At 36.8% G+C, this 72,089-nt stretch overlaps 1 protein-coding gene across 1 annotated transcript; it reads left to right on the top strand.

Annotated features, from left to right (window-relative positions):
• The first annotated feature begins 23,477 nt into the window (after window positions 1-23,477).
• On the top strand, window positions 23,478-59,953 carry LOC149222614 (uncharacterized). The gene is made up of 3 exons (XM_089387641.1): window positions 23,478-23,563; window positions 59,277-59,472; window positions 59,594-59,953. The coding sequence occupies exons 1-3, from the start codon at window positions 23,478-23,480 to the stop codon at window positions 59,792-59,794; spliced, it is 483 nt and encodes a 160-aa protein (XP_089243767.1). The 3' UTR covers window positions 59,795-59,953.
• The last annotated feature ends 12,136 nt before the right edge of the window (window positions 59,954-72,089 follow it).

The raw sequence follows: 72,089 nt of genomic DNA, 5'->3' as shown, positions 1-72,089 counted from the left end.
GACCTACGATGGAAGGCAAAGCCGACGAGTAAATGAAGTATTTGCGATAGCATTGGGGCTTTGGGCAAGTCGGCTGGGCAGCCAGACTTAGCCCCACACATGAGTATATATTGTAAATGCGATGGAGGCATTTGCAACAATCCAACTCGCTCATACATCTTCGCTAAAGGAGTAGAGGCGCAGTCTTGTGCGCAAATACAAGGAGGAAAGGCACAGTTTACACATGCGCCCATTCTTGGGCTAGTCGCACAAAGGAAAGCATTGAACTCGGTATTGGGTGAAGGTGCGGGCAGGTGCGCCCGGCAGTTGGGTGAGGCGTGCACGGTGGATGTGTGGCGCCCGGTTTGTGCGAAGGCTTGGCGTGGGTGTCTTGGCGACTCGGGTGAGCGCCTGCCCATCGTGCAAGTGTGCACGAAGACTTGTTGGTGTGTTGGGTTGTGAACGGAAGTGTGTCTCGGGTAGAGGCGCCCGTGTGTGGCGACTTGGAGGCGCGCCCAAGTTGGGCAAACAACACGATCGTGCGACAAGGTGAACGAAGGGTTGGTGAGTCGTGCGGCGACCGTGCGGAGGTGCCGACGAGCTGGGCAACCAAGTTTGCCGAAGTTGTGAAAATTGACTAAGTGTAAATTTGGGGTTTCCCAAGATTTAACTTGTACATTGTAAAAGTGAAGATTGTATAATATATTGATTCGGGCAGACTCATATTGCAGGGAGTTGCCCCTCCCTTTATACTGTTGTGCATTTCTCTTGTATAATGCTGTTGATAATGAATGTGTATGGGTATTCATTGGTATAAAGGAACACATTAATAATACTTGGTTGCGAAACACAAACTAAGTAGGAAAAGTGGAATGTTAGGCGTAGTCTACAATCGTAAGTATTGGTGAAAAGAAAACGATTGGTAGTGCCACACCTCGCTATAAGCGGTTGAAAGACTACCACAGGTGTAGGGGCATGACATAACTCGATGGACCCGCACCAACGAGCGCGCCCGCACACAAGGTGTGGTGCCCGGGCGCCGCGACGGTGCAAGGCACAACGGAAGTGCGACTGAGACGTAGCGAGCAGGTGCGTGACGGGCGAGCGAGCAGGCAGCGCAATGTGGAGTGTGCTATTTAAACCGCCCAAGGATGAAGCAAAGGATAAGGATAGGATGACTTTAAGCGAGCTATTTAAACTAGCTCGAGATGGAACAACTCTAAGCGAGTCTAAGTGAGTCGCCTGAGAGCAATTGAGATTAAGAGATATAGGTTGCTAATTCATGGTGAATGCCTTCTTCAGATTATGAGGGTTTGCCACAATGGGAAACTGAAAATGAAATATTGGCCAACTTAGAAGACACATGATCAGTTCTGATGGCGTTCGATAAATGACGAAGTTTGGGGATCCATCCCCCTAAAGAATGTCTTCGGCATAATTAGTTAGTATGATATTTAAATTGTTTACTTATGTCTTGTATTGAAATACTTTTAAAAAGAATAATAATTATACATCTTCTCTATACTCAAAAGTGAAAATATATTATTTTTTTAACTATTAATTGCTTTATTTTTTAAAAGTTGATATAAATTTATGTTATTTCATATTAACATCTAAATATTTTAATTATGGTTGAGAGCAAGCGTGAAATGTTTTTTACCACATCTTCTAAGTTGTAATGTCAACAACAAATCTAATGGCAGGAGCAAGCTTATAGATATTTTATAATTATTTTAATCAAAATTGGCCAAATAGGTATATATTCATTTTAGTTATAGCGTAAATTATTTTTTTATTTAAAATATTTTATTTTCATTTTGAAAGAGATGTGTCAACTTGATACACATTTCCCTCATATTGGGGTGTAGAATTAGCCTCTACCAGCGGTAATATTTTTTACTTTTCACTTTTAATTACTTTATCATTTTTAAAGTTGATATAACATTATACTATTTTATATGAACATCCAAATATTTTATTTATAGGTGAGAGTGAGAAAAATATTTTTACCACATCATCAAATTTCTAATGTCAATAATTAATCGAGTGTCATTATTGATATTTTATTTTTTGTTTTTAATTATAGTATCCATTGTTCTTTTTTAGAAAATATTTTATTTTTATTTTAAAAACGACGTGTAATTTGAGCACTGAAAGAATTACACTTCTCTTATATTAGAGATCTCCTATATTAGAGTGTAAAACTAGTTTGTGGGTACAACAATAAATTTTAGAAGAATGATGAAAAATATTTGAAAAAATATTTAAATAAATTTTCTAAAATAATAACTAACAGCCATTAATAACCATTAAATGTATAAATGATATTAATATTTTTATTTTTATTTTTAAGTCTAGTACATAAATTAATATTAATTGTTTTTTAAAATTTAAATAAAAATTCCCAATAATTAAAAATAATTAGAAAATCTAAATGTAGTAAGTGAGACTGTGGCAGTCATCGCTGGGTAACAACGTTTAAATTAAAATAAAGTAATGGTGGCCGTCGAGTTTTACAATACATAAAACACTCTGAGATGATCGAATCCCTCTCTCTCCAATTGGGACGATGATTGTATCCCATAAAGTAATGATGGCTTCATGCTTTAGATTATTAGCAAGTTGAGTAGTTATGAAAATTGGATCTTCTTCAACATATAATTCATTACTTGAGAAACCATGGCATTCAATATTTAGTAGTGCCTTTTGATTTTTTACTTCATATCCACATTGCAACTTAACTCACATTTCTTTTACATTCTCAAAATGTCTCACTTTATCAGATTCGGGATTTCATATACCTTTCAAGATAACCTTCTTTTCTTATTTATTATGTTCATTATTCTTTCCATTCACTATGGAGAACCATACATGTAAGTCAAGAGCCGTTAAAAAAGATTCCATTTTTACTTTCCAAAGTGCATAACCTATTCCATTCAAAAATGGTACTCCATCTCGGGTAATCCAGTCCTTGTCAGCGATGGTCCTTGAAATCTATCTTCCAGTTGATAAATTATTCCTAAAGGAACCTTCTATTATACCAATTGTTGGAAACAAGGATAATATTGATAGGCATTAGTGAATCAATATTATGACCAATTTCAACAATTATTACCAAAATACAACATTTCAATTCATTTAGCAATCAAATATGTAAACAACTCATGAATCACACAACAACATCATAAACAACATAGACTTATCTAACACATAGAGACACAAGATGTATGTGGAAACCCATAAATGGAGAAAACCAAAGATCTTCTTTTGGTTCTTTATGCAAATGCAATCTCTAACCTCCTATTACATTATGTTTGTTGGTACCATCTAGAAGGAAGTAGCTAGTCCCTGATTTACAAGCACCCACTTGCAAGAGGCACCAACCCCCAATCGTTTTACAAGCACCAACTCCCTAATTTGCAAGCACCCACTTCTAGGAGGCATCGACTCCTAAGTTTTTTTATAGGAACCCACCTAAAGGAAGCATCAACTCCCTAATGTGTAAGCACCAACTTACAGAACCTAGAATATCCCTTTTTCATAACATTTTTATACTCATATCTATTGGTACTTTGTCACTTTAAATGTCAGATTTGCATATTTTCCTCTCACTACTTCAACTTTCAATAAACTAGATATTTCGCTACACTACCAATATACTAAAGCTATTTATACTTCTGATATTAACTACGTATCTGATTTGGAACTCTCTCCTTAGGCCCAAATATGATCACAACTTCTCAGATATGCTCAGAAAATTCTTTATCTGTAGTCCCAGATTTGATATCAACACTCATATTTTCTTCTTTTACCAGTCAACAACAACTCAGATTTCAGATCTAAATACAAATATGTTATGGGATCTTCTACCCAACTCAACCTTCTTCAACACTCTTCAGATTCTCTTAACCCTTTCAATTCTTCATTGGGATAACTAACCTTCCTTTATTGATTTCCTTTTCTTTTATAACTTTATTCATCATTTACCAAGGGTATCAGTGCATGGTATTTTCCTAAGGTAATTTTATCTTTGAGTATATCAATAGAAATATCATTTGAATTAATCAAGACAATGGAATGGGTATGTATTCCATAGTGCTATCTCCTTGTAAATGTCTGATAGGATATTCTACTTAGCTATAATAACATTTTTTACAGAGAGGTTCTCTTACACGTACATTTTCTTTAGATTTCCTTAAATCCCCTTATATATGCAACCATAAATGTGCCTTCATCCAACAACCTTAGGTTTCTTAGCTAAATTTGTTGCTTAATCACCAAATTTTAATTTTATCTACCTCCATAGACTTCACCTCTCTGGTGCATGTAACCAAGGGAAAGGAAAAACATTTTAAGTGCATAAGGCACTTGGCCTCTCAACTTCCAAAATTAACATTAACCAATAGTTAAATCACCTATGTCTTCCATTGGTGCTTGCTCAATCACAATTTTGATCAAAAATTTATATTCATCCCAAATCCCTCCCCCCCCCTCTCGCATGCCCAATGGTTGATGGAGGGAGGGGTTTGTGATTTTTCATTTCATGCATATGCACAAAATCCTGTCATTCACACAGATTGAACGGTAGATATTTATCTTGGGGTATGCCTAATAGTGGAGGAAAGATTGGAGGAAACATTGGTAATACTCAAGGTCCCTCTCCTAGAGGTAACATTGGCACCTCACAAGGAATTATTGTATGAGAAAGAAAACACCATGTATTTCAATATTTTAAAGAGTTCAAAAATATAATTGAAAAGAAAACAAGAAAATACATAAAGATCCTCTGATCAAATCAAGGGGGGGAATATACTTCAAGTGAATTCGTCAAGTACTACAAATCCCATAGAATTGTACAACAATACACATTAGCACATACTCCACAACATAATGGAGTGGTTGAAAGGAAGAAAAAAACCCTAGTAGAATGTGCACAAAGCATGTTTAAAGATAAAAATATTGCTAATGCTTTTTGGGTTGAAGTTGTTAGCATTGTTGTTTATTTGAAAAATATAAGTCCAACTAAAACTTTATATCATAAGACTCCTTTTGAAGTTATTTATGGTTATAAACCAATAGTAAGTCATTTAAGAATATTTGGATGCAAGGCATTTTCTCATGTTCTGAAGATAAGAGAAAACTTGATGCAAAATCTATAAAATGTATTGTCATTGGTTAATGTTATGATCATAAAGCATATAAGATGTTTGATCCATATACACATAAAGTATTTGCAATAAAAGATGTGTTATTTCATGAGCATACAGATGAAGGGCATGAGGAGGATAGTTATGATGCACGACACATTCCCTATGATTATGATGATGTCAAAGACGAAGTAGATAATAAGCCAAAACAAAAAGAGGAGGAAGATTCCATTAACATGGACACCTATAGTAGCAACAACACACCAAGAGGAAGAGATCACTCACCACAAAGCATGATATGAGATGAAAGTCATGAAACACCAAGAAGGTCATCATATTAAACTCAACCACTAGTAAGATTTAAAGATTATGCCTTAATGACTAAAGTAATGAATGTCATAGAACCTTTGAATTTCAAACAAGATAATAAGCATAAAGAATGGAGAGATGCAATGAAGGAAGAATATGATTCCATAATGAAAAATAATACTTGGAAATTACGATAATTATCTAACAATAAAGTACCCATATGATTTAAATGGTTTTTAACCCAAATTTAATGTTGATGGAAGTATAGATAAAGATAAGGCTAGTTTGGTTGAAAAAGGTTATTCACAGAAAGAGGGAATTGATTTTGAAGAAACTTTTGCACCAGTGGCTACTTAAACACAATTACATTCATGATTGCATTAGTGACAAAATATAAATAGAAACTACATCAGTTATATGTTAAATATTATTTTTTGAATGGAGAACTAAAGGAAGAAGTATATCGTGTTCAACTAGAAGGGTTTGTTAAAAAGGGTCAAGAGCACCTTGTTTGTAAACTAAAGTAATTTTCATATGGATTAAAATAGGCACCAAGGTATTGGTATGTGAAGATTGACTTTTTATTTCCTCACAAAGGTTTTAAGAAAAGCAAGAGTGATCGTAACTTGTATATCAAGATAGGTCAAAAGGGGCATGTTGTTATGATTTCCTTGTATGTTGATGACCTTATTATATCAGCAAATGCTTCTAAGTTAATTGATGAAGTTAAAAGACAATTGTCACAGGTATTTGAAATGAAAGACAACAATGAATTTCATTATTTCTTAGGTCTAGAAATATGGAAAGGAGTTGGTTAGACATTGGTTACACAGAGAAAATATACTATAGATCTACTCAAAATATTCAAAATGGGCCAATGTATGGTAGTATAAACACCTTTAAAACATAATTCCAAACTCTATAGTCATGATGGGACAAGAGAGGTGGATGGTACACTGTATCATCATTTGGTGGGAAGTCTAAGCTATCCCACTACAACTAGGCAAGATGTTTCATATTCAGTCAACATATTGAGTCAATTCATGGCCAAGCCTCTTGAAAGCCATTGGAAGGCAGTGAAGAGAGTTATTTAGTATCTGAAAGGGACTGTTAACTTTGGTATTAAATATATTGATGATTTTAATAATGATTTGGCAGGCTATTTCAATTTGAATTGGGCAAGAAATCCCTATGACAGAGGATCAACCTCAGGATATGCATTCATCCTTGGATCTGGGATTGGGGCATGGAGCAACAAGAAACAATCGACTCTTTATTTATCATCAACTAAAGTTAATTACAAAGCTTTGTGCAGTGCTACTTGTAAATCAATATGGTTGAGGTGAGTTCTCAAAGATGTGGGAGAAGCACAAAAAATGCCAACAATTATCAAATGTGATAATAAAAGAACCATTAAAATGGAATTCAATCATGTATACCATGCAAGATCTAAAAATATTGAGGCTCAACATCATTTTGTAAGGGAAAATATGTAGTCCATAGAAATTGATTTAATTTATTGTAATACCAATGAAAATGTGGAAAACTTCTTTGCAAAGCCTCTTGGAAAGTCAAACTTTGAAGTATGTAGGAATTAATTAGGTGTGGTAGAAAAAAAATTCTCCATTAAGGGGGGTTTCAAAATAATGAAAAGATCTAGAAGATTCCCCTATTTATAGAACTTGTTATATTTTTGTTTAGATGGATTGTCTAATTAGTACTTGTTAGTTGTCATATCTTATATTCTAGGAATTTTTTCAACCAAATTATAATCCAATATATGCATGATATTTCAGGCTTGGTGAACACAAGTGTGACTAATGCAGTCTCTTATGTGAGTGACTATCTCACCAGTGAGTTGCAACCCTTCATCCAATAATTTGTCTTTCATATTTTCTGATTAGTTCTTCTTGCTTAAAAAACACTTTTGAATGCATAAATAGATTCGTCGCTATGAAAAACCTCTAATGCACTCAATCTTTGCAAATTAAACAACTTTAGCTTATGCTTTTTAAAAATTTGCAATGGATTTTGAACAAAATTAACCATAAAAAATGTAGAGAAGAGAGTCATTTTATCTATAGGTTAAAGTACAAGTAATTTTTGGAATAGCAATTTTTAGTTGTTGGGTTCAATATCACATGGTTCTAGTTAGGATTTTATTTTCACAATGATAAAATTTGATTGGAATTCAAATATCTCCATAAAATTTGAATAAAATTAATTATTAAATTCAAATATATATAATTCATTAACTATATATATATATATATATATATATATATATATATATATATATATATATATATATATATATATATATACCTTTTACAATCTATAAATTTCATTATAATTAAATTATAAAATATTACTTGGAAATTCAACTTTCTATTATTCATTTACATTTTCTACTACAAAAATGAAACTAGCTTCTATGACCCATTTTTGTTTCCTGGTTTCAGAGAGACTTGTTATGCACGATCAACAACATCAAGCAAAAATAAACAAGTTTTCATTTATTTAATGATTCAATTAAGATGATGCTAATGTTTAAAAATCTCTCTGGTGTGACTGATCTTTCAGTTGAAGTAGTGAGACAATTACTTGTTCATTCAAGTTATTTTTAGTGAGTTGAAGTAGTGAGACAGTTAATTGTTAGTTCGAGTTATTTTAAGTGAGGATATTTTTAGGAAACAAGTTTTCCTTTATTTCATGATTCAATTAAGAGGATGTTAATGTTTAAAAAATATCTACAGTGTGACTTGTTAGTGTCAGTAATTTCTACCTATCACCAGTGATCAAATATGTGTTTACCAAGTTTTGTTAGGGGTCTTAAAGTCAATTTTATCATGTCACTAGGTTTTTAGAATAAAATTTGGTCACGGGCTCGTGTGTCTAGGTTGTCAATTACTCCTTTACAAAATTGCCATTTTTTGGTCACTGTCATCATACACTTGGATGTACCATCTTTGAAAAATGTCACGGTCATCTTAGTTTCAGTATCATGATTGGCATTTAGTTCATTGTTTATCCATTAGGTCACTAGGGTTTCATTCATTGAATTTCTCATTCCATTCATAAAATTGGCATGTGAAGGAGTAGTGATACAAATTGGTTCAAAAAGGTTTTATTTCAAATGAATATTTTGTAATAAGTTTCAAATAATCTCAAGTTGTATTCAAAGGTTCCTAAGCTACATGGTTTCCAATGCAAAAGTGAGAAAGGCATAGTGTGGGCCACCCCATTACTATGAAAGGAATCAACTTTACAAGCTATACAAGACCATCATTGTTCCATTTCTCTCATTTATTTCATTGCTAAAGAAGCTCTCTCTCATCATCAATCACTTCCTCACCATTTATAGGGCCAAAGACATTCCAAAAATTGAGTTCCAGCTCTTTCGCTACGTTTTTAAGCCATTTCGTTGCGCTTTTCACTAGGCACGTTGCACTTTTCCCTGCATGTTGTGTTTTTTGTAGTGAACATTGTGCTTTTCCCTCTAAATGTTATGCTTTTTTTAGGGGCGATCAAGTGAATTTCCAAGGGTTTTCAAGGGAAAATCAAGTCTCCAAAAGGGTTAATCAAGTAATTTGAAGGCTCACATCCTTTCCAATCAATTTATTTCATATTTTTTATGGCGTAAACCTCCTCTTTTACCCCTACACTCCGCTTTTTAGTAGCACTCTTCATTCCCGGTTTTTAAACCCTCAAACCCTTGCTTTCCTCTAGTTTTCATCTCCCTGCGCTCTTACACACTCATATATATGCCCTAAAGGCCCTAATACCCCACACTCATACTCCCTAAATCCTTAAAACCAAACCGTACCCCTATGCTGCATTTCTGGTAGCTTAATACCTTGGGCTGTTGTATAAATTCTACAGCCCTTCTTCCCCACTCATTTCACTTCCTATCACTTCCTAACACTCCCTCACACCCTTCCCTATCTCCCTTTTTTTTTCCTACACCTATTCCTACTCCATAACCCCTTCATCCTATTCCCTCATTCCCTTCCCCTGTTTTTCCCTCTAGGGTTTGCACTCACAAGTTTACTATGGACGGAGAAAAGAATCCATACAAAAAAGCAGGTCAAAACAAGGAGACAAAGAAAAATAGGTCTCAAGAGGCAGAAAGAGCAAGAGAGTGAGCCATCTCCTCCACTAGGTTAAATGGACATTGACAAATCAATTGCTACACATAGGGATAGTTTTGCTTCAAAATATGTTTCTAACCAAATGGAGTTGAATTTTACAAAATTGAAAGAGGTTTTTGTTAAAAATAGAATAAGAAAAAAAAAACCTCATTCATTTTATTCAGAGATGTTACGATTTGGGAGAAATGACCAAAATACAGTTGCTATGGGAGAGTTTCTCAGTATTTTAGTGACCAACTACAAACTTCGATTCTGAACAAATGAGAAAGTATTTTTGAAAACTGGAGGAGGTGTTTGTTCCTAATATTCCAAGCTACAAAAAATCTCTCACTTTGCACACAGGCATCAGGTATTGGCATATAAGCTTTCCTCATTTCAGCTTATTTGTTTGAGTGTGCAATGTTCTATTTTAATCACCTTTTTTCAAAGCATATTGTGGCCAATAAGAGATGAATCGTGGAAAACGGGATGAGGTTGTTGTGCAAAACATACAAAATAACAAAAAACTATCTCATATTTTCAAAATTAGTTATGGTTTTAGTGATATAGCTCTACCTTTCAGCCCTATTTTGTAGAAATTTGGCAATTTTTGGCACAGTCACCCTGCCAAAAGCATATCATGGGCCACGCTGCGCTTTTTCTAGAGGGCTCTAAATGACATAAAATCTACAGGTTTGGATATATATTGACTTATACATCAATTTTGGACACTTAGCTGCCTCAGTCATCAGCTTTTACAGGGTGAAAATGGCCAAAAATCACCTAAAAAACACCTTTCTGCCCTGTTTTTGGAGGCCACGCTATTCTTTTGAAAAGTCTTGGGAGAATTGATTTTTGAGGGGCTATACTTGGTATTTTCAGTGCTTGAGGACTCCACTTTGTATCAGATAGAAAGAGCTTTCCAATGATCTATCATGAGCTCAATTTTGAGTTCAGGAAGGCCTCCAAAAGTTTCATGCAATCTCACATTACACTTTTCCTGGGCTGCACTGCGCTTTTTACACATTCGCTGTGCGTTTTCCATGAGGCTAAATTTCATCTACAGTTTGACCTGATTTGAAATTTTACCTGTGTAAAGATGTAATTTAGAATGTAATCATGTAACTGAGATGTAATTATGCTAGATGAAAGTCAAATGAGGTAGATACATGCTAGTAAGTATTTTGTTTTGGTCAAATGAATGAGTTTTACTATATGGAGGGTTTGTTTTAACCTCCCTAGTCATTAGGGTTTTGGTTGAGACCTTTGGGGAAAAGCTCCAAAAGTCATGGATTCGAACCCTGAGAGTGGGGAGATGTTGTTTTGGTCTTTATGTATCATTTTCTTAGTGATAGAACAGGTTGGACATCATAGGTGAGAATTTTGTAGCTTGTACTTCACTTAGTTAATCAAAGGATTAGTTGCAGCTATTATTCAGGAATTCATGGGCAGTGAGTTTGTGATGTTGTTTTATTTCTATGTTAGTTTCCTATGAATCAATACATCTCTATTAAACATGCTTATCTTCTTCAATGATTTTCCTTATAGTTTATAAGCAGAATTCTTTGTTGTAAAGCTTTGTTTTGGTGGAAAATCTTTTATGTGTTCTTTCTTATTGATTAATGAATTCATGGTACACATGCTCATTAAAACCTTCTAAATCTCTTCAAACCCTACACTACATCAACTAAAATCTCAGATCCATCACAAGACATTGCTACCTTGCTCCTCCATATGCCTGCTACTGTAACCCTTTGAGGCCTAGACCTAGCTTCTTATTTCGCATTCCTGATCCAACAAGAAGAAAAAAACCCTAGAATTCCAAAACCTACTTGTGTTGAACATATCTAGCTTAAAATCCATCCTTTTCCAGTTAATCATTGGCTGTGAAATCATAGAGAGGGCCCTCTCTGGTTTGGTAGGGCTAGCTACCAAACTGAAATCTTGGTTTGTGGTTACCTCCATCAATTCCTCTCATCCTAGGACATTGTTGAGGATAAAATTTTGGCATCATTGTCGGGGAAACAAGAGATCATATCTTCCCTAGGAAAGAAAGAAAAGGATCAGATCCGATTTGTTGATGGTGGACAACGATAAGATACATATGAATACTGAAATCATTCACCTGGCGACTCCAAATTAGTTTCAAATTTAATTTCGAAGACTACAATGGAGGATGAACCTTACCAACAGAAAAATGAAAGGACAATATAGGAAGATCAGGTATTCAAGTTGGAATTTCATCCAAGACTTCATTTTCTTTATTGTAAATTATTTCTTTTCTTTCCCTGAGAATGTCAAGAAGGTTTTTCCAGAGTACAATGTATTTGAGAAAAGATCCTAGACCCGCATTTGATTCCTTTTCTTTGAAGATTTTGAATACAAACTCTCTGTACGCCTTTAATCTTGGTCAAGACCCTTCTTCTGAATCTTATGATGACCATATTTGTAGATCAACCTGTGGAGGATCAATCTCCTGATCTAATGTGTATGTTTGGTTCCATTCCTTATAATGATGAGTTACCCAAGTATGACCAGTATGATGATGATTATGTTGTTGAAATAGAGGCTTACACTACAAGGCAATCATCGGCATGTTTTTGGGAGGAGGAAGCTTCATTACAATAGCTCAGAAGTAGCACTCAGCCTATGCATATCAATCATGATAGTAATGAAAAGAATCCAGAAAATTTCAAATTAGGGGAATGGTCTTTGCCTTTATGTTTTACTTCATTTCAATTATTGGGAGAAAACATTCCTAAGATTATAAATCAATAGTCTTTTAGTTTTGATGTTGAGCATGGAGAAGACCATGAAATTCTTGACCAAGACTCCTTACCTTTGTGTTTCTCTTATTTCGAAATAATAAGAGCAAACTATAAGGTTACCAAGGAATCAAATAAGAAAATTAACAACAGTTGGCAACTTTCTCCTGAAGTTGTTGAGATTGTTGTTTGTAATATAGAATTTATTTATTTATATTTATATTTATATTTTATTATTATTATTATTATTTTTTTTTTTTTTTTTTTTTTTTTTTTTTTTTTTTTTTTTTTTTTTTTTTTTTTTTTTGTTTTGTTTTTTTTTTTTTTTTTTTTGTTTTTTTTTGTTTTTGTTTTTTTTTTTTTTTTGTTTTTGTTTTTGTTTTTTTTTTTGTTTTTGTTTTTTTTTTTTTTTTCCACAATCACCATTACCAAGCAAAATTCAATTTGAAAATGCAGTCGGAAGTGCGGAACATGAAGATTTTATAGAAAATCATGTAGCCTCATTGGAACCCATGTATGACAAGTTGCAACAGTCCTCTCAAGTTCTCCTTGATCCAAAAGCTGATGTTGTGGATGATATTTGTAGTCAACGTCCTTCTCCATTAGTTAACTATGAGCTTCACAACAAATATGACATGAATTTGTTCAGGCAGATGGTTTCATTATTTTTTTCAACAGGAATATCATTACAAATTTCATCCAAAAATTTGCAGTCTACATCTGTTTCTCTTGAGAATGACAAACTTCATTTTATAAAAGAACCAATGTCTAAAAAGGAAGAAGATTCCTGTATCGTAGTTGATCATCAAGAAAAGGTAGTCATTCATGAGTTTCAAGATCCTTTTGTTAAGTTGCTGCAGTCATCAAGGGAGATGAGTTTTATTATATTTATGGATCAAGTACACATGTTCAGTGGACACTTGGAGTGGCCTAGCTTTTGTTTTTTCTGCCTGCTCAATGAAAGTAAGAGAAAAATTCAAATAAGTAGCCATTTGTTGGATTGGTTACACTAGAGGGATCATTACACATGATTGTATATACATCTTCAGTAGGGTGGCAGTTATCATCAAAATTTTGAAGCCCGAAGAGAAGGCCATAAGGCTTCTATGATTAGTTGTTGTTTTCTTTTTGTTAAAAAAGTTGTAAAGTCAGTATGTTTTTTATAGTCAAGTCAGTTAGTTTGTCAGTCAATTTTCAGTTTGAGTTTGGTCTTTGCATTCTGACTCCATGGCCAATGAATAAGGCTACTTGGTCTACGGTGTTCTTGACACCTCCAAGGAAATGCCATCCCCAGCTGGAGACAATGTTAGTGTCAGTTAGTTCTTCCTGTCACCAGTGATCAAATATACTTTTAGCAAGTTTTTTTATGGGTCTCAAAGTCAAATTTTATCATGTCACTAGGTTTTCAAATAAAATTTGGTCACTAGCTCGTGTGTCTAGGTTGTCAATTACTCCTTTACAAAATTGCCATGTTTTGGTCACTGTCATCATACATTTGGATGTGCCACCTTTGAAAAATGTCATGGTCATCTCAGTTTCAGTATCATGGTTGTCATTCACTTCATTATTTATCCATTACGTCACTACGATTTCACTCATTCAAATTTATCATCCCATTCATAAAATTGGCATGTGAAGGAGTAGTGATACAAATTGGTTCAAAAAGGTTTTATTTCAAATAAATATTTTGTAATAAGTTTCAAATAATCTCAAGTTGTATTCAAAGGTTCCTAATCTACATGGTTTCCAATGCAAAAGTGAGAAAGGCACAGTGTGGGCCACCCCATTACTATGAAAGGAATCAACTTTACAAGCTATACAAGACCATCATTGTTCCATTTCTCTCATTTAATTCATTGCTAATTTTAATTTTAATTTAAATCATTCTATTTTATTATTAGTATTTAATTAAATTAAACCCTGATATTATAAAACAAGTTTGATAAGGTTGGCTTCCATTCCTTGTGCATCTCTTAACCCTATTTATTCAAGTCCAATGAGATCTTTCCTACATAATTACTGATCTATCCTGATGATGAGCCACAGTGGATGGCTTGAAACGTCGATTCAAACAATCATGGATGCGAGAACTCCGGAAGAAATCTACACACAAAAAACTCTCTCTCATAATAAATCACTTCCTCACCATTTTTAGGGCCAAAGACATTCCAAAAATTGAGTTCCAACTCTTTCGCTACGTTTTTAAGCCATTTCGCTGCGCTTTTCACTGGGCATGTTGCGCTTTTCCCTGCACACTGCGTTTTTTGCAGTGAACGTTGTGCTCTTCCCTCTGAATGCTACGCTTTTATTTAGGGGTAATCAAGTGAATTTCCAAGTGTTTTCAAGGGAAAGTCAAGTCTCCAAAAGGTTTAATCAAGTAAGCTGACAGCTCACATCCTTTCCAATCAGTTTATTTCATATTTTCTATGGTGTAAACCTCCTCTTTTACCCCTACGCTACACTTTTCTGTAGCACTCTTCATTCCTGGTTTTTAAATCCTCAAACCCTTGATTTCCTCTCATTTTCATCTCCTTGCCCTCTTACACACTCATATATATTCCCTAAATTCCCTAATACCCCACACTCATACTCCCTAAATCCCTAAAACCAAACCTTACCCCTATGCTACATTTATGCTAGCCTAATACCTTGGGCCTATGTATAAATTCAACAGCCCATCTCCCCGACTCATTTCACTCCCTATCACTTCATAACACTCCCTAACACCCTTCCCTATCTCCCTAAATTTTTCCTACACCTATTCCTACTCCCTAACCCCTTCATCCTATTCCTACTCCCTAATCCTTTAGGCTTTCATCCTATTCCCTCATTCCCTTCCCTTGTTTTTCCCTCTAGGGTCAAGTTTACTATGGAGGGAGAAAAGAACCCATACAACAAATCAGGTCAAAACAAGGAGACAATGAACAAGAGGCCTGAAGAGGAAGAAAGAGCAATAGAGTGAGCCACCTCCTCCACTAGGTTAAAGGGACATTGGCAAATCATTTGTTGCACATAGGGGCAATTTTGCTTCAAAATATGTTTCTGACCAAATGAAGATGAATTTTTACAAAATTGAAAGATTTTTTTGTTCAAAATATACCAAGGAGCAAAACTTCCTTCATTTTATTCACAAACGTTATGATTTGGGAGAAATACCCAAAATACAGTTCCTGTGGGAGAGTTTCTCAATATTTTAGTGACCAACTACAAACTTGGATTCTGAACAAATCAGAAAGTATTTTTGAAAACTAGTGAAATTGTTTGTTCCTTAGATTCCAAGCTACAAAAACCGCTCTCATTTTTCACATTGGTATAAGGGATTGGGATATAAGCTTTCCTCATTTCAACCTATTTGTATGATTGTGCAACGTTCTATTTTAATCACCTTGTTTCAGAGCATGTTGTGGTCAATAAGAGATGAATATTGGAAAACATGAGGAGGTTATTGTTCGCAACATTCCAAATAACAAAAAACTCTCTCATATTTTGAAAATTATTTATGGTTTGAGAGAAATAGCTCCACCTTTTATCCCTATTTTTGCAGAAATTTGGCAATTTTTGGCACAGTCACCCTGCCAAAAGCGTAGCGTGGACCACACTGCGCTTTTCCTGGAGGGCTCTAAATGACATAAAATCTATATGGTTGGATAGCTCTTGACTTATACATCAGTTTTGGACACTTGGCTACCTCAGTCATAAGCTTTTACAGGTTGAAAATGACCAAAAACCACCTAAAAAACACCTTTCTGCCCTGCTTTTTGAAGGCCACGCTAAGCTTTTTCACCAATCTTGGGAGAATTGATTTTTTAGGGGAAATACTTGGTATTTTTCAGTTCTTGAGGAATCCATTGTGTAGCAAACATAAATAGATTTTCAATGAGCTATCATGAACTCAATTTTGAGTTTAGGAAGGCCTCCAAAAGTGGCCTGCAATCTCACGCTGCGCTTTTCCTGGGCCACGTTGTGCTTTTTACACATTCGTTTCACTTTTTCCAAGAGGTTGAATTTCATCTACAGTTTGACCTGATTTGACTTTTTACCTATTTAAATATGTAATTGAGAATGTAATCATTTAACCGAGATGTAATTATGCTAGATGAAATTCAAATGAGGTAGATACATGCTAGTAAGTCTTTTGTTTTGGTCAAATGAATCAGTTTTACTATATAGAGGGTTTGTTTTAACCTCCCTAGTCATTAGGGAACAACTCCACAAGCCATGGATTCAACCCCTCAGAGTGGGGATATTTTTTTTGGTCTTTATGTATCATTTTCTCAGTGATAGAACAAGTTGGACATCAAAAGTGAGAATTTTGTAGCTTGTACTTCACTCAACTAATCAAAGGAGCAGTTGCAACTATTATTCAGGAATTCATGTGCAGTGAGTTTATGATGTTGTTTTATTTCTATGTTATTTTCCTATGAATCAATACATCTCTCTTAAACATGCTTAGCTTCTTCAATGATTTTCCTTGTAGTTTATAAGAATAATTCTTTGTTGTAAAGCTCTGTTTTGGTGGAAAATCTTTTATGTGTTCTTTCTTCTTGATTAATGAATTCATTGTACACATGCTCATTAAGACCTTGTAAATCTCTTCAAACCCTACACTACATTGAATAAACTCTCAGATCCATCACAAGGCATTGCTACCTTGCTCCTCCATATGCTTGCTACTGTAACCCTTTGAGGCCTAGACCTAGCTATCTATTTCTCATCCCTGATCCAACAACAAAAAAAAACCCTAGAATTCCAAAACCTACCTGTGTTGAACATATCTAGCCTAAAATCCATTGTTTTCCAATCAATCATTGGCTGTGAAATCATAGAGAGAGCCCTCTATGGTTTGGTAGGGCTAACTACCAAACTGAAAGCTTGGTTTGTGGTTACCTCCATCGATTCCTCTCAGCCTGGGAGGATAACATGACTAATATTTCAGTTGAAGCAGTGAGACAATTACTTGTTCATTCAAGTTATTTTTAGTGAGTTGAAGTAGTGACACTGTTAATTGTTAGTTCGAGTTATTTTAAGTGAGGATATTTTTAGGAAATTCATAAAAATCTTGTCAAGATATGTTTAATAAATACTTTAAAATCTTAAATATTTTTAGAAACAATTAATATTAAGCAAATATAAATTATATCTAAAATTTATTTGATAATGAAAAACAAACAATTAACTATTAGTTTACGTTATTGGAATAGCAATTTTTAGTTGTTGGATTCAATATCACATGGTTCAGATTAGTATTTGAGTTTGACAACAATAAATTTGATTGGAATTCAAATATCTCCATAAAATTTGAATAAAATTAATTATTAAATTAAAATATATATATAGACACACATACATAAACAATTAAGTTTATATTATAGGTTTTTTTTTATGAATGTAACTACTCTTATTATACTTGCTACAAGTATGGTATTACGCATGGTATTACCCATTTAGTTTTTCTTTGATTGCATATTAGTTTGTCTTGAGCCAAAAATTTGCGGCATATCCATTGTCTAACATTAGGAATTCATTTTTTGTTAATTTTTTTATTTAAATTTATTTATTTGTAAGGTGATTGGCTAAGGTCTTATTATGGGTTGTTTATTAAATTCAATTTCTATTAGTTACTATTTTTTTGTTTTTTTGATTTATTTCATTTTTATCTAACTTTTTTATTTTTATTTTATTCCTTTTTCTATTATTTACATTTTCATGAATTATTGTTTTTTTTTTTCAATTTAAGATGATTTATTTTATATTAATAATATATTTTAATAAATTTAATTATAAAAAAGTATATATATTAATAAAAAATAAAACACACGTGGCCGTGAGCTGGAGGACGGCAGGGTTACTCCAAGACATGGCTATCATCCTGAAGCGAATAGATTATAGAATCATCAGTCATGTAAAGAGAGAAGGAAACAAAGCTGCAGACTTTTTGGCAAACTGGGGATGCAAAGAAGGAAAATTGGATAACATGTGGCCAACAGTAACGAATAAACTGGGAATGGAAACGCTCAGCTCAATAATCACTCAGGATAATGAACATGCAAGGCAATAAGGAGAAGGGGGAAGAACCCCGATCGGGGTGGTTAATATGATGAGACGGGAAGGCAGTACAGGGACGCGGGGTGGCAATTATGAGCCACCTTACAGCAGGAGCTCGCGGCAGGTGGATGACAAGGTAGGTGGACTGGGCATCATGTTAAATTGCAGACGGAGGAATAAACTCAAACACGGAGGTGGTGGAGGTGACGGCGGAACGGTGATGGGACAAGGACTAGGACGCACAAGGGATGGCAGAGGAGGAGTGGGCTCTTATGGTGAATGCAGGCGGCAGAGAAAGGTGGTACAACAGATCAGAGGAGGGTGGCAGGTAAGCGGGAATAGATACGGGTGGAGGCATAAGGGGAAGCATGCAAGGAGCGCTCTCGAGGTGAACGAAGGAAGGAAAGGAAAGGTGGTAGACGGAGCAAGTGTAATTACTTAGGATCGACCTCTGAAGCTGGGGAAAACTCAGAGCAGGAAAATTGAGGATGGTATGAGGACGACAATGCAGGGAAACAGGGGAGGAAGACCTGCGCGAGCAGAAGGTTCCAAGGTAGAACAATGGAAAGAAGAGGAACAGACCCACGCAAACACAGAAGAGACACTTGACCTGGAACCGGATAGGCAACAACAGGTAAGGAGAAGTGATAGAGGTAAAGGGAGAATTCAGGAGAATACAAGACAGGCAGCGGAGGATATAGGAGAAAGGAAAGACAGAGACCGAGAAGAGGAAGCCGACATGGGAGCACCAGCCAGAGAAGTAGGTCAGGGCAGCGGAGCAAGGGAATACAATGCAGGCAGAGCAGGATGAGGAAGGGGCTGCAGGGGGAGAAGGGGACGGTGGCAAGTAGGTCGACAGGATCAGGGACGAACCAGGACAGTAGGACCCAAACGAGGAAGGAAAACGATAAGTCGCCAAGTGCAGTATGCAGAGAGGGCATATTGCAAAGACACGCATGCAGACATTAGGAGAATAATTCAGCACCTGGAAGAGGAAGCGACCCAGGAGCAGTCCGAGTCTGAGATGGAGGATTGGGAGTACCTGTTACCAGACCCTGGCAATACCAGAGGTCGCATGTCTCTATATAAATAGGCCTTACATGTGTATTGGGTCATGAAGTGACTGCTAGCTAAGGCTATGGAGCAGGTAGCCATGGAGATGGCCGAACTAGCCCAAGGCATTCCTAATCTAAAGAAGGAGATAAACAAACTGCAGATAACCATCATGATGCAAGATGGCAAGCTCGACGAGATACAACAGCAGCTCAAGAAGCTCACTCAGGAGGTTAAAGAGGAGGAACATCAGCCGAGCGCAATGGAAGAATGACTTTGTCAAGATATGTCTATCTCTTCTTTAGTTAGGAAGTAGAAAAGCTCGCCACCCTTTGTTTAATTTTCATAATGCAGCTAGTAAACAATGGTAGTTTTTTTGATTGGATAGTTTATATAGCATGGACAAGCAGACTAGTTAAATTTTGTTTTTGGATGGCTATTAAGAACTTTAGATGGCCAACAGACCCGGTTTCCCTACGGGGCGGGTTGAGGCCATCGTATGTATGCACTGGTTTTAACCCGTTATAATAGAAATGGTTCCACCTTAGCTTACAAAAAAAAATAAAAAATAAAACACACATATATAATAAACATAAGTGTATATATGTTAATACGAATAATGTTAGTTAATCACATTTCTTAATTTTCTGCGACGACATTCAACAATACAATATTTTATTAGTTTTTATTTTCATTTTTATGATGAAATCTTCTTTTGTTCTTTTGTAAGCTTGGGAGGACCTTTTCATTCATTTTCTTAAAAAAGGACAGGTTACAACCAAAAATCAAGTGTTTAAGTGGCCTCAACCTGCCCAGAGGGAAACCAAATCTGTGGACCACCTAGCTACATTATAGTCCATCCAAAAACATAAATGTTTAAGGCTATCAAGCAGTGCTATATATGTCTGTATATCTTTAAACCTTCTACATTCTAAATAGCTAAAAACAGAAAGCATAGTCTGAATATTCTTCATATGAAAAAATTAAAAATCAAAACTAATTTGAACATGCTACTAGTCATTAGAAAAATCCACTGGAGTTAGATCCTTCATGCTCGACCTAGGAAGTTATGTCTATGGGAGGCATAAACTATGTCTCTCAATGCGACTGCGATGACCATTCTGTTGTTGGATCTAGAACTGAATCAGTTGGAATTCCTTATGGATATCCGAAAGTCCATGATCAATCTTGGAAGAATCAACAAGTGGATTATCCAAAGATTTGGCTACTATATTCTTCATTAACCAATAAAGATATATTGTCTGCTTATACTAAGAAGGCCTGCCTCTAGAATAACCAAGGTCGGACACCAAATCCTGCCAATCACTTAAGTCAATGTCTATGTCTATTTCTTGGTGGTTCAACTTAGCTTCCCAATATGAAATTAGCTAGTGGACTTATGGCAGAGTACCAACTTGAAATACGTGAGTTGAATCTTGGACAAGTTGTGAGGTTTTTTTGCAGCCTCCACTTCTCTCTCGGCGAGGTTGGGTTTTACTACCTTTGTGGCTCGACCCTGGATTCCTATTATGTCCATGGTTGCCACCTGCCTGAGAGCCTTTCATGGAGGCGAGGTGAGCCATATGATTGTTTAACTTTGAACCCCTAGTGACAAACCTTGGGACAGGGCGTTAGAACCTCAGGCTTGCAACAGGAGACGAGCTTAAAGCGCCAGAAATAGAAGAACCTGTAAGGATATCATGGTATGAATGCAAATAGCAGTGAGTATAAAGGTGGACTACTTAATAGGGGTGTAAATTAGGTCAAAATTAGTAGTGTAAATAAAAAATAGCAGTGGTCACTTCGCGTGTGGAAGGTTAATGGTGTGTTTATCCAAATTGTGGTTTAACGAAATGAAAGTATGGTTTTAACTATATCATTTCAGCCCTACTCCCACGCCATATTTGATTTTAAATTATTGCGATGATATTCAACCTCAAACAACACGTGGAATAGTGATTTGGAACTCCCAACCATATCGAATAGACAATCTTGTCATCTTTGACTTCATCTTATCATTTGAATGTCACTTACTTGTAATTTTGGTGCTTAGTAGATTCCTAAATAAAGTGGTCATGGAAATAAAGGCTTGTTGTTATTGGGTATGATTCATGTCAGAAATATTGTTGCTATTGGTTATGATTCGTGTATAAATACCATGTTATTTTTTCCTTTTAATTTTTCATGATTGATTTTAAATGCTTAAATTTTTATTATTATTTTTTTTTAAATTTATATTTATATGAATTAATATTTTTTAAATTTTATATTAAAAAATTATTAATTATAAAGTTTTTAAGATTATTTAAAAAAAATTAAAATTAAAATTATATATATATATATATATATATATATATATATATATATATATATATATATATTTTGATATAAATATAAATAGTTTTGCAGTTAGTTTAATTGGTGATTTAAGTAATATGAGTCTTGAGAAAATTGAGAGATTAAAATTAATCTTTAGGGAAATAACAATGGGAGATGCCAATTAGTTTTACTAATTGATTTCTTCTTGGAAATCTCAAATTGAATATCTTCGATATTTCTCTTAGATTTATTATCTCTCGTTTTAAAATCTTCTTGGATGCAAACTAGTGCTTAATTTTAGTATCAACGCTAAAAACGCTCTCAACCCATCTACAAATCAATTTTCTAATCAAATTTGGCAGTGTCAAATTTATTTAAAAAACTCGAACCTCACAATTATTGGTATCTGGTATCACGAGGGTCGAGGTATTTAACACGATCCTAGGATGTAACATTTCCTTCAACGTCGAATGTTTCGATCCAAACCTACGTCGAGGTTAATTCATCATGTATGTTGCCAAGGTATCTCCTCCTATTATGGATTTGGTCTCCCAACCTTAAGTGGCTTGACCCTGCAGAGAAACCAAGATGCTTGTAGATTAGATTTGATTTCTCTTAACCTAAAAATTACTTGTGAATGTTTGTTGGCTTCTTATTCAATTTATATTATCTTCTTCAAACAATTATCAAAGATGTACAAAACATGAAGGTCACAATGAGACAAAGGACATAAGAAATTAGGCTCCAAGACAAGGAAAAACCCTACAAAGGGGAAAACTTAAGAAATCCTCTTCTTATAAAATTAGTTCAAAGAGAGATATCCAAGACCCAATACCAAGACCAAGACTGCCACAAAGACCTCAAGTCATCCCTCCTCCAAGTTTTCTTCCAACAAGTCAAAGTCAACAAAGTTAGCACTAATCAAACTTCTAAAATTCTGGTCAAACTATAGAAAATTTCAGTCCTCCAATGAAGGCCAATTTTTGGCCCTGTAACATCTCTAAAAATCCATATAAAAATTCACATGTTTGGGCAAACTAGGGAAGAAAACTCACATTTCTCTCTCCTTTGACTTCGCTCTCTCTCCTTTGACTTTCATTGATTTTCTTCATCTTTCTTACACATAAATCAATGTGATGGATGAGTGTATGAATGAGGTCATACTGCCTTGTATTTATACATGTCCAGGAGGTCGAATAACTACCTCTTTAGGCCGACTTGTTTAGGGAGGGTCGACTTGGTTTTGTGGATGACATTTAGACTCTTTTGACTCAAGACAATAATTGTTCTTTTTCTTACAAGAAGTCCAAATGGGATTTTGACTCAATTATATCTCTTTGACTCATACTAAATTTTATTTTGACTCAATAAACCCTAGAAGCATGAAGAACATGCTTTGACTAGAAATAAAATAATAACAATGAATATAATAAATACATCAATAGTATATTTATATTACATTATGAATACTGGCACTAGTTACATTTCCAACAAACCCCCCCGTTTTTTTTCCAATTGTCATCCTACTGTTTGTTGTGTATGTTTTTCTAGCTACCTACCATTGGGTGTACTCTATTTATGCTTCTCACAAATGAGCACAACAATTGGCGAAAACCCACTTCATCATTCTTATGTAACCCTATGCTTCTCATGTTGAAACTTCGTTTTGGCTTTCCACTCAACCTGCCCAATTATAGGAACAAAGAGGAAAAATGCCTTTCCAATGTGAGATGGCCAATGTTTTTGAACTGTTTGGTGAAATAATTCAATTTTTTGAGATGGGTCTAGCATTTCCTCAACTGCATTCTCGGCAAAGGTGAGTTGAAATTCCCATATCTCATTGTCTTTAGTTCAACCTAATTAATAATGATTTCTAACACCATTTTGTTCTTTAGGGTTTCCATGGTAGATAAACCATACAAGGTTGAAAGATTAGTGTATTGTGGTGGACTACAATGGTATGATTTTCTTTCTATTATTCTTCTAACCTCTATATTTTAGAATATAATGGAAATTTGTTTGGAACACCTTTATTTGAGGATTTTTTAGCATTTAGGTTTTGGAAACTGAGATTTTTGGAGTTGCCTGCATGCGTGTTAAGATCAGGATCAAATAAAAAAAAACAACGTTGGTAATTTCTAGTTTTGTATTTTAGATTTATAAGTAACTATTATTTATATTTGGGTGATGTAGGTCTGAAGTCTTAGAGCATAAATAGTTCATGTTTATATAATTTGTATTTCAGATATATAGATAACTATTGTTTATATCTATATTTGCGTAATCTAAGTCTGAAGTCGTAAGGAAAAGTAATTGAAGTTTATATCATTACAACCAAGGAACTATGTTGGTACTTTGTTGGCAAGAACTTAGTGATTGAAATATTTTTTTTTCAAGTATTTATTTATTTTCATTGTTTAACTTTTGATACATGTATACCTTCCATAGTTACATATGCCTTTTTATTCACTCGTGGTGCTTGTAATGACTAAGTAATGTAAAAAAAATCAAGTTTGCTGCAATGACCCAAGACTTTTTACATTTTTACAATAACGTTTTGAAGGATATTCTTGTTGTTATTCATGTAAGTTATAAACCTGGAAGATAGACCCATTTTCTATATTTTATTGAACAATTTGTATATCATGTTTACTCTATCTACATCATTTTTCCTCTATTGGCATCATTTGTATAATAGAATGCCTTGACATGCTTCATTGAAATAACCCTCATTAACATAGTAATCCATTAAGATATTGTAACCAAATGAAGTCGTTTACTTTCATCGATAATAATTACTTGTAAAAGTTTATGTGCTCATTTCCAATTGGTTAGCTTTCAGAAGTCAAATAATCAAAGAATGGAAATTGTATAAATTAATATAGTTTTCCTTGCTTTTTCTTTTCCCATTTTCACGGGGCTTCACTCAAAGAGAAATACCATACCACGTGCAAGTATATTGAGGGATATATATTGAGGAAAAAATGACATAATATATTGTGTGATATATAGGGGATAAAGTGTTTTTATATTGGGAGGTGTAAAAATGGAGCTCAAAGTTAATGACAAATTTAAAAAGGGTATAAAAAATGTTAATGAAAAATGTATACCTATATTATATAGTGAATGTAGGGGTTTTTTTAAATAGGGAAGGTGTATTGGGTTAGTATTGGTAGGGGGTTAAATAATGTGATTTTTAGAGATATTTTCAAATTAAGGGTAATGTTTAATATGCCATGAACGCATGTGATATGTCATAGGTTCATTAAGTGAAGCCCCCGTGCCCATTTTATCCAACATTTTTAATGCCCAATTAATTTTTTTTTCTTTATGTGTACAGGGGATTGATAAGTGGTGATCTTAGTACATGAAGGTGGTGGCACACTCTTACTGTCAATATTCACACCCTATAAATGAGTCTTCTTCCAAAATCCTCCTCATATGCCACTCTCTCCCCTACTACCTCCTTATTTTCCTCATCCTATAAAAAATAAAGGGCCAATTGCATGCCAACCCTCTCAACCTCAAATGTCCATGCAATAGTGGTGTCAATCCCATCCAATGAGATGGCCTTCACATCATGTTTTTGCTAAAACTACCTCACCTATATTCGGAGATATATTAATTAATAATTTATTAATATATAATACATTGTTTAGAAGGTAATCAAGCCTAAAATTATAATTTATAATGAATTGAAAATTTAATTTGATTTTGTTTAACATGTTTCTATTGTTGCTATATATTTTTCTAATACACTATAAGAATGTTTGCATCCTAAAGATACACATGTTTTTGTAAGTACCCAAATGGAATTCTTTTATAAATGGGTACTCTTAAGATATAGTTTGTCCACCAAGAATTTACAACAAATATAGGAACTATAAGTAAATACATTGAAATTTGAAAGTTTAAACAAAGGAAGAAGAGATTTTGAAATTTGGAATAAAGTGAAGATTACTTGACATTTAGGTCTTCCTCTCTTGAATAACCACATAAAAGACAAATTTTTGAATGACCATTCTTTATATTTCCATTTCTTTAGAAATATCCACAGAGTCTTGTAGATTTATAACCATCCTTTGAACACGCATGAGAAATCCGTTCATAAACTCGCCATCAAAGATAAAACCATAGGACTGAGAGAATGCAAGGTTGAGGTATATCCCCATGGCACAAATGGGGTGATGGAGTGTAATGTTCTACCACTCACCAATGACTCTCCATACCAATAGTTGTTTTTGAAATCCACCATGCCCCTTGTCCTCATAATACTCACAAATGGATTATTTCACCCTATTCATGAATTTATATGAGTAGTCCATTACAGAATTATCTCCATCAACCAACCAAGAAATATTTATTAAAGATTTTCTAATTTCACACACCTCTACTCTCACCCAAAATATATCTTAGTATGGCACTAGCTTTCATATGGATTCGTCATCTATTTTATTGCTAAATGATACAAGATTCTCTTCACCTCTCACATACAAGCCAAGAGAGGCCCAAGAGATATGAAGGTAGTGGGAAAATGTGTGATTGCAAGATGAACCAACTCCCTACTATGTGTGAATCTTCTCGTTAAGTTAAGCAGACATGCATGATTATATATAAATTATGTGGCATTCCTTTCGAGTTCAATAATATACTTGATATAAGGTTTTTTTCCCATATCCCTTAAAATTAAATCAATGTATTGTGCAATGCAAGGAGTCCAAAACCAGATAGGACATTAAGTATCCTACTAGTAGCAACACAATTAATAGCATTTTATATTATGATTTGGAAAACATTTTTTGCACCTACCTCTTGAATAAATTGCCAATAACCCACACAATAATGTTTCATCTTTGAAATTTGCAAATGAGTCAATAAATTTAATATGCATTGTCCCCTTAGGACAAATAACCAAGAAATTGAGATCATGTGGGTGGTCCACATGATTCAAGGATGTAACACTTGCCCCATGGAAAAATCTTTCGATCTAGAATCGTGTGGAGGTTAATGCATCATTTCAAGTGCCAAGATATTTCTTCCTATTAGAGCGAGGTCTTCCCACCTTCAATGGGTTTACCCCTCCCATGGTTTTGTTTCCAAAATTCATCCTATTTGTTGTGTTTGTTTGTTCAGATACTTGCCATCAAGTGTACTTTGTTTATGCTTCTCACATAAGAGCCACTATGTTTGGTAAAACCCCATTTCTCCTCCTTATGTAACCATATGCTTCTTGTGTTAGAATTTTATTTTGGATTTCCATTCAACCTGCCCAATTACAAAAACAGATAGGAACAATAACTTTCCAATGTGAGATGGTATATGGTTTGGAACTATTTGTTGAAGGTGGACAATTTTTTTAGATGGGCCTGGCATTTCTTCCCCTGCATTATTGGAAAAGGCCAATTGAAACTCTCAGATCCCAATGTATTTATTTTGGCCTAATTAATGATAATTCCTAACACCAGTTTGTCTTTGTGGCTTTTGTGGTAGAGAAACCATGCAAGTTTAGGACCTCATTGTGTTGGGGTGGACTCCAACCATCTTTTAATCGTAGGATTTTATTTATATTGTTATACTAACCTATATATTTCACAAAATAATAAAAAGGAAATTTGTTTTGCACTTTTCTATGTGGGGGTTTGTTAGCATTTAGGTTTTTGGAACAAAGAGATTTAGACTTGTGTGCATGTGTATTAGGATCAAGATCAAATAGAAAACAAAATAATTGATAGAATTTGCTAAATTTTTATTTTAGAGATATAGATAATTGTTGTTTATATTTGGATAGACAAGTGTTCCTTTTCGTTGAAATATATGACAATTAATTGTCACTTCAAGTTATTTTTAGCCAAATGAACTAGTTATAGAGTTAATTGTTATTACCGATCTCTATAAATTAGGTTGGATTTGCATTTTTTTTATTGCAAAAATAGATTTAATGCCTTTAAAAACTCATATCACATCCATGTTTAAATTAAATTAAAGAAAAGAAAAGAAAATCTATATTTTCTATGATTTTGATTTTTTTTTTACGATCTCAGTAAACTTCAACTCAAGAAAAAATGTTGGAATTGAATTTTTTATTGCAAAATTGGTTTGAGTGCCCTCGCAACCCTATTTCCCTCAAGTGTTGAAAAATGAATTAGACACTCTAAAAAAATCAGGTTACATTTAAATTATGTAACCTGAACAATGAAAATCTAAATCAATTTCATGTTATAGGCTTCTCATATTTCTAACCCTTAAATCCACATCACTCCTCTTAATACACACACACACACACATGTTGAAGAATATAACTAGTTTTAGTCTTCATAATTGTATTTCTCAAAAGAAAATTTATTATTAAAGAGAATGACTTATTAAATCATGGGTTTCATGCTTGGGTCAAATTTTTATAGGTCAAAGCCTCTATTGAAGGCTTCTAGGTTTTGTATTGAGTCATTAGAATCATTGTAATTTTTATTAGACCCTTCTTGGGCTTTTGTATCATGTAAAAAGAATTATTTTTTAGTCAAAAAGATAATTTGTCACCTCCAAACCAAGTCAGCCCTGTTCCCATGAAGTCAGCCTACATTAGGGCAATTCAACGTATTTCACTCACTCACTCAACAAGTTTGATCTACAAGGAAGAGAAGCAGAAAAAGAGTTTGAAGAAGATGGAGAAGGACAAAATTTGTTGGGAAGACCTAAATCGAAGTTTTGGGCTATCTATCTCTCACATGTGAAGATTATGGGCAATTGTTGGGGTTGAAAATTTGTGTCTACTACATGTTTGAATTTCTGAAGCTGGGGGTCGAAGTTCTTCTCCTAAGGGGTCGAAATTTTGAACTAAAGCTGCTACTAGGAATTTATCACTTGGAATATTATATAAACATCATATGTTGTAAGGAATGGCTAACTTGGTGGTTGGAGGATATCTTTGTCTAGGTCTAAGAAGTCTTGAAGTGTCTCATATTGATTTGAATCTACTAAAGGAAGAGTTCGTGGCTGGGTTTCCCCTTATAGGGGTTTTTCCTGGTTGTGCACCTACATCTTGTGTCTCTTGTTCTTGTGATATTCATATAAATATAATTTGGTAATTTCTTGATGAAAGGTAAACTAATTAAGAAGTAAGAGAAATCAACATAATTCACAAGTAATTATTAAGAAAGGGGAATCAAACCCTAATTCACATAAGCGTTGATTTCTCAGCATGGTATCAGAGCTAAGGTCGAAGAAGATTGGAGATCACTTTGTTGGCTTGAAAGTAAGGTTTAATCCCTCTATGAAAAGTTTCTTGAATATGGGATTCAATATCATAAGAAGTGCATGAAGTTGGATTGGAAGGATCATCTACAACATATCTAGGAAAGTTGAGTGAAGGATTCTTGGCTACACTTATAGGTACCCTTGATGATGACAATGTGTGAAGCAGGAAAGTGTTCCCTCTGCGGACAGAGGCAACCCCTCTAGCCCTAGAGTGGGTCTAGTCACAAACAAAGACAAATCAACAATAATTCTCCTTAAATAGTTCGAGTTAGAGGCCTACCTCAACCGGTGGTCGATGAAGTTCCATTGCGCTGCTCCAGCTTCCGCTTCTTTCTCCTAGAGAGTAATCAACCTGAAACAAAGCAAGGAAATACAACAAAGCACATAACCGGATACAACAAAGAACTATTTACCCATAAAGTCAAGAAATCATGAGCTATCTAGTACATTGAATACGAGACATAGGAAAACATCATCGATTGTATTAAATATGAAATAGAGTAAGCTTACAACCCAGGTCTTGACGTCACAAGCCTTCTCAGGAGGGTCCATCCAACATGTTCCTCAAGCATTCACCCTTGAAGATGGATCTCCCAATACAAGTCTCTCTCACTCACAAGTTTCACACAAGATCAAAAGCACTTCACAACCTTCCTCAAGCCCTCAAACAATCCCACACTTGTCACACCAGCTACCTATCAAGCTCACAACACTATCAACAACACTCCAAAGACTAAGAATTCCAAACTAGCAGCTCATAGCAATGGTGAAAGCTTAAATAGGAGAAGGAGTCTCCATGAATGGTGGGAAGATGAGCTTATCTCCAAGGAAGGTAGCACAAATGACGGAACAGTCATGCCAGAGAAGGGAGGGCGACATAAACAAGGCCAACAACCAGGTCTGGAGTCATCTGGAAGGCCGACTGTTAGAACAAACTCGCCCAAACTGGATCATCGCGGGTACATAACTGTTCTGGAGCGCTGACATCGCTACTGCATAACGGAGAAGGTCATGTCATCGCGATAAAATAAAAGCAACAGTTGCGCTGTCTCATGAAATTCGACCATCGCGGGAATCACGTGTACTTCCGCGATGACAGCGCGTATGGTCTGTTTTGGAGCGCTCATCAGCGCGTTTATTTTGACAACAGTCGCGATGATGCAGAAACTTTGGCAAAGTGGGTCATTTGGCAACATCAGAGAGCATGAGCATGAATGATTCAGACTCATGACACAGTAGGAAGACTGGGATGAAGGCAGTGACAAATTACTGTGTAATAGATGCCCCCTAAAGTATGAAGCCCGAGAGAGTGGGAGGGGTGAAATGCTTTACGAAATTGACTGACTTGGAACACCATCGGGAAGAACCTGCACGCAAGTACAACTGATATCTCTGATAATGAATTACATGTAGTCTAGGCATGGGCGCAGCCATCCAAAACACATACGAAATAGGTCTGTGGTATGGACGTAGCCACCCAGCTAATGAGACCATGATGATAATAAAGGTATGGTCGCAGCCATCCATGAAGACTCAGGTATGGTCGCAGCCATCCATCAATGAGTCATGTAATCATAAAACCAATCCACGCAGCTCGAACACGTGTAAGCTGAGTTCGGGGTCTTGAACCCATCCGATCATAGTACAAATCCTACCATGCGAATAGAGGTGTTGAGGTCGAGCATGATAGAATATCGCTTGATTACTGGTCAATGATGAAAACCGTTAACAAGCGCGAGAGAAACCACCAATAATGCCAATGGCTCTCAAGGTACTGTCCAGTACAATCCACGAAGTGTGAAAAAGGGAGCTGAAGTCGAACACTCGTGGAATCACCCAATCGACGACCAATGATGAAAGCCGACCGTCAGGTGCGAAGAACTTGCCATTGAGGCATGCAAGCTCTAAGGTACCAAAGGGGATCTCTAGGTCAATCTCCTGGATAATGAGCTGATGTCGACAGGAGACGACCCGTCGTAGGAGGGCCATAATGTTTCCCTCATCAACGACACGAGATAAGGAACAAGTGGTAGATGGCGGAGTAGAGTACCAGAGGAGGAGGCGAGGGTGTAAACTGCAGAGGGATTATACTCTTGAACATATCGGCGACACGACTCTGGAAGGGGGGCGGCAGCATTCAGGCAATGATGGAACAGAGGCACGAAGGAGGCGGCATGAATCGCATGAAATAAGGCTAGAATGATGACCCAAACCCGCGGAAGGCCAAATGACGATGTATGGATGACCCAACCCGACAAAAAGCAAAAGTGTCGATGTTCAAGAGTGACGAGCTGCCATAGACAATCAATGATAAACCTGTTTTTGAATCCAACCTAGTAATAGTTTAACGAGCCCTAGGAAGGAGAAGCTCGAGTCTCGTCATGGTGACGAGTCCAATGTCGTCAAGGTTTAACGAGTCCGACATAGGTGAAACTCGGAGTCTTTTTCATGTTTAGAGAGTTTGAAAAAGACACGGAAAAGAAAACTCCAGGGGGGCCTTTTTCGTAGAGTTGTGTCTCTCGAGCCTGAAAAAGTATAAAACAATACTCGAAAGAACCGCCCGACCATTACGATCAAAGAGTACTGTTCATGATTAGTGACTTCGACCTGAAAAAGTAAAAAAGCGATCGAAATCACGTCGTTTCATAACCGTTAACGAGCCTGAAACGACAAGGGCCCGACAATCTTTTCGTCTTTACACGGTCGGAAAAGAGTTTAAAGACGACTGCCTCTTATTTACATTTAACGAGTCAAGAGGAAAAACTCGGCAATCTTTTCATCTTTAAACGGTCGGAAAAGAGCTAAAAGCAGACCTCCATTTTTATTCTCTTTAACGAGTCAAAAAGGGAAAAATACTCGGCAATCTTTTCATATTTTACAAGTCAGAAAAGAGCTTAAAGGTGACTCATCCTAGAGGAATGAGTGGTATAAAGGGTAGCAACTCGTTCCGGCAATGGTGGAACTGCTCAAAACATGTAATAGTCAAGAGGCTGGCTAACAAAACCACTCTTAACTGCGGTCCCTCAGGAAAGGAAAACAAGCAAGTGAAAGCATATGATCGGCCAAAGAGATGGTGGCGATGGAATAAAACAACCAAGGCTCATCTAACAGAATTTAGCGGATAGGCGGCAATCACAAGATGTGAATTAGGTATGGGTTCATTTTTACACAAGCTTGAACCATGGAGAACTTTGCTTGGATTCGGTTTCATGTTTACACAAGCTTGAAACAAAAACTATGCTTGTTATGAGTTCGCATGCCCCCAGCATAATAACGCAAATCGAGGTACATGCCCCCCAAGCTTCATTGCATTCAATGAGGTGGATGGAATGAAGGTTCACTTTCGAGATCTTGGAAAGACTCGACTTGGATTTTACGAGATCTTAACCAAAGACTTGATTTGAAAAGGGATTTGTTTCATTTTTTGATGAGGTTGACATAGTAAAAGAACTATCCTCATAACCCTTGTTTCATTTTTTAACGAGCTTGACATAAGATCAGGAACTATGCTCGAACACCTTGTTTCATTTTTTAACGAGGTTGACACAAGATCAAAAACTATCCTCGGACACCTAGTTTCATTTGTTAAGGAGCTTGACACAGGGAAGGAACTATGCTCCGCCCGAACTTCATCATAATGAACAGGAAGTCGGGGCTTCCAAGAGTGCCACCCCCGGTGGAAGGACAACATCTCGGAAGTCAGAACCCAATGCCCCTAGGACACTATGGACGACGGCGACATCACTGGATATAGGCACGGGATAAGTGGCCACGTAGTTGACCTGCGGTGGGGCAGATACAACTGGTGGATAAAAACCAGGAGGGGATGACAACTGCGCAGGAGGCATCGTGGGACTAAAGAACGATAATTGATCTATAGTGACAATTCTTCCGTCGTGTGGAAAGCAAACCACACGGAAAAGCGAAGAAACAAGGGCCCCCATGGCATAAACATAGTCACGGCCAAGGAGAAGACTGAAATCTGGAGCACCTTGGGTAACCAGTACATCTATATAGACGGTTTTGCCTCCCAAAGTAACAGGAAACTTCGGGAGGATCCCTAACGGTTGACTGGTTCCTCCGTCAAATGCCAACAGATTCTGTGCGATTGGCACAAGCTGTGGGGAGCCCAAAGCTTGCCAAGTAGTGAAAGGCGTGAGACTGACAGATGCACCCTCATCCAAGGCAGTGTCAGGTACTGCCTTATCATAGGCATGTACTGTAATCTGGAAAGGCACATGGGATGGAAGGTGGAATGTAGTCAAATGACTCTAGTCGAAGGAAACAACTGAACTACTTGGTGGGGGAATCGTATGATTGCCCCCTTGCGTTACAGGAGACAAAGAAGGACTCCCTTGATCAACTGAGACAGAAGGGTCATTCTCGGACTCAGGAGAATCTGACGAGACGAGAAGAACATGAGCAGTAGAATCATGATGCTCCTCCGGAACAGAGTAATCGACAGGTGATGAACCCAAGTCGATACTCTCTCCAACCAATGGTTGGTCTGGAGCAGGCTTGGCACAACCAGGTGCGGAAGGAGGAGGATGGACAAGAGAAGAATCTAAGTCAATCTTGCTGTCCATAGGGAGGGGGTCAGAAGAGAGCCTCTGATAACCAACAGGAAGTTTGGGTGAAGAAGCTGCAAGACTTTCCAAAACAACGGAAGCTTTATCCATGAGTGGACAAAGGTGAAGGGGATGATTGCCCTCACATAGTCTACAGGGGATTCGAATCTTCCCTTTCTTATGAATGTTGTCAGTTGATAGGGTGGCATCGCCAGGAGCTTTAGAGGACGATGAGGGACGAGCCGGATCGTGAGACCATACTTCTAGGATCCTGGGAATACCAAGACAATCACGAAGAAGATGGTCACCCTTGCACAACTTACAAGGAAACTTACCCTTCCGCGGGGGGGCGGAGGGTGTTTCGACCTGGGATGGATTTGGAGCAGTAATTGCACTTTTAGCCTCTCGCTTATGAGACTTCTTCTTCTTTGTCTTCTTCTTCTTAGCCACCTGGTTACTTGAATCCAGACTTTCACCAGGCGAAGTAGAAGATGAGGACGCAGAAACAGGCGAAGAAGGGGAGAGGTCCACCTTAGAATCAACATGATGTTGTTCGGGTGGAGGAACTGATTGACCAGCAGTTGAGACGGTAGGGACCAGAGAGGTTGAGAACAACCAAACAGGCAACCCAACAGTTAACCCAGGAAGGGACAACGTTGCCATGTAAGGAGCACCAACATTTCCAAAAGGAGGAAAATGACCAGGATTCCCATCAGAGGGGATGCCTGGGTTGGTAAACTCCGGAAAAGTTGCCATCACAAACGAGAAAGAACCCTACTCAAACTAACGCAAACAAGATCTAACCGGGTAAATGTGAATCGTGGCCGAATAAATTTTAAGACACAGGAACAAAACTTGACCTTTTCATCTTTAAAGAGTCGAGAAAAGGACAAAAAGATGACTCTAGTCACCTTCGAATGTTTAATGAGCCTGAAGTGACAATTGCTCAGATGGACCTTTTCTTTTAGGGAGTCTGAAAAGGAACGAAAGTGACTGCTCTGGAGAGCTAGGCAAAAAGGTTTACCAAACAAATCCGTAAAACTGCATATACACCTTGGCAGTCATATGAAAACCAAGGACTTTCCGTACGGCAGTCAATCTTCCCGAATGCTGTGTTCGGTGCGTTACGGCTTGTAAGGCGGCAGACACGGCTTCCTATGGATAAAGGATGATAACCTAGTGGGGTCTCCCCATATACTCGACGGTACATGGGAGCTCAAATCCGTACTAGACCACTATTGCGTCACGGAAGGAGGAATCACCCAACCTTGAGTGAAACAAAAGTGACTAGGTTTAACGACGCCGGAGCACGTCTCTAGCCTAGACCTCTAAATGTGTGCGTTATGTTCCAATGCGTTGTTAGATTCATTCAGTTCATTTTAAAGTTGATCTTGGATTATGTTTCAGTTTTCAGGCCTTATCGTATGTAATGTCTCAAAGCCTAGGATGCAGCTAAAATGAATGAAGTATCTTTTTTCTTCGATGAACACCTACTTACGGGAGAGTAAAGAGATCATTCCCAAACCAAGAAAACCAAGGAAACACACAGTCACTCAATGCAAGCAGAAATCAATTCCTAAAATGCATGAATACTACTAATGAGAGATCTAAACATTCGCTTTTCAATATGCAACTTGAAATGCAAATTTTCTTTCACTTTTGCATGCTAAATGAGATGCAATTTTTTGATTTTGATGCCTTTAATCTAAAGAAATCAGTAAGCAACAAACAAATGTGGAAAACCGGTTGACCCCAAACAATTGTAATCTATGTCCGGGTAGTGAAGAGAAATCGAAACAATGCCAAGATTGGTTCAACAACGATCACTTAGATAATCAACCAAAAGCAAGCAAAGGGGAAGGCTCAATCAAACCAACAGCAAGCAACAAACGAATCTTTGCGAACAAGCAACCAAGCAAAGCCGATCCAGCAAACTTGGAACAATAAAACTAGGTCACAAAGCAAAAAGGCAAGATTCGCTCAACAAAACTCACAAGAGAGTGCTTCAACCTCCAGACAGTGAAAAACAAGTCATAAACCAAGTGAGAACAGCAGGGGATAGCAAGACTAACAGATTCAGGAGGCAGAATTGAAGAAATTCAATTCTACAGCAATCAGCGCGGGTGATACACAACAACAAAGCGCTGATAAAGAACGACGCGTAGCAACAATGCGATGTCAGCGCGGAAGTACACGCCTTTTCCGCGATGGTCCGATTTACAGAACCGTCGCGTCTGTTAGGTGTAATAACGCGATGGACAGGAAATTACAAAAAGGGTGGCACGATGACAGCGCGACTGTTTAATTAAAAAACGCGATGATGTTCAAAGACAACCACAGTCGAGCCAAAAACTCCCAAACCAAGACAATCAATCTTTAAACAAACAAAGCATCTCCCAGACCAAACCAGGAAACCCAGAAACAGACAACTAATCCCCAAATTTTTGAAAAGAGACTGAAACAAAAAACTCAAGGCAAGAATGAACAAAAAGGGACAAAGGCCAGCTCCCCAGCGGAGTCGCCAATTTGTGAAGCAGGAAAGTGTTCCCTCTACGGACAGAGGCAACCCCTCTAGCCCTAGAGTGGGTCTAGTCACAAACAAGGACAAATCAACAACAATTCTCCTTAAATAGTTCGAGTTAGAGGCCTACCTCAACCGGTGGTCGATGAAGTTCCGTTGCGCTGCTCCAGCTTCCGCTTCTTTCTCCTAGAGAGTAATCAACCTGAAACAAAGCAAGGAAATACAAAAAAGCACATAACTGGATACAACAAAGAACTATTTACCCATAAAGTCAAGAAATCATGAGCTATCTAGTACATTGCATACGAGACATAGGAAAACATCATCGATTGTATTAAATATGAAATAGAGTAAGCTTACAACCCAGGTCTTGACGTCACAAGCCTTCTCAGGAGGGTCCAGCCAGCATGTTCCTCAAGCATTCACCCTTGAAGATGGATCTCCCAATACAAGTCTCTCTCACTCACAAGTTTCACACAAGATCAAAAGCACTTCACAACCTTCCTCAAGCCCTCAAACAATCCCACACTTGTCACACCAGCTACCTATCAAGCTCACAACACTATCAACAACACTCCAAAGACTAAGAATTCCAAACTAGCAGCTCATAGCAATGGTGAAAGCTTAAATAGGAGAAGGAGTCTCCATGAATGGTGGGAAGATGAGCTTATCTCCAAGGAAGGTAGCACAAATGACGGAACAGTCATGCCAGAGAAGGGAGGGCGACATAAACAAGGCCAACAACCAGGTCTGGAGTCATCTGGAAGGCCGGCTGTTAGAACAAACTCGCCCAAACTGGATCATCGCGGGTACATAACTGTTATGGCGCGCTGACATCGCTACTGCATAACGGAGAAGGTCATGTCATCGTGATAAAATAAAAGCAACAGTCGCGCTGTCTCATGAAATTCGACCATCGCGGGAATCACGTGTACTTCCGCGATGACAGCGCGTATGGTCTGTTTTGGAGCGCTCATCAGCGCGTTTATTTTGACAACAGTCGCGATGATGCAGAAACTTTGGCAAAGTGGGTCATTTGGCAACATCAGAGAGCATGAGCATGAATGATTCAGACTCATGACACAGTAGGAAGACTGGGATGAAGGCAGTGACAAATTACTGTGTAACACAATGCATGGATCATTGATAGTGGAGCATCAAGACATATGAAGGGAGAAAGTGGAAAAATTAATACTCTATCAAAGGAACCATCATCTCATGCAGTGGAGATAGGAGACAACAAAAATTATGTAGTCAAGGACCTTGGATATATATCAATGAAGCTAGAAAGTGGATCAAAGATACACCTCAAAAATATACTCTATGTCTCAGTTTTGAAAAAGAATTTACTTTCAATTTCTTGTTTAGAATATAAAGGAGATAGGGTTGACTTTGTAGATGAAAACATTTTGGTTTGGGGAAAATATTCAAGTATTGAAAAAGAGAGAGTTATTGAAGTTCGTGAAGGAAGACTACATAGAGTTATAACACCATCTCCTCAAGCCCTAGTTCACATGGAGATCATTCATATTGAATTATGGCATAGAAGATATGGTCATATTCATTACAAGATAATAACCTCACTTAGTCAAATGGTAAAGGGAATCCCTAACATTAAGGAAGGTCGTGAAGGAGTATGTAAGGGAAGTGCTTTGGGAGAGAATACAAGGAAACCTTTTACAAGTAGTGACACAAGGTCTAAGGAAATATTAAATCTCATTCATTCTGATGTGTGTGGGAAAATGTCTAACAAACCTCTTGGAGGCCATCTTTATTATGTGACCTTCATTGATGATAATTCTAGAAATACATGGATCTATCTTCTCAAGACAAAGGATGAAATATTTGAAAAGTTCAAGGAATTCAGATCTGAAGTGGAGACCTTAACCAAAATAAAGATAAAAACTTTGAGATCTAACAATGGTGGGGAATACACTTTCAAAATAACTAATTGCATATTTTAAAGAAGTAGGTATTAAGAAGGACCTCATTGTTCCCTACAATCCCAAGCAGAATGGAGCTGCAAAAAGGAAAAATAGAACAACTGAAGAATGTATATAAACCATGATAATTGATCAAGATCTACCGAAGTTTCAATGAGGAGAAGAAACAATGACAAAAATATATATAAAAAATAGATTTCCTCATATAATCCTTGATAATATGACACCAAAAGAATCACTCACAGGGGAGAAGCCATGTGTGGACCATCTTTGAATCTTTGGGTGTCCCGCATACATCCATGTTCCAAAATACAAGCGAAAGAAATTAGATTCTACAAGCATAAAAGGAATCTTCATTGGCTACAATATTTCTTTAAAAGCATATAGAATCTACATCAAGGAAGGAAGACAAATTGAAGTTAGCAAGGATTTTATATTTGATGAAAATCATGCCTACAAAAGATCCAAGGATATTCCAATCCATTTTGAAGATGAAGATATACCACTATTTGAAGAAGAAGGGAATCACGATAAGACAATTACAAACCAAGAAGAAGAAGAAGAAGAAGAAGGACCAAGTGAGCCTATTCAACCTGTAATTATTCCAAAAACAAAGAAGGAGCCAAATTGGTTAAAAGATATATTTGAATATGTCGAAGGACATGGAGCTACTAAAGTAACTTTTAGAGAAAGAAAAAGACCAAAGAGATATTCATGATATGAAACATATATGACAAAATTGATAGAAGTTGAACCTACTACATTTGAAGAAGTTTCTCATCAAGAATAATGGAAGAAGGTGAAGCAAGAATGATATTAATCCATCGTGAAGAATAGTGTTTGGGAAATCCTTCCTAAACCAGGTGAAAAATCGGTTGTCACCTCAAAATGGATTTACAAAACCAAACATGCTATTGATGGAAGCATAGATAAATACAAAGCTAGATTCATTGCAAGGGTTTTTTCACAAAAGGAAGGCATAGATTATGAAGAAACCTTTCCTCCTACAACCAGTTATACCACTATAAGATATTTTGTTTCGCTAGCTTATACTATGGGATGGATATCCATCGAATGGATGTCAAACCAACATTTCTGATCCAAAAATGGATCCTGGATAAACCTCTAAGTCTAAAAGACTTCATATAAGAGGTAAAAGGTGCCAAATGGCACAAATCCTTTGTAAATCAGAGGAAATTGAAAGGCGCAGGCTTCTCTGAAATAGCCCCATTGCAGAGATCTTTTTCCAAAGAATCTACTGCAACTTGAACGAGCTAAAATGGACTTAGGATGCAGAAGTTATTGCATGCAGAAGATGACCAGTTTCTTTAGAAAAAGAGGCAAATCTTCAAAAAATAGCCTAAAAGGATTTATGAATAAAATCGCAACGGAGGAGGTCAAAGGAAGGTTTAAGCAAAAAAGGGGAAGCCCTCGATCGCCGATCCTCGACATATCGGGTCGGAGGCAGACAGGCGATGTTGCGTAAGGACCAGGCTGAGCGATAAGCCAATCGCTGATATTGGCAGATCGTAATCAGCGATGCCATATGGAAAGACTCTGAGCTCATGCGATATGTGATTACGACTAGTCGCATCGCAATATTGCATCAGAGCTACACAACGACGCGGGACTATATGTTATATATATATGCGATGCGATGGCCGAACCCGACCGGGCTATAAATGATAGTTGATATATTTTAAAATCTGCCCAAAGGCATTTTCTATGTAATTTCACATATTTCGTTTAATAACTGAAAAGTGAAGGAATCCGCCATAAGGCCATTTTGCGGGAATTTGCAGTGTTTTAATGTATTTTAAAATACAAAGGGGAAACCATGAAACATGGGCATTGCGACTTGTAATAAGTGATTTCAGGCGGACCTGGTAGGTTTATAGATGCGATTATATATTATTTAAAGTCTGGCTAAACAGCCAAAGATGTTTTTTTTGCGCGTTTCTTTATGTATTGCATTATGTGTCCATTTCTGCACAGGAAGGAAAAACGACCAGTTTTCTCGTGCGCCGGTCCCTTTCCATTGGAAATTGCCATCACACCTGTGCGTTATGAAGCTTAGAGAGCCACATACGTGAAAAGGGAATGATTCCTCATGATTGGGGACAAAGGAACAGATGGAAGCCATAGAGCCGAGGGTTCCTCAAAGGCCATAGAGCCAAGCGAAGGAGGAAGGAAAAACAACCGAGTTGCCCATGTCGCTAGTTCATTTCCATTGCAAACTACTTCTTGTGATGAAATGGTCAGTATTCGATGATGGAGGCAGACTGTAACTGATGTGTTACAAAAATCACAGAGAACACAATTAAAGGAGCCCGAGAAGCGCACGGAGAGGAATGCTCAGAGAGAGTTGTAAACTGATAGAGGGCCAAAGAAGCCAGAGCCGAAGAGCTAGAGCCGAAGCCAGAGCTGAAGAGCCAAAGTCAGAGCCAAGAGCCAGAACCAAGGGCCAAGAGCCAGAGCCAGAGCCAGAAGAGCCAGAGTTAGAGCCAAGAGCCAGAACCAAGGGCTAAGGGCCAGAGCTTCAAGAGGCAAGGGATAAAATGGTTCTAAACCCACTATTTCTATGTAAAATAGTAGGAGCTGAACTAAGAGATTGTAAAAAGGACTTATACCATAATCCCAGGGCCTAGTCAAGTTGATTAGAGCTCACGGAGACGTAGCCTAAGAGTTGTGGGTGAACTCCTAATTAAAGTTGTTTCTGTGATTGTTTATTGCTGCATTTTTTTACTGTTATATGCATTTATATATCAGTTTAAGCACATCAACTTACAACACAAACAATAGATTTTACAGCACATAAATAGCCCACAATACATATAAACATACACCTATAATTTCAAGCATATTATCATTTCCACATTGGTTAATCAATAAGACATGGGAATAATTAATCTTTGGAAGTGGGAGAGGTTCTTGTAAGTTAGACAAGAAGCCTAAGTGCCCCATTTTCAGATCAGGTGGTATCGGAGCCTAAGTTTGGTTAACCACGCCTTTAAGAAGGTTATATTAGCATGCTTGATTGACAGAGCAAATATTGCTTGTCTGAAAGGTGTTTGGGCAGTCAAGGATTGATTGTCTGATTGATGTATGCTTGTGTTGCAGACTGACTATTTTCTGAGTTTGCAGAGGTAAAGGGAAAGCTGTTGATAGCTCAGTCCAGGAAGGACAAGAAGGAAAGAGTGCTGAAGGAACTCTTATTATTCCAAAGGACCTCAAAGAAATCCTTGGAGCACAAGAGGTTTGTTGCAAAAGGTTATTGAATAAGATCTTTATTTATCTTGTTGAAGTTTTTTTGTTCATTGGCATAATGACAACTTCTACAAGTGGGTCCTCAAATTCTGTGTTCTTCACAAGATTCTTTGATGAAGACATGAAGCAAGAATTGTCCACCATGATGGATATGGTGAGAGAAATGTATGAGGATGGAAGGAAGAGCATCATGCTTAGAGAGAAGTTGAATTACATGGAGGAAGAGAAGCAAATGCTTTCTGACAAATTTCAGGAAATGGAGAGGCAACTTCATATTGCAAATATGAACTTGAAGAGGATGCATGAGTTGGAGACACAACTCTTTGTTGTCTAAGAAGCCTTGGTCAAGTATCAACTTGAAGAAGAGGTAAACCATTCCAGTTTGTCTTCAAATTCTTCTGAGAATGCTTATATTAGTTCTTTTGAAAAACATACTAAAGGCATAGGTTCCAAGCTAATGTCCAAGATGGGCTATGAAGGAAAAGGCTTGGGTAGATGTGCACAAGGTATTGTTGAGCCAATAATGATTGAGGAGAGGCCTAAGTATTTGGGTCTTGGCTATGGACAAGCTTATGGAGAAAGTTCCAAGGCTGCCATGAAGGCCATTGAAACAACTCCAAGAAGGAGCTGCATTACAGAGTATGAAAATTGTATCCAGGAGGAATGCAATAGCTTGAAACATCATTTTCAGGATGCAGGTGTTCAGAAGCACACACTTGAACTAGAGAGTTGGGGAGACTCAAATAGTCTTGAAGAGATTGATGGTGTTCCAAAGGGAGCCACTTCTTCATTTGCTTCACCTCCTCATGAAGGCAATAAAGGTGAAAGAGGCAGGTATAAATCTGGTTCTAAACATTTTCCTTTTGATTGTGCAAAACATGGTAATAAGCATGGGAAAAGAATTGCATGTTCCTTTTGTGGTTTGTATAACCATAATGTTTCTAGATGTTGGAAGAGAATGGCCACATACAAGAAACTTTTGAAGGAAAAGAAGCAAAAAGCCAAAGGTCCATTGGACAAGGCAAATCATGCTATTAAGAGGATGCACATGTGTTGCACTTACTACCATAAACAAGGACATCTTGATGCAAAATGTTGGACTTTGAATCCAATGATGCTTCCACCAAAGCTGAAGAAAGTGGAAAGAGAAGATGGCAGAAATGGAAAGGAAGATTCCATGAATGATGTGTTTTAGGATGATTCACATGTTGATGCTGATGTGCAGACAAAGGTAGCACCTTTGAAAGGGATTGGAGAGGAATGGTTAGAGTTCTTATCCCATTAAGATTGCATGTCTATTGATGCATCTATTTGCATTTCTTTGTTAATGGAATGCAAGTTGCAGGATTTTACCAAGTAGGTGAATGGAGAAGTTGAGTAGGAGACTCACTTTGTTGCTGCAACATTATATTTCATTTCAACTTCGAAAGTACAACCTGCTTAAGCGAAAGTTGGAGAGTGAAATGCATGAACACAGGGATGTTGATGATTTCCTTGTTTTTGAACATGGATGAGTAATTAACTTGCAGGGTTGATTTCTTTGACATGCATGTGGTGCCATGTTGACTTGGAAGAAGTTAACTTGGTCTCTAAAGGGAGATAACGATGAAGTGTTTCATCTTTTGAAAAAGAGTCCTAATGGTATTTTTCTACATGCTTGACTTGAAGGGTCATTTGTTTTAAAGGCATGTTTTGTGGGCTTGTTATCTAGTCCATCATTTGTATGCAGATGTAAGACATGGAGGTTCACAGGAGGTTAGTCCATCCATTTGTTGTCTGTATTCCTATTGTTGTTAACAGTTGTTGTTGGCAGCTTCTCAAACAGGTACAAATGAAATTTTTGTAGAGCAGATGAACTTCACATTTGTTTGAGCCACCTTGGATCAATGATCAAGGCAAAGAAGTTCAAACTATCTTCTCTGACCATCTTAGCAGAAGTTCTGTAGGAAGGCAAGGAGGAAGACCAGCCCATCCAAGAAGGGAAGTGGTCAGAAAATTTGGTTCAGAGGCACTATGCAAAGCAAGTGTAGGGAGGCTAAAAGAAGAGGGTGAGTCACTCTCATTTACTACTCATATTAGTATATTAGTCTTTTGGAGACCAAAAGTTCTTTAGTGGGAAGGCATGATCCAAAAATGGATCCTTGATAAACCTCTAAGTCTAAAAGACTTCATATAAGAGGTAAAAGGTGCCAAATGGCACAAATCCTTTGTAAATTAGAGGAAAATGAAAGGTGCGGGCTGCTCTTGGAAATAGCCCCATTGCAGAGATATTTTTCCAAAGAATCTACTGTAACTTCAACGAGCTAAAATAGAATTAGGATGTAGAAGTTATCACATACAGAAGATGCCCCGTTTCTTTGGAAAAAGAGGCAAATCATCAAAAAATAGCCTAAAAGGCTTTATGAAGAAAATCGCATCAGAGGAGGTCAAAGGAAGGTTTAAGCGGAAAAGGGGAAGCCCCCGATCGCCGATTCCTGATTTATCGGGTCGGAGGCAGACATGCGATGTTGCATAAGGACCAAGCCGAGAGATAAGCCGATCGCCAATATCCGTAGATCGCAATCGGCGATGCCATATGGAAAGACCCCGAGCTCATGCGATATGCAATTGCGACTAGTCGCATCGCAATATTGCATCGGATCTATGCAACAACGTAGGGCTATATATATATATATCTATATATATATATATATATATATATATATATATATATGCGATGCGATGGCCAGACCAGACGGGGCTATAAACGATAGTTGATATATTTTAAAATCTGCACAAAGGCATTTTCTATGTAATTTCGCATATTTCATTTAATAAACGAAAAGCGAAGGAATGCGCTGATGCGATGAATCCAGACCCGAAGGGGTTCCGAAATGTAAATGAATAATATTTCAAATCCACCATAAGGCCGTTTTGCAGGAATTTGCAGTGTTTTAATGTATTTTAAAATACAAAGGGGAAACCGTGAAACATGGGCATTGCGACTTGCGATAAGTGATTTCAGGTGACCCGATAGGTTTATAGATGCGATTGCATATTATTTGAAGTCCGGCTAAACAACCAAAGATGTGTTTTTCACGGGTTTCTTTGTGTATTGCGTTATGTGTCCATTTCTGCACAGGAAGGCAAAACGACTAGTTTTCCCGTGCGTCAGTCCCTTTCCATTGGAAACCGCCATCACACCTATGCATTATGAAGCTCAGAGAGCCACAGAGGTGAAAAGGGAAGATTCCTCATGATTGGGGACAAAGGAATGGATGGAAGCTGCAGAGCCAAGGGTTCCTCAAAGGCCATAGAGCCAAGCGAAGGAGGAAGGAAAAACAACCGGGTTGCCCATGCCACCAGTTCCTTTCCATTGCAAACTGCTTCTTGTGATGAAGCAATCGGTATTCGATGATGGAGGCAGACCGTAACCGATGTGTTACAAAAAGCACAAAGAACACAGTTAAAGGAGCCCAAGAAGCGCAGGCAGAGGAATGCTCGGAGAGAGCTGTAAACTGATAGAGGGCCAAAGAATCCAAAGCCAAAGAGCCAGAGCTAGAGCCAGAGCCGAAGAGCTAGAGCCAGAGTCAGAGCCGAAGAGCCAGAGTCAAAGCCAAGAGCTAGAACCAAGGGCCAAGAGCCAGAGCTTCAAGATCCAGGGGATAAAATGGTATCTGAACCCACTGTTTCTATGTAAGATAGTAGGAGTTGAGCCAAGAGCTTGTAAAAAGGACTTATACCATAATCCCAGAGGGCCTAGTCAAGTTGACTAGAGCTCACAGAGACATAGCCCAAGAGTTGTGGGTGAACTCCTAATTAAATTCTTGTTTCTGTGTGATTGTTTATTGTTATATGCATTTATATATCAGTTTAAGCACATCAACTTACAACATAGACAATAGATTTTACAGCACATAAATAGCTCACAATACATATATGCATACACCTATAATTTCAAGCATATTATCATTTCCGCATTGGTTAATAAATAAGACTTGGGAATAATTAAGCTTTGGAAGTGGGAGAGGTTCTTGTAAGTTAGACAAGAAGCCTAAGTGCCCCATTTTCAGATCAATTTCTAAATGGAACCATTGATGAAGAAGTACACATTGAAAAACTGGAAGGTTTTGAAATAAATAGCAGAGATACATATGTTTGCAGACTCACGAAAGCCCTATACAGCTTGAAGCAAGCTCCTAAGGCATGATATGCAAGAATGGATGCATATCTCTTAAGAATTGTGTTCATCAAAAGTTATGCAGATGAAAATATATACATTAAGGTGGTGAAGAATGAACTAGTCATTATACTACTTTATGTGGATGATTTGTATTACAGGTGTGGAGCGCAAAATACAAGAATGCAAAAAAATGTTGGTAGCTGAATTCGAAATGAAAGATATGGGACTTATGCAATATTACTTGGGTTTGTAAGTATAGCAAAAACCCAGAGAGATATATCTGGGTCAAGGTAAATACATAATTGAGATAATATAATGATTCAATATTATGGATTCCAAGCCTATGACTACTCCCATGATCACTAATCTCAAGAAGTTGAGAATCTTCGACTCTAGTCTCATCGATCCTACTAGATACCATAAGTTGGTGGGTTCTCTGATGTACTTGGTAAATATAATACCTGATATATGTTTTGTTGTAAATTTTCTTAGTCAATTTCAGTTGGAGCCTCATCATGACCATTGGTTAATTGCTAGGCATATTTTGAGATATCTACATGGCATTATACATCACTGCCTAAAGTATGAAGGAAAGTAAGTTAAGTTGATAGGTTTTACAAATTCTGATTGGGGTGGTAGTGAGATTGATGGAAGAATCACTACCGATGGATGTTTCAGTTTGGGATCTACAACGATTTCATGGATGAATAGAAAACAAGATCCTATTGCATTAAGTAGTGTTGAAACAAAATATGTTGTTGCATGTAAAGTAGGAAAGGAAGTTGTTTGATTAAGGAAACTTTTGTCAATTTTTTTTGAAATCCTTTGGATCCTATAGTGATAAGTTATAATAATCAAAGCAACATCAAGATGTCTGAAGACCCTATATTCCAAATAGGACAAAGCATAGCAACAAGTACCACTACATTAGGATCTTGGTACAAGATGGGGTCATGAAGCTACAATATATTCCTCCAGATGAACAAGTAGCTGATGTGATGGCAAAGTCTCTTTCGAATAAGAAGTTTGAATATTTTAGAAACATGCTTGGGTTCATTGATATTACAGATTTAGTTGATAGGGAGAGATGAAGCATCTAATGGAAATATTCTTGGGAGGACATCTGGTCGACCTATGCATTGATGTCTAGATCTTGAAGAGGAAGGGTGGCGTTGGGCATGGATCTTCGACCTTGGATACACACCTAGATCCATGGGTTGGTGGTATAGCTTATAAGACTGATGGTACCTAGACTGGTTGAAGCTAGAGTCCCCTCAGTCCCACTTGAATAGATTACTCTGGTTAGGTATCTAGCCTACAACACCGAGTGTGCTAGAACTCTTCATAGTTCATTTCATTTTCAAATCTTCCATGTATTGTCATATGTATGTAATTATGAATAACTCCCTAGTTAAGAGGGAGTGTTGAAGAATGTAACTAGTTTTGGTCTTCATAATTGTACTTGTCAAAAGAAAATTTGTTATTAAAGAAAATGACTTATTAAATCATGGGATTCATGCTTGGGTGAAATTTTTCTAGGTCAAATCCTCCATTGAAGGCTTCTATGTTTTTTATTGAGTCAGTATAATCATTGTCATTTTTATTAGACTCTTCTTAGGATTTTGTATCATGTAAGAAGAATTGTTTTTGAGTCAAAAAGATAATTTTCACCTCTACGCCAAGTCAGCCTTGTCCCCATGAAGTTGGCCTACATTAGGGCAATTCAACCCAGTAGAAAGGCTATATAAGGAGAGGCAATTTGACCTATTTCACTCACTCACTCAAAAATTTCAATCTACAAGGAAGAGAAGCATAAAAAGAGTGCGAAGAAGTTGGAGAAGGATGAAATTTGCTAAGAAGACCTAAATCGAAGTTTTGAGCTATCTATCTCTCACATGTGCAAATATTATGGGTAGTTGTTGGGGCTGAAAATGTGTTTCTACTGCAAGTCCGAATTTATGAAGCTGGGGGTCGAAGTTCTGTTGTTGGGGGGGCGAAATTCTGAACTGAAGCTGCTACTGGGAAGTTGTCACTTGGAGTATTAAATCAAGATCATTTGTTGCAGGAAAGGGTTGATTTGGTGGTTGGAGGAGGTCTTTGTCTAGGTCTAATAATTCTGGAAGTGTCTCATCTTGATTTGAATATACTAAAGGAAGATTTCTTGACTGGGTTTTCCCCTTATAGGGGTTTCTCCTTGGCTATATGCCTACATCTTGTGTCTCTTGTTCTTGTGATCTCCATATACATATAATTTGGTAATTTCTTGATGAAAGATAAACTAATTAAGAAGTAAGAGAAACCAACATAATTCATAAATAATTATCAAGAAAGAGGAATCAAACCCTAATTCATATAAGCATTGATTTCCAACAACACACACTCTAAAAACATCACTATTACATTTAAATTATATGTAATATGAACCGTGAAAATTTAAATTAAGCTTCTAATATTTCTAACCCTTAAATCTAAACCACCCCTCTTTTATATATATATATATATATATATATAAACATAAAATTATTCACTTTGTAGAAAATCCTTGAAACCTTGCAATTGCTAACGAGAGCAAATTGATCACAAACGACACAAGATTTTTCACCAAAAATTTCCGGAAATAAAATAATGAATAGAAACACAATCACACATAGAACACACAATATATTTGGATAACCCAACTAGGAAAATCCCTCTTCTTCTTTGAGAATTTATTGATAGCAAAAAACAAGCAATTGATCTGTTACAAAATACAATTGTTTCAATCTTAAAGACACACTTGTATTTCCTGCTTGTTCTAAGGTTGAAATCCTTACAAGACTATTGATCTATGTTGCCCTCTGCCATCCTGTGCACAAGCTTCTCTTGCACACTCTTCCTCTCACAAGCTCCACACACAAACTCATGCTTCCTATTGCTTGGTCTCACTAACTCGTTCTCACCAAAACAATGATTAAACTTGTGACTTCGTTCCTCCTTTTAAAGACAATTTGAATGGTTAAAATTAGTGATTTTTCTAATTAAGTAATGATTTTCTGATTGATTGAGTTAACATGAGTTAACTACTCATGCAACTCATTCTATTTCAATTCAACCACTTGAAACTCAAGCACTTGTGTTTTTCCTCAATCAACTCACACTAAAAAATTCCTAAATTATAGGAACTTGTCCTAATTTATAGGGAACCTCCTACTTTTTAGGAACTTATGTCATGCACAAGAAGGAAATCGTTCAATCTCCTATGATTAAGGCACAAATAAAGGAACCCTTTTCTCGCTAATATTTTCAACACTCCCGCTTAGTGAGGAAGATGTTCCTCGAAGAACCTCGTCCACGTGGATTTTTCTTCAAAATTACCATTTCTTTGTTGTTGCAACTACTCCTTATGAACTAGAAGGATTCCCTACTTTCTTCTACAAAACCTGCTTTGAAGACTTGTTATTTTCCACCATGCTTTGTGAGTCCACAATTTTCCACTATCAATGATCATAGTTGCTTTTGTGTCACTCAACTTTGTCTCACTGATCTGCCCCACTAACATACCTCTAGCTCCACTAAGAAGGTTGCTTATTGATTCTTTTGGATTCTCCCTCTTATCAATGGTTTAGTCGTTTGCAACCCACTGAACTAGGGCTCCACAATGTTAATTCCTAACAACTCATTAGTCCTTCAATGATCACTATACATGAGGAATTCAAGGACTTCCCACTTGTCAAGATTCTAGCTACTCCAAAGTTTTGATCTTAATTAGGTTCCATGCTTTGATACCATGTATAAAATCCTTGAAACATTGCAACTGATAATGAAAGAAAATTGATCATGAAATATAAAATACTTCTCTACTAAAAAATTTCCAAAAGAAAACAATGATTAAAATTGTGCCTTTGTTCCTCCTTTTAAAGGCAATTCAAATGGTCAAAATTAATGGATTTTCTAATTAAGGAATAATTTTGTGATCGATTGAGTTAACATGAGTTAATTTCTCATGCAACTCGTCCTATTTCAATTAAACCACTTGAAACTCAACCACTTGTGTTTTTCCTCAATCAACTCACACTAGAAAATCAAGAACTCGACTTTCAATTTCAACGCATCAATTAATTGCATCCTAACTCATCCTAATTTCTAGGGACTGATTCCTAATTATAGGAGCTCGTCCTAATTTATAGGGAATCTCCTAATTTTGAGGAGCTCGAGTCATGCACAAGAAGGAACTCATTCTCGCTCCTATGATTAAGCCACAAATCAAGGAACCCTCTAATATTTTCAACACACTTAAGAGGATGTCATTCTCTAAAGAATAATTTTTTTCTGTGCCACAATTAATTGTTGGTTAAAATTATTTTTGGTCCAAATATTTTGAGGAAATCCATGGAAATCTTAAATAATTTAAAAAATAAATTCAATATTATATCTAAAATTTATTTAATAATAAAAAGACAGACAATTAATTGATACTTTATGTTAAGTTAGTTTTAGTTATAAAATTCTAAATGTTTTTAGAAACGATTGATATTAAGTCAACCTAAATAGTAGTGTCGCAAGGGTGTAAGTATTAATAATTTTCTTTCTCTGCTAATTTTTGTTGTCCACGCTCCTAGGATGCTCTTCATGAGAAGCGGCCAGATTCTCTTCATGAGAAGGGGTTGGACAGATTATGATATACATCCATAGGAGGATCGGTCCATGATTAGGATTAGGATCCCTTTAGATGGATGACATTCAATCGCTCCACAAGTAGAGATGGTAGCCTCATACTCTGAGCATTCAATCATGACTCCTTCTCTCCTCTGCAACTCTTTACTCCTTGTGTTCACAATTTGGTACTTGATGGCCCCTTTTTACTCCATGTAATATCAACAACTAGAATGTAAGCTAAATTCATGTTATAGGCTTCTTATGAATGTAAATAATACTCTTAATTATAATACCTACTCAAATTGTTAAAATCTTCTTTTATCTATACTTCCAATTAAAAAAATTAAACCTTAAATTATAACATATTTCAAGTATATTTAAAAAAGAAAAAAGAAGGGAGAAAGAGAATATATCTAAACTTTTTCCAATTTACAATTTCATTATAATTAGATTATAAAAGATTGGTTGGAAATGCAACTTTTTATTATTCATTTACATTTTTTTATTGCAAAAATGAATTTAATACTTTAATGATTTGTTTCATGAAAATATGAATGGACACACAAAAGAGCTAGCTTTTATGATCCATTTTTTGCTTTTGGGTTTTATAGTGATTTGTTGTGCAACATCAACAACATCAAGGAGAAAGAAACTAGTTTGCCTTTATTTCATACTTCACTTAAGAGGATGTCAATGTGTAAAGAATCCTTGTTGTGACTTAATCTTCTTCATATTATTTGTTGTTAGATAATAATTTTTCCTATTAGTTGAAGTAGCTAGACAATTAATTGTTAGCTCAAGTTATTTTTAGCCAATTGAAGTAGTTAGAGAGTTAATTGTTATTAAGGATCTTTATAACTTAGGTTGGATTTGCATTTTTTATTGAAAAAATATATTCCTTGCCCTTAAAAATCATATTAAATCCATGTTTAAATTGAATAAATAACTAAAACTTCTAAATGTTCTATGATTTGGATTTTTTTTGGACAATCTCACTAAACTTCAACTATAGAAAAATGTTGAAATTGAGTTTTTTATTGCAATATTGGTTTTAGCACCTACAAACATTCCTACTACCCTAAAGTGTTGAAAATTAAATTCAAACACTTTAAAAAATCACTATTACATTTAAATATCTAAATCAAATTCATGTTATAGGCTTATCATTTTTCTAACCCTTGAATCTAATCACTCCTCTTAATTGTGCGGTAAGGTGTCCACCTTTGAGAAGAACTCCCCTAGCTGCCACTCATTGTTCAGCAGTGTTGGATATAGCTTTAGATGATTGAAAAAGTGTTGGATGTAGCTTTAGATGATTGAAAAAATGTTGACCATTGGATCCACCATAGAATCTTATTTGAATTGTGAACTAGCTGCTTATGTTCAACTGTTATCAACCAACTATGTGCTCCTATGGCTTTTCAACTTCTTCAATTGTTGGGGTTTCCACTTTTTCTGCAACAGGAACTTCAGTCGTGCTTGGAACTGACTCCTCTAGCTTTTCAATTTCTACAACAGTCCGGATTTCCATTGTTTCATAAACCCATTGTTTCTTCTACAGGAGGTTTAGGTCTTCTTGGAGCCGTCTCCTCTAACTTTTCAATTTCTGTTGGAGGTTTCTCAAGTGATTCATCTGCTGCTATAGGAATTATTTATTCTTATTAACGAGGTGACTCCTCTTGAGGAAAATGCATCTAGACGGGAACAACGATTTCATGTTTTTGAAATTTCTCTCTATCATAAATTAAATTTCTTAGTAATATTGAAAGTAACAATATTCTTTTTATGGCCATAGAAACAAGGATGACCTTAGGTACTACACAACTAGGTAAGGATCTTTTTCTTTTCTGCCCAAGATTCTTAAAGTTCATTCCAGTTTTTAGATTTCTTCTAGTGATAACTCATATTGCTAACCGACCTCCTTGGGTCGTTTGCATGTTAGATTCCTTTTTGTTGAAACACATCTTCCTGGCTAGGGTTCGCTATGTATGGGTTAACTACGCATCTATTCAATCCAGATTCTTATTTGAATATAGGTTATGTGCTTGCTTCAAGATTTTTACTGTGAGGCCATGACCTGTTATAGGAGTCTCTCGAGCTATGGTTTATACCCTTACATAGAGGTTCTCTTCGAAGCCTCTCTGCAGGAATCCTTTTGAAGAAGTTGTTTTATTTTTATATATGTATATGTTCCTTATAGCGACGACCTTGTGGCCTTGCAATAACTTTTTTTAATGCTTCGCACCAAGAGCTTATCCTTAACCAATTGTACTTATTTTATTGTAGTGGATCCTATAATGTATGGAGACCTAGTAATTCATTATTTGTCCCTACTTCTTGGCCCATGACTATATTTTTTTTTCAATGAATTATATAAGTGCAGGTTACTTTCTAACTCTTTTTAAGCATATTGTAACATTAAAAATAATTTTTGTTCCTTTACATTAAAGCTTCAAATCTTCTTTAAAAGAAGTTCATCTAAAAGTAAATAAAGACGTCTAGAACTCTCTTTTTTTTCAATAATATTGTCTATCATTAGTGGGCTCTAAATACGAATGCACGACTCTCTTTCACAGAACACATAAGATAAGAATTTGTTCTTTATTTCCTACAACACTCTGCCCTTTTTTTCTTGTTTAATCTCAATACTTGAATTATAAGAGGATACACATAGAATAGTAGTATATTTTCTTGCATGTCTCTCTAGAAGGCTAGGTGAGGCATCTCCTAGGCTTGTCATTTTCTTTTGAAGCCTATTCTTTAGTGTTCAGGACTGCTATCCTCTCATGTAGCTGGACATCTAATTTTTCCACTAATTATGGGGAGCTAACCTAACTAAACCTTACATTTAATTTCATGGTTATTATTACTATAAGACACATGTATTTAAATATATATGCTTATTCATATATATGTATTTTTTTAAACAATTTCTGTATTTCACTATTAGAACATCATAATCTGAACTAATAGATTAATAGTCTTAATATTTTTTTATAAAACAAAACCCTTACTTACACCCCTTTGTTCCCAAATTTTTATAGTAGAGTTTACTTTCTCTTCCTTAGCAGTCTCTTGAGCTAAAACTTCCATTAAACCTATTACAAATTAGTTTATAAACAATATCCCTAGAAACCAGAGGCTTGAGTAGACCCTCTTATTTTTTTATAAAACAAAACCCTTACTTACACCCTTTGTTCCGAGATAGAGTTTACTTTCTCTTCCTTAGTAGTCTCTTGAGCTAAAATTTCCATTAAACCTATTACAGATTAGTTTATAAACAATATCCATAGAAACCAGAGGCTTGAGTAGACCCTCATTGCTTGGCTCTTGGGATAATGATAATTGTTATCCACTTTACCCAACTCTGTTACTCCCATTATTGATAAAAAAAAATTGACACATTAATTTAGTTTTCGCACCAACCTTCACATTAAGGCATCTCATTGATCAGACCATTCAGACATCTCTGATATTCTTGTATTATTCTGTTATTTTTCTAGACATACAAACATCATGGCTATTCATTAGATTTAAAGGGGTCATGATTTTCGTACATTTTTTTGTATGAAAATTTAAGCCAATATATTTAGATTTACGGCATGAGAATTGTTCTCTAAACAGACTGGATCGACATTGTTTTCTAAACAAATTGATTTTTTATAGCATTTTCTGGAAAAAAAATTGTTTCTTATACAATATATTTTTGTTGTCATAATTAGCTGGTAAAGGAACAACATCACAAGCTTCTTTTAACTGCTTAATTTTAGCTTAATATTTGATTAGTGTTGAGGTATTCTCTTGTTTTTAGATTTTCCTTGCTCTTATTTATTTATTTATTTCTTCTTCTTTTTGAATCTGCCCTCTATTCATGATTACTTTACATAGTTTCTTTGTATTGTTTCTTGCTATGATTGACCTATTTCTTTGTACTATTTCTTGCTATGATTAACCTAGAATATAATAATTTTATTCAATTACATAACTTGTGAAAATGGCCACTAAATCATGATTGTTCATAATCATGAATTTATATCGTTTCTTTGTACTATTGTAAATAGAATTGGTGGAAAAAAATGATTTTGGAAATGGTGAGATGTACCTCTCATAGGTTAGACTTTGCTCAAATTGAGAGGCTGCCTACATGAAACCAATACTCAATTACATATATAAGAAGACATTATTGTTCAAGAACTTGAACAATTTCTTAATAGTTAATATCTGAAAACTAATTAAAAACATATAATCTTAACAAATTCATAACAAAGCCTAAACATTTATTTAGAAAATTTCTCCATTATTCTAATAGCCTCCTTACTGAAGAAATGAATTGTTTTGAATTATTTATCTTTAGCACATTCATTCACAATCATGTTTTTTTTCCTTTCTTTCAGTGTTAGATGATGCCACCATAAGTCTCTTGATATGTTTTTTTTTATTATCATTGTTCTAGACAATTGTCCAAAGAATACGAGCTTACTCAGAGCATTTTTCATATCATTACTACCAGAGTCGAGCATCTGAGCATAGAATTGTTTCCGGCTAGGCAACATTTTGTCTTATTTTGTATTTCACTTATTGTAAAATACCATTTCATATGTATCCATATTATGTAATATTTCCTTTGTTTCCCACCTTGTGTCCAAATTTAGTCTTTTAGTAGTAGAATGGCCCTTATCTTTAATTCACTTTGAGATCTGTCGGGTTGGGTTTCCTTGGTCATCATATGGATTTTCAACAATAGGTTCCTACCTTAAATCTTTACACTCATTTCATAATCATCTACTGCATCTGACTCGGTTCTTTACACTCATCTTCATGATCATCTAGCGGCTCTCCAATCACAGGACCTGTCGAGTGGAGTGTCATTCCTCATACTCTTGGCCTTCAATGAAACCATTCTAGTTGTCGGAGAATTCTTCTGAACCAAAAATACTATCCGACCAAAAAATTCTTCGAAATGACCTCGTGAAAAATGAATCATCAAAAGAGTCATTGCTAAAGAACAACATATTTTTACCAATTATGCAACCAAATGGATCTTTAAATCAACCCTTCTTGAGTTAAATTAGATGGGTGCAATAGAATTGTTTATTCTTGACTTACTCCATGCGAATTTTAATCGTACTGACAATTTGAGTTAACCAACCCTAAAATCACCCAGAAACTAACGATGCCAGAAACCCTCTCTTCAATAACCCTTCTGTGCACCTAAGTAGGAGTTCCCTTAGGTAATTCTAGCACCATAACTAAAATTTCTTTCAATCCTCACTTTTCAAAGCCTCAACAACCTAAGTAGGAGTTCCCTTAGGTAATTCTAGCACCATAACTGAAATTTCTTTCAATGCTTGCTTTTCAAAACCTTGACAAAAATAGTAGATCGCTTCTTAATGTACACTTGCACACTCAAACCCAAAAAACTCTTTTAAGTGGATTCTCCAATACCTGCCAATAAATACAACAGATATTTCTACCAATAAATGCAACTGGTATTTGTATTATACAACATATTAGATCACCAACTTACAACTTCCAATCTAATTTTCTAATGAATGTATCCAACAAAACCCTCCAAAGCAATCCATGTCTACTTTTTGTGCGAAAACTACAAACTAGAGGTTGAAGTAGACCCTCATTGTTTGGCTCTTGGGATAATGATAATTGCTATCCACTTTACACAACTTTGTCTCCCCATTCCTAGAAACTCGAACATAGTCTCGTCTATAGAAAATTTGAACAACAACAAGCATGAATGTCACGTTCATGTTACTTTGAGAGGTCAATATATTGTTTTGTGTTATATTATATTAAAAGAAAAAGAATGACTGAAAAGAGTGATTAGAATACATACATGATTTGAAATCTTATTGTTGCAATCTGAATCTCAATTTTTAATTGGAAGCAGACTTTAGATACTTGCTAGGTAAAGTGATAATATTTGCTAATATGGCAAGGATATCTGATTTTCTCAACTATAAACCAACTTATTTGCTATTTTACCATGGCATCATGATCTATAGCTCCATATTGAGATATTCTACCTAAATATCAGCATGACTTAAGAATTTGGTTCAATTAACGTTCATGGAGATCTTTGATGATATTGTTATTTTTTAATACATAAATTGATTTTTTTTTAAATAGATTCTTGAATTTTGCAAATGTAATACAAACTACAAATTTCTAAGAATTGTTGATTTAAACCTATTTTATTAACTAATTTTTCATTCTAGTGAAATGTATAACATCAAATAAAAATAATAACATTCTATTATTTTAAGATTATCATAAACAATAATAACTTAACTTTTGACATTGGGATGAGTTGGTTGCATTAAGTCATGTTACCACAGTGTCTCATGGTTTTTGTTTTCTGTCACAGATGAATCTGGTTCTTTTTGTGGCCTTCTCCACTATGGTCTCTCTGGTTACTCTTGTAGGGTTGGATAAGTTCGAGTTTTCTCAATTCATTTGGTATTTGGTACCAGTGTTGCACGAAGCGCCACCCCTCCCCCCCCCCGGTTCCAAGCCCCGAAGCGCGTCCCGTACGGAAGCGCCTAGGAAGCTTCGTCGGAAGCGGCGCTTCCGAATTCGGAAGCGCCGCTTCGGCTTTTTTAGCCACTTCCTGGAATTTCCGAAGCGCTGGACGGAAGCGCCGCTTCCATGCCTCCGAAGCGCGCTTCGTACGGCGCTTCGTGCACGCTTCCGCGCTTCGGGCAAGCAGGCCGCGCGCAAGGGAAAAAGACACTTTTTTTTAATTTTTTTTAAAGTTATGTTAACTTAGCATTAAGGGGGTGGGTTAGGGTGAGGTTAGAGTGAGGTTAAGGTGAGGAATGAAAAGAATAAAGGCCCCATTCATTCCTCATTTTCTCAATTTGAGTTTATGAGAGTTGGAGAAGAGAAGAGAGGAGAGGAGAAGAGAAGAGAGGAAAGGAGAGGAGAAGAGAGGAGAGCTTGGAGGAGTGAAGAAGGAGGAGCTAGGAGAAGGAGGAGGAGCTTGGAGCAAGAGCTTGGAGGACTTCATCTACAAGAGCTAAAGAGGTAAGTTCAAACCCCAAACTCCCTTATTTTTTTGACAATTTTTTTGTATTTTTCTCCTCCCTCTCCTACTCTTTCCCATTGTTTCTACTTGCTCCTTTATTTACAGGTTGTCCACCACCTATATCCATATTCCAAGATGGTGTTCTTTTGGCTTCTATGTGTCATTCCACTCTTGGTTTTAATGATGGCAAAGGTGAATAGGAATAGAAGGGAAGAAACAGAAGAGGACATTGGTGATGGTCCCAATATGAGTGACCCAATGTATGATGAGGAGGAAGGGTTTGAAGAGGAAGGGGATGAACCTGAAGGGGACACTAAAACACAAGATGGGAAAGCTACATCAACACCCTTGTGGAACTATGTGACCAAACTTGATGGGGGAAAGGGTGGTGGATCTTACAAATTTGTGTGCCCTCATGGTTGTCATGGAGGAAAACCATATTGTGGTTCATATACCCGTCTGAGGAGGCATCTTTGTGGGGTGCTGGACAGTGATGAAAAAAGGTCCTGTGGGGGTACAAATTAGCCCAAACATTTCAACTGAAGAAAGAAGAAAATACATCCAAATAGAGATGGTGCACAACAAAAAAACAAGAAATAAAAAACTCATTCTGAATCAAGTGCAACCTCTAAATTTGGTAGTTGCTCATCTCCTCATGGTACTTCTGCAAGCTCTGGAGGTAGAAGAACAATAGGGATTTCCTTAATGTTGCTGGGAGGGATGATGTGGATGGAAAGATAGTCCGTTTTCTTTGTGCTTGCGGTGTACCATTCAATGTGCTTCGCTCTCCCTATTGGCATGAAATGGTAAAGGCCATCAATGAAGCCCCAAAAGGATACAAGGCCCCCAACTATGAGAAAGCTAGAACAATGTTATTAGAAAGAGAAAAAGCAAGGTTCAAAGAGCTTTGATACGTTTTAAAAATGAGTGGGTAGATTCTGGGTATCCATTGTATCAATGGGTGGACAAATATTAGAAACCAACATTTGATAAATGTTCTTGGTGTTTCTTCTAGTGGTGTAGTATTTATTGCATGTCATGACTCCTCCTCCATCACTGCATCTGCACAAAACATTGCAGATCTCCTATTGAAATCAATCAAAGATGTTGGTCCGAATAATGTGGTTCAAGTGATCACAGATAATGCAGCAAATTGTAAGGCAGCAGGAAAAATTATTGAGCGTACTCATCCACACATCTTTTGGTCTGGGTGCCTGGTTCACACATTGAACCTTTTGATGCATGATATTGTGAAACACAAAGAATGTGGGTGGATTGCTGAGGTTTACAGGAGTAGGAAGCAGCTCATTAAATTCATCACAGGGCATACAAGGGTAAACTACTTCTATGGCACTTACTCCAAGTTGCAGTTGCTTAAAATTGCAAAGACAAGATCTGCTAGTTATTACCTCACCTTTAGGCGGCTAGTGAAGGTGAGACAAGCTTTAACTAATCTGGTGTGTGCTGATTCATGGGATGAAATTAACACTGACATAGATGGTGCTAATGCAGTCAAGGACACTGTTCTTGACAATTACTTTTGGGGACAGGTTAAATATGTTTTGCAATTCACCAAACCAATTTATTACATGATCAAGTTTGCAGATTCAGATCGACCAGTAATTGTGGAGGTGTATGAGCAAATGGATAGCATGTTGGGGCAGATTAAAGACATTGTTGAGCCTAGAGATACCACCTTGTACAATTATATTCGTGTAGAGGTGGAAAACCGATGGGAAATGCTAAATGTTCCATTGCATGCATTAGCATATGTTTTGACACCTAAATACTATCATCCATCATGGCTTTCAACACCAACACCTGGGGGGGGAAGCAGGAGAAAACCACACCAAGATCAAGAGGTTCACAAAAAATATATGGCTGCATTGAGTAAATTAATCCCTGATGAGGAGGAGGCTGCATTGGTACGGAGATAGGTGAGCAACTATACGCTCAACACTGGTCCATTTGGGAGCATGCATGCAATTAAAGATCGAGAGACTTTTTCTGCTCTTGAGTGGTGGAACATGCATGGAGGGGGTACTCCACTTCTACAGAGTTTGGCATTGCGGGTGCTATCACATGTGGTAAACACTTCTTCTGTAGAGAGGTGTTGGAGCTCTTATTCTTTCATCCACAGTGTTAAAAGGAACAGGTTGACTTTAGAGCGGGCAGAGAGCTTGGTTTATGTTCATTACAACTTGCGATTGTTGTCCCATTACTGTGAAGATGCAAAGTCTAATAAAGACTTGTTGATTTGGGACAAGAATCCAGAGGAGCCCAATTTGGAGGATGGAGTGTTGCGATTAGAGCAATTAGAGGATGCTCTTATCCAGGTATGTCCATTGTGGTATGAATTTTCCAATTTTCCCTTATAAAGCATTTCTCTAATTCATGTTTTTAATTTTTTTGTTAACTAGTGTTTTTTTTTTGCATGATTTTTTTGAGCGATTCCAGGATGATGATGACCGTGTTGATATGCCACCCCCACCCCCATCTGGTCCCTTGGTTCCTAGGTTCCATGGTTCAACACCAACAGCAGGGGGTTCTTCTTCATCAGTTTCAGTGCCACGACTTCCACAGGCACCATCTTCTTCATTGCCACCACGTGGAGGCCCACCACCACGTTCTATTCGTGGTGGAAGGAGGAGAGATTAGTAGATATATTCACAATCTACTACTTTTTGTCATAGATTACTCATTAGACTTGTAGACTTGTGAATTTGAATTTTGAACCTTTTTGGCTTGGCGGTGACCAAGTGACATATTTTGTAAACATTATTATTTGAATTTTGGACATGACAAATGTTGACAGTTGCTCACTTGCTAGATAAATCATAATATGCTCTATGTTTTATGTTTTATAATATGCTTAAATGTTTTATGTTTTATAATATGCTTAAAAATTTGATGTATGTTTGTAATAGCTAGAATATAGATGATTGTTGTACATACTAGTAACTACAATGGAATCATGGATGCCATATCTATCTTGATTTATGAAAAAATATGCATGTTTTCATGTCTTCTACAATTAATTTGGTATTTGGGATGTTTGTTTTGAGTATAAATGCAAAAAAATAATATATATATATATATATATATATATATATATATATATATATATATCTCTATATAATATATATATATATATATATATATATATATATATATATATATATATATATATATATATATATATATATATATAATCGCGCAGACGCTTCCGGGACGCTTCGCTTCCTAGATTTTTGGAAAATGACGCTTCGGCGTCCCTGCTTCCAAAAAACGCTTCCGCTTCGCTCCTGCTTCGTGCAACATTGTTTGGTACTTGTCGCGTTTCTTTCCTTATATGTTGATTGTTAGGGTATGGTGCCTCCCTTTTCCTATAGGTTTTGGTTGATGTTAATCCTATTATTGATAATAATTATGACACAATAAATTTCATTTTAGCACCAACCTTCACATTAAGGAATCTCATTGATCAGACCATTTAGATCAAAACATCTCCGATATTCTTGTATTATTATGTTATTTTTCTGGACATACAAACATCACGACTATTCATTAGATTTAAAGTTGTCATGATTTTCTTACATGTTTTTGTGTGAAAATTTAAGCCAATAGATTTAGATTTATGGCATGTGAATTGTTCTATGGACAGACTAGATCGACATTTTTTTCTAAAAAAATTGATTTTTAATAGTGTTTTGTGGAAAATTGTTGTTTCTTATACAATATATTCATTGTCATAATTAGCTGGCAAAGGAACAACATCGTAAGTTGATTTTACGTCGCTTAGTTTTATCTTAATCTTTGATTAATGCTGAGGTTTTCTCTTTTTCTTACATTTTCCTCTCTCTTATTCCAATAATAGTAAGGTTTAGTTGCTCTAGGAACATGTGGTTGAACTTTTAATAATATTTATCGGAGTCAACAATTTTGATGATATCCTTGTTATCAAATCACCATCCACTTTCCTTATCATATGCCTCCTAACACACACTGGTTTTTAGAGTCAGACATATTTGAGGATTAATAATGAAGTGTTTAGTTGGTGAAAATATTGACCCCTTACCATATCGACGCCAACGACCTAGGGTTTAAGAGTGTTACTCTCGCAAAATCAATGGCAGTCTGATTTTAAGTGCATTTCTGCGTTGGGCTTTCTCAAGTCTTCAAATCATGATTGCAGCCACTTAGAAATGCATTATAATTTTTTGTTTCACAAGTCACAGGGTTAGTCCTAGGTGACAAATAAAGGCATAACGCTTGACCTTTATATGATGGAAGGTTGGAAAAATTCACACTATTAGAATCATTTGAAAATGCTTTTCAAAGGTAATTTGTGATGCTTTTCAAGTGAATGACCTATATTTTGTATTATATTTGTACTTTAAATGTTGCAACCCTAAGTAAGTCACCCTGAGGTTCAGGCAATGTCAACATCTTTTTTTATAATAAGATTAATATTTGTTGGAATACTTCAGAAGACAATAACTTTTCAAACTTGCACGAAAAACTCATTCAATTCATTCAATTCTTAATAATGGTATTCCATGGAAAATATCCATTTCTATAAGATAAGTCATCACCAAATCTCAAAATAAATGGTTTTGATTCCACTAAATTGATAGGAGTAACAATTCGAGGCTCACCACTGTCAACAGATGCCCCACGACCAAGTTATCAGTGACGTGGACAACTTATATTGTAGCTTTCACTAATCAGATCAGTTATGAATTGGCCAATTATAATTTTTAAATTCCATGGTATTGATTTGGGAACCTTTTAAATGATATAATAACAGTGATTTTGACAAGTTTTATTATATTTTGAAAAGTTTTACTATATTTCGACTTTCTTAGTAGGAACATAGTTTTCTCCAGCACATGTTTTTTCATTTGGTGACCAACACAACATTTAATTTGGTTAATATTCATTTAAATACATCACAAATTCCATATTTTATGCATTCAGTTAGATGTTATTGAGCTTGACATGCTTCAAGATGATTTAAATGTTTAAGGTTAGATAGTATTGAGCTTGTACTGAGAACTTGGGAAGGAAGGTTCAAAAGCCTATGTTTTGAGTAGATTGTATTACATTTAACATTAAGATTTATTTTTTCACTAAAATATAGTTAGATCACATAAAATATCACATCGTTTTTCATGTATGCTCTTCTTCCATATGCTATCCACTTAAGTTGTTTCCTTCGCAACATTATGTGCAATTGTTATTAATATTGTTTTTTATAATTTTTTTTTTGTAACCCAGAGGAACACAGTTTCCTTCTTGACACATAACTACCAGTAAACCTCTAAGGGGTTACGATATGTCCTCCTCCCCGTAGCCCAGGTCACAATAGGGGGATTTGAACTTGGGTCTTTTGAGTTTCTATGATTTCACAATTCTTGGATTAACTAATTGAGTTGCCCTCGGGGACATTGTTTATGATAATATTAAAACAATATAATGTTATTATTTTTATTTGATGTTATACATTTCATTAAATTGAAAAATCAGTTAATAAAATAGATTTGAATCAACAATTCTTAAAAATGTGTAGTTTGTATTACATTTGTAAAATTCAAGCATCCATCCCTACAAAAGATGAAAGGAAATAAAAAAGGAAGTGAACTCATGAAGATTTTTATTTGGACAAACATTTGAATTTCCAAAGAGTGGTAATTTGATATTTTCAACATCCTTGAGTTCAAAATATTCACATTTTGGCTTCAACTTGATCTTCTTATAATTTATCCAAAATCATTTGATGTAGGTCATTAAGATTTGGTCCACACACATAAAAAAGACAAGGATACAATTTCTTTCTAGAGTTTGAATTGGGGAAACAATGTAAATGGATCTGAATGAAACCCAAGAGATCTATATCAATTGCAACAAATTTGAATCCCAAATAAAGTTGGCATACACAAATAGGTTGTGGATAAATTCCAATCATTCAAGTAGGAAAATACTTCAATCACAAGTGTTGTGAGTGCAAATACATATGGATGTTTAACCAAAAGACTAAATCGAGGTCTTCTAGTCAATAATTGTTAAGAATAGATATATTTTCTATCTGTACAGTGCATTCTTTGGAAAGTACACTAAATAACCAAAAAGAGAGAACCTAATACTCTAGATACATTTGTCATGTCAATGATGCAATTCCTAATACCCCCCTCTTTAACTAATATCTAAAACTCTACTTACACCATTTCGCAACATCTAGTCACACTTTCATTGCATCATGGAAGAGTAACAGTTTAATGCTACTCTTTCCTACACTATTTCCTTATGGTGTTTCCTTTACAATATTTGGTGCAATTGCTATGTATAATACATGTGAGACTCTTAAAATCCCCCCTCTCTCTCTATATATATGTATATCCCCAATTAAGTTAAACATAAAAGTATTCACTTAGGAGGATGCCAATGTGTAAAGAATCTCTAGTGTGACTTAATCTTTCTCATATTATTTCTTATTAGTGTAAATCAAAAGTAGCGGCAATTGAATTCATCACATTGATCCAAATAATGTTGTGTTTATGAAGCATGATCCAAATTGTAACAAAATGAATTATGGTTTAACTAAATCATTTCATTCTTACTCAATGGTGCTCAAGGGCCTTTTCAAATCACGAGAGCTGAGGAACAAATAGTTTTTTCTACTTTTCTATTAGATTCTTTGTTTGTGGAAATGAACCATCGAAGTCATGTTTTCTAGTCTAATTTTTTTTCTACTTTCCCATGCACATGTAGAGACCATACCTTCAATCGCGTCTCCTTCTCTCCTCTCCTTAGTAGCAATTTACGCCTCGGTGCTCAGAATTTTCTACTTGATAGTGTCCATGTATTCTTGCATCCTTGTCTTCTAAGTGGATGCCATAAAGTACCACATTGTGAGCACCAAGCTATGATAATGCCATATACTTCTTCTTGAAGAAATTATGTGTTATCTTCTTGAAGAAATTTTACACTATCATCATCTTTCATGGCAGCTTCCAATAATTTCCCATCTCTGACATCTACAAACACATACTTAAACAAAAATTCCTCAATCTCAGCCATCTCCCATAGAAGCTTCATTTCTTCATCAATTTGTATAATCATGTCAATTGAGGGTTTTTCATTACATGCAATCAAACAAAAATCATTATTTTTATAAAATAAGGCTCCTTAGCCTCATTTGATGCCTCTATCAGCATATCCTCATGTTGGTCTAAACTAATCCAATAGTTCATAAGACTTCCAATAAATCTCTTCTCCACATATCTAGCTTCTTCTTCATCAATGTACAAGCCTTGTCCATAAACAATTGAATTATACTCAGTTTCTTTGAGTTCTTCCTTCACTTTGTTATACATTCTCAGTCTCAACTCTTTCTTTAGTGGGGGACATCTTACCTTCTTCTTCTTCATTGTCCAACCATACCTATGATATTCCTTTCATTCCTTTAGCAACTGCTTCACATGATTGAGTTCATCTCTTAACTCAACCATCTCCTTCTCAAAGTCTGCATCACTCATCCTCTTTATGCTAGTTGTATTGGAATTTTTCTTCATCTAATTGTGACTTCTCCTCTCTGAACCCTTGACATGACTATTAATAGTCATCCTTTCCTTCTTCTATGAACTCTCATTGTCCACTTGTGAACCACAACAAGCCTTCTCCATATTGTAATAATTCTTCCGCTTACCATAGTACCAAGTTCTCTTCTTGGTATCCTTCTCTTCTCTTTCTCTTCGCAATTCTACCCACACTCTCAATTGTGGAACTGCCCATTGGAAACTTCTACCGAACCACTGCTAGAAGCTTTCCTTCTCCTTGTTATCTGTAGTATAACCTCTTCTCCTTCTTTCTTATAGTGCATGTCTTCTCCTCAACTTTGAAAGCATCCAACCTTCTGCAATCTCATATGATCACCTCTCTCTTCTCCTTTACTATCCTTGTTTCAGCAATTTCATCTTGTTGTTGGGTTTCTGTCACAATTTCTCCTTGTAAGAACTCTACTTGATCGTTATTAATTTGTCACGACGTTACTTTTTATATGGATTCTACCAAATACAATATTTATGACTAAAGTTAACATAAAAACATCAATACTTTCTTATTTTAGGATTCTATGATCCATATTGATTATGTGATTTCTACCGAAAAACATCAATACTTGTCAAGATCTTCTTCAAGACCTTATTCTTTTAACAATCCTTTACACATTGTTTTTATCTTTTCCTCACGCATTACTCTATATATATTCTTCCCTTTTAAGAGCACTTCAAGCTACTTCAATCTCTTCTCAAAGTAAGATACTTCTCTACAACCTTTTTCTGCAAATTCCTTCCAAAATAAGCCTTATAGGAAAAATCAAATTCCTATTTAATTTCTATCTTCCCAAAACAAATATCTTCCAATCCAAAAAGTAAATTTTAAATTTACTTTGCACCTTAAATAATATTAATATTGTTTATGTAATCATCTACCCTATGCTTCAGTACAAAAATTAAAATAATTTCTGAACCGTATTTTTTGCAAATTATATTTCTTCAAAGAGCTTTATGTGTCACCCATTGAAGACTTTCAAATTAAAGATATTTCTAGTTCATATACGAGATGATGTTGACCTAAAAATGGCTATGCCAATTTTGTCGGCCTAAAAATCCATAGTGCCAAATTATGGTAAAAAAGGCACTTCCCTCAACCCAAAAACCACTAATTTCAAGTTTTGTTATTTTATATACACTAGAGCCAATAGAATCTAAAGCCAATAGACTTATGCATTCAAATTCACAGGCCCAACCATAAATAGAACCATCAGGGCCTCGACTCTTCTATACAACAAATTCATATATATATCTATATCTATATATATATATATATATTATTAACACATGGCTCCACTCTACAAGCCCCTAACATTTATATGTTTTCCTCCCACTCTTCCTAATGTGACAGAGCCTCACGACCTAGGTCCAAACCTTTTAACCTTGGTGTTAGCTTTTGTTGAGATTGCAACAAGATGATGGAGCTTAGTGAAAAGAGTCGCCTTCACTAAGTGGGCCCGCAGGCTATTTTTGGCGCAAGTCTATTTTAGACTATGTCTATTTTTAGACATATGGATCATGTCTATGTTTATGGATGATTGATCAAGTTGGGAAAATAGATGGACTTCTATTTTTGATGAAAGTGTGAGTGATCACAGTGTGAGTGATCAAGTCTATTTTTAGACTGGCTGTCAAAAATAGAAAAGTCAAATATTATTATCTCACAATAATATTTGGACTATAAACTTAATCTTATTCTCTTGGAGCACTTCAGTTTGAGCTACGGAAGTGGCACATGCAGCTGTCAGAAGGAAATTCGTTTTTCTTATGAGTCAGTTGAGTTGTTGCATGCATGACTTCAGTTAGAACTCAAGTGAGTTGAGTTTAGTGGACTGGAGGTACAGTTGATGGAGTTGTGTTCAATTTAACTTAGTTAAACTGGTTGTAGTTAGTCTAACTGCAGATAGACTAATGATGAGTTGTTAAACTAATTATTAACTCATAATACAACTAAAGAGTACATCAGTTAACTCAGTTGCATGTCAGTGCATGTTCAGTTCAACAGGGACAGGTGGTAGAGAATCAGATTGCTATCAGTTGTGACTATAGTTGTGCACCAGATCTTGCACAATCAAAGGATTGAGTATGCCAATGAGTTTGCTCACGTATTTGGCCCGTATTTTAGCCTTTGCTCACGTCCACAAAGAGTGAGTGACTATTTTGCAGGTGAAAATCGAGTTTGGGAAGTAATTCTCATCAGTTCTTGAGCAGGTATTGAGCAGTGGAGGCAGGCAAGCAGTGGAAGAGATTTGGAGATCAGATATGAGCTGTAATGTGTGTAACAGAGGTGGAGATACTTGTGAGAATTTATGCTGTGTAATGTTACATGACTCAATCATTAATATACAGATAGTGTGGGGTTTTTAGCGAGATGCTTTCCCCGTGATGCATACTGTGTTAATGTGTGAATGCTCTTGATGTTTTATTGTTATTGATGCTGCTATTCTTGATCAACGTAGAGGAGCTTATGTATTGTGTATGTTTTCCGCATTAGTACATGATCAGATAATCTCCATTGAATATGTGTTAAATTATTCAAAATTTCTACATGGTATCAGAGCTAGATAATTGTAGAAAAAGTTTCTACATGGTATCGGAGCAGCTTGATTTGTAGAAGAGATTTTTACAGGATATCAAGCGAGGGTTGATCGGAAGCAGTTGAGTTGGTTGCTGGTGGAATTCGAATTTGCAGCAGTGTTTTCTTGGTGACAACGCAGCAATGTCTTTCAACGGATTGCGATTGGAGTATGCTCTTGAGGGCAGCTCAAACTATATTGCATGGAAGGACAGGATGGAGGTAGTATTGGATGATAACGGGCTGAAGGAATTCATAGATACGGATATCCCAAAGCCTATTGATGCTACTCAAGCTGATGCTTGGCAAAAGAAGATCGCAAAATGTCGAAGAATTCTGTTGGAGGGCGTGAAGGATCACATTGTGTCCAGCCTCCATGGAAAGGCTACTCCATATTTGATGTGGAAATCATTAACAGAATTATTCCAAAGCAAGAGCGATCAGAGGAAGCTGGCGCTCAAAGATAAACTCAGAAACATCAAATGCGAGAAGGGAGACAGTATTCCCAAGTATCTCACGAAGTTCACTCAGTGTCGAGATGAGCTGGGAAGTGTGGGGGTTACTGTCGATGATGAGGACTTGGTGAGCTTGGCTCTCCTTGGTCTTCCGAAGAGTTGGCATTCCTATCAGGACTCTGTTAATGGTCGGGAGAAGTTGCCAGGATGGGAAAGACTATGGTCAGATCTTGTGCAGGAGGAGATCAGGCGGAGTACCAGGGACGGATCTTCGTCAAAGGGAGCTGATGAAGAGAATTGTGCTTTGGCTGCCAAAGCAAAGAAAGGGAAGAGCAAGAAAGCTTCTCAGTCTGGTGCGAAAGGCAAGAAGCAGGATATGTCCAAGGTGAAGTGTTTTCACTGTCACCAGCATGGACACTATGCCACAAATTGTCCGCAGAAGAAGAAGAACAAGCAAGCTGCTGGATCTGCAGGGGGAGAGGCTTTAGCTTCTCAGTTTGAGCTTGATTTTTCATTGATCGCATGCTTGGTTTCAAGTGTGATGGGATCAGTGTGGTTTCTGGACAGTGGTGCGTCTTTTCACATGACGGGAGATAGAGATTTGTTCTCTGATCTGGAGGACAAAGATCTTGGAGTGCACATCGAGATGGGCGATGATGGTAGATACAGTGCGACCGGTATCGGTACCATTTCCTTTGAGAGGGAGTCTGGTAAACCCTTTGTATTGAAGGAAGTCATGCATGTTCCAGGATTGAAGAAGAATCTCATCTTAGTGGCGATGTTAGAAGACAAGGGTATGATGTTGTTTTCAGCGAGGGAAAGGCATTCCTGCGCAGCAAGACAACTGGTGAGACCCGGAGATAGGGGTTCGAGTGAGGAACCTTTATCAGTTGCATGTAGATGGATGCGCAGCAATGGCAGGCAAGGCAGAAGGATTGGTGAGCCGGGATGATGGCGAGTTGTGGCACAGGAGATTGGGTCACCTTCACCATGGAGCCTTGAAGATACTGCAGCAGATCACTACAGGGCTTCCTAAAGGCACACTTGCGCAGTCAGATCAATGCAAGGGGTTTACTTTGGGAAAGTTTGTGAAAGCCACCTTTCACGAGAAGGATAGTCGCGCCACGACGATCCTTGAGAGAATTCACACAGACGTGTGTGGACCTTTCTCAGTTCCTTCGACAGCAAAACACAGGTATTATGTGATTTTTGTTGATGATTTCTCTCGTAAGTGCTGGATCTTCTTCATGCAGAAGAAGAGCGAGACATATTCAAAGTTCTGTGAATTCAAAGCACTGGTCGAGAAGGAGTCGGGGAAGAAGGTGAAGGCTCTTAGGAGCGATAATGGTGGTGAATACATCTCGGACGAGTTCAAGGATTTCTGCAAGGCAGAAGGATTCGTAGAGAGCTCATAGCTCCCCATAACCCACAACAGAACGGGGTAGCTGAGCGGAAAGAACAGAACGATTGTGGGTGCTGCACGGGCAATGTTGCATGATCAGGGCCTACCCCTTCACTTGTGGGCGGAAGCATGCAATACAACAGTTTATGTGCAGAACCGTTGTCCTCATAGGATACTTGGCATGAGTACACCCGAGGAGGCTTATTCTGGTAAGAAGCCTGATCTTTCTCATTTGAGGATTTTTGGTGCTAACGTTTACATGCATGTGACGAAGGATGCCAGAAAGAAGTTGGAACCGACTGCAAAGGTTGGGATATTTGTGGGGTACACTGATACGCCCCACAACTATCGTGTGTATTTGCCAGATAGTGGTAAAACTGTTGTGCGACGGATATAAAATTTCAGGAGGAGAAAGCCATGAAGTGTTCGCTTGAGAGGGAGCTACACTTGCATGCAGATGAGGAGCTATTAGTTCCTAAGGATGAGCTTCAGGACGTGGATCAGCCACAGGACGAGGTTCATGGAGTGGAAGAGACCACTCATGCAGCGCCAACCATCAGAGGGCGAAAGCGCTTGACAGAAGCTGAGCGACTGGCTCAAGATGCAGAGAAATTGTAGGACCACCTACAGCCCAACGCAGGCAGAGACAGTCACCTGATCGGTACACTGGATACATGGCTCTTATGAGCAAGTGTGTTGTGACTGAGCCATCCTCTTTCGAGGAAGCTGTGGAGGATCCCGCATGGGTAGACGCCATGGTGGAAGAGTATGATTCTATTGTCAGAAACAGTGCATGGGAGATTGTTCCTAGATCGGAAGGAAATCAGTGGTGGGTTCGAGATGGATCTACAAAGTTAAGCAGGCAGCTGACGGGAGTGTGGAGAAGTACAAGGCAAGATTTGTTGCCCGAGGCTTTTCACAGATTGAGGGGATCGATTATGAGGAGACCTTTGCACCTGTCGCAAGGTATTCTTCCATACGGACGATTCTTGCTCTCTCAGCGCAGATGGGATGGCACATTCATCAGATGGATGTGAAGACTGCGTTCCTCAACGGAGTCATTGAGGAGGAGGTGTACATTGAGTAACCCGAAGGCTTTGAAGTCTTCAGCAGCGAGTCGCATGTGTGCAGGCTCAAGAGAGCGCTGTATGGGTTGAAGCAAGCACCACATGCTTGGTACACACGGATAGACAACTATTTCACAGGACTTGGATTCTCCAAGAGCGAGGCGGATCCGAACCTATACCAGATTGTGGTGGAGGGTAAGTTGCTTATCATTGTACTGTATGTTGATGATTTGATTCTAACGGGTGATGACCTGTTGATACTGTCATGCAAGAAGGATCTTGCTACAGAGTTTGAGATGAAGGATTTGGGCCTCCTTCACTATTTCCTAGGATTGGAAATATGGCAGCGCAGTGGTGGACTATTTGTTTCTCAGGGCAAGTATGCTCGGGAGATACTGGAGAAGTTCAACATGCATGGCTGCAAGCCTGTTGATACTCCTCTTCCTGGAGGTTGGAGGAAGGAGGATGCCACTTCGGGAGAAGAAGTGGATGCCACTGTTTATCGACAGTTGGTGGGGTCGCTGATGTATTTGGTCAATACACGACCTGATATATGCTATGCAGTTAACCAGCTTTCACAAGCTATGGTTAAGCCTACCAAGCTCTTCTGGAAGGCGGGCAAGCATGTATTGCGCTACTTGAGAGGCACATCGGGATATGGTTTGTGGTACAGACAGGAGGATGAGGTGAAGCTATGTGGCTTCACGGATGCAGATTGGGCAGGGAGCCCAACAGACAGAAAGAGCACATCAGGAGGGGTCTTCAGTATCGGATCGACAACAGTTTCTTGGTACAACAGGAAGCAGAGATCTGTGGCACTCAGTTCAGCGGAGGCCGAGTATATGGCAGCAAGTTTGGCTGCATGCGAGGCTATATGGATGAGGAAGATCCTGGTTGGTTTGTTCGGTTCTCATTTGGATCCTACTGTGATTTACTGTGATAACCAGAGTTGCATTAAACTCTCGGCTAATCCTGTATTTCATGATAGATCTAAACATATTGACATCAGGTACCATCATATCAGAGATTGTGTGCAGCGGAGGATCATGTTACTTTCGTACATTCCAATAGAGGATCAGGATGCTGATATTCTGACGAAGGCTCTCACCAGGAGCAAATTCGAGTACCACCAAGGCAGGATAGGGGTTGCTGATAATCCATATCTTGTCGAGAGGGAGTGTTGAGATTGCAACAAGATGACGGAGCTTAGTGAAAAGAGTTGCCTTCACTAAGTGGGCCCGCAGGCTATTTTTGGCGCAAGTCTATTTTAGACATATGGATCATGTCTATGTTTATGGATGATTGATCAAGTTGGGAAAATAGATGGACTTCTATTTTTGATGAAAGTGTGAGTGATCAAGTCTATTTTTAGACTGGCTGTCAAAAATAGAAAAGTCAAATATTATTATCTCACAATAATATTTGGACTATAAACTTAATCTTATTCTCTTGGAGCACTTCAGTTTGAGCTACGGAAGTGGCACATGCAGCTGTCAGAAGGAAATTCGTTTTTCTTATGAGTCAGTTGAGTTGTTGCATGCATGACTTCAGTTAGAACTCAAGTGAGTTGAGTTTAGTGGACTGGAGGTACAGTTGATGGAGTTGTGTTCAGTTTAACTTAGTTAAACTGGTTGTAGTTAGTCTAACTGCAGATAGACTAATGATGAGTTGTTAAACTAATTATTAACTCATAATACAACTAAAGAATACATCAGTTAACTCAGTTGCATGTCAGTGCATGTTCAGTTCAACAGGGACAGGTGGTAGAGAATCAGATTGCTATCAGTTGTGACTATAGTTGTGCACCAGATCTTGCACAATCAAAGGATTGAGTATGCCAA

The sequence above is a fragment of the Pinus tabuliformis genome, chromosome Q, assembly GCF_031772625.1.
Source record: "Pinus tabuliformis cultivar Carrire ecotype Pingquan chromosome Q, CPIR1, whole genome shotgun sequence".
Lineage (NCBI taxonomy): Eukaryota > Viridiplantae > Streptophyta > Pinopsida > Pinales > Pinaceae > Pinus > Pinus tabuliformis.
Note: the sequence above shows the minus strand (reverse complement) of the source record. Positions and strands in the feature narration are given on the sequence as shown.

Excerpts from the sequence above, each read along its gene's own strand:
- LOC149222614 (XM_089387641.1), top strand. The coding sequence starts at position 23,478 with ATGGCCAATGTTTTTGAACTGTTTGGTGAAATAATTCAATTTTTTGAG. Across the intron at positions 23,564-59,276 it reads CAACTGCATTCTCGGCAAAG|TGTTAAAAGGAACAGGTTGA; the intron begins GTGAGTTGAAAT and ends TTTCATCCACAG. Across the intron at positions 59,473-59,593 it reads TAGAGGATGCTCTTATCCAG|GATGATGATGACCGTGTTGA; the intron begins GTATGTCCATTG and ends GAGCGATTCCAG.